The sequence below is a fragment of the Molothrus ater genome, chromosome 23, assembly GCF_012460135.2.
Source record: "Molothrus ater isolate BHLD 08-10-18 breed brown headed cowbird chromosome 23, BPBGC_Mater_1.1, whole genome shotgun sequence".
Lineage (NCBI taxonomy): Eukaryota > Metazoa > Chordata > Aves > Passeriformes > Icteridae > Molothrus > Molothrus ater.
Genome location: NC_050500.2, coordinates 257,216 through 317,086, shown reverse-complemented (window position 1 = coordinate 317,086; position 59,871 = coordinate 257,216). Strand labels below are relative to the sequence as shown.

The 59,871-nt window shown below is 47.3% G+C and overlaps 4 protein-coding genes across 4 annotated transcripts; 1 reads left to right on the top strand and 3 right to left on the bottom strand.

The window, feature by feature from the left end:
* Nucleotides 1–17,796: 17,796 nt before the first annotated feature.
* On the bottom strand, nt 17,797–21,833 carry TNFRSF18 (TNF receptor superfamily member 18). Its single transcript, XM_054517174.1, has 6 exons — nt 21,686–21,833; nt 20,975–21,106; nt 19,626–19,713; nt 18,974–19,062; nt 18,196–18,336; nt 17,797–17,936 (listed from the first exon to the last, which is right to left on the bottom strand). The coding sequence occupies exons 1-6, from the start codon at nt 21,831–21,833 to the stop codon at nt 17,797–17,799; spliced, it is 738 nt and encodes a 245-aa protein (XP_054373149.1).
* A 6,145-nt stretch (nt 21,834–27,978) lies between these two features.
* Nucleotides 27,979–32,665, bottom strand: TNFRSF4 (TNF receptor superfamily member 4). Its single transcript, XM_054517170.1, has 7 exons — nt 32,513–32,665; nt 31,670–31,792; nt 31,112–31,213; nt 30,727–30,793; nt 29,979–30,247; nt 29,355–29,480; nt 27,979–28,839 (listed from the first exon to the last, which is right to left on the bottom strand). Exons 1-7 carry the CDS (start codon nt 32,649–32,651, stop codon nt 28,769–28,771), a joined length of 897 nt encoding a protein of 298 aa, XP_054373145.1. The 5' UTR covers nt 32,652–32,665; the 3' UTR covers nt 27,979–28,768.
* A 954-nt stretch (nt 32,666–33,619) lies between these two features.
* LOC118694968 (45 kDa calcium-binding protein) lies at nt 33,620–44,807 on the bottom strand. Its single transcript, XM_036396325.2, has 7 exons — nt 44,654–44,807; nt 43,546–43,913; nt 40,048–40,184; nt 39,577–39,690; nt 36,765–36,923; nt 35,948–36,123; nt 33,620–34,975 (listed from the first exon to the last, which is right to left on the bottom strand). The coding sequence occupies exons 2-7, from the start codon at nt 43,851–43,853 to the stop codon at nt 34,799–34,801; spliced, it is 1,071 nt and encodes a 356-aa protein (XP_036252218.1). The 5' UTR covers nt 43,854–43,913; nt 44,654–44,807; the 3' UTR covers nt 33,620–34,798.
* Nucleotides 44,808–45,351: 544 nt separating this feature from the next.
* On the top strand, nt 45,352–47,942 carry LOC118695058 (beta-1,3-galactosyltransferase 6-like). The gene is given in 2 exon segments (XM_036396446.2): nt 45,352–45,920; nt 45,922–47,942. Coding segments are annotated over 2 exon segments (1,017 nt in total). The 5' UTR covers nt 45,352–45,539; the 3' UTR covers nt 46,558–47,942.
* Nucleotides 47,943–59,871: the final 11,929 nt, after the last annotated feature.

Below are 59,871 nucleotides of genomic sequence, written 5' to 3'. Positions count from 1 at the left end.
GGGAATTTTTCCAATCCCCCAGCTCCATTTTCACTGAATTTCGCTTCCTCTGCTCTGTTTTCTGCTTATCCCAAAGATGAATTCCCAAAATCCCAAATCCCAACAGGAAAAATTCCCAAACCCCACCCTAATTCCATGATTTGAAATTTAATAATGAATTTTATCTGCCTTAAAACTCCCAGGGCAGAGAAATTCCATTTTCTTTTCACTTTTTCTTCCTTTTCCTGGGATTTTTGAACTCACCTTTGGGAAGCAGCAGAAGCAATCATCGGCTCCCCTAATTAACATCGGATTTTGCATAATTAAATATTAATTAGGGCAGCACGTGGCAAAAAGAAAGGGTGGCAGGTGCCAGGGATGAGCATTTGGGCAGGGAAAATGTGGATTTGAATAATTTTGCCTGGAATTCCATCTTCCTGCTGGGATTTAAAGCTTCCCTGATTTCCTTTGCAAGTGAAACGAGCGCAGGGAAATTTATTTGGGATATTGAAATGATCCCAGGAAATTAATGGGATAAATCCGTGAGAGGTTTTAAGGATAAAAGAGTGAAGAAATTGGGGAAATCCCTCTGGAATTCTGGGCAGTTTCACCCTCCTGTTCTGTGTTCTTCCTTCAGAATTCCTTTAAATTCCCAGATATTTATTTGGGATATTCAGACAATCCAGGGAAAATAACGGGATAAATCCTTGAGGTGTTTGAGGATAAAAGAGATTTTTGAAAGAGAGGGGAATGAGAAACGCTCTGGAATTCTGGTGGGTGTCACAGCAGTGCCACAGTGACATCACAGCGATGTCACAGCGATGTCACAATGACGTCACAGCGATGTCACAATGATGTCATAACGATGTCACAATGGTGCCATATCGATGTCACAATGATGTCATAACGATGTCACAATGATGCCATATCGATGTCACAGTGACGTCATATCGGCGTCACAATGACGTCATATCGATGTCACAGTGACGTCATATCGGTGTCACGATTACGTCATGTCGGTGTCACAGCCTGGGGGCCCTGGGGACCTGCTGGCCAAAGTCACCCTGGTGTCCCATCCGTGTCCCATCCGTGTCCCATCCGTGTCCCCTCAGTGTCCCGTCCGTGTCCCATCCGTGTCCCATCCGTGTCCCGTGTCCCACCCGTGTCCCACCCGTGTCCCATCCGTGTCCCACCCGTGTCCCGTCCGTGTCCCATCCGTGTCCCATCCGTGTCCCACCCGTGTCCCGTCCGTGTCACATCATTGTCCCGTCCGTGTCCCATCCGTGTCACATCAGTGTCCCGTCCGTGTCCCGTCCGTGTCCCGTCAGTGTCCCATCCGTGTCCCGTCCGTGTCCCGTCCGTGTCCCGTCCGTGTCCCGTCCATGTCCCATCCGTGTCCCGTCCGTGTCCCGTCCGTGTCCCGTCCATGTCCCACCCGTGTCCCACCGTGTCCCGTCCGTGTCCCGTCCATGTCCCGTCCATGTCCCGTCCATGTCCCGTCCGTGTCCCGTCCGTGTCCCGTCCGTGTCCCGTCCGTGTCCCACCCGTGTCCCGTCCGTGCCCCATCCGTGTCCCCCCCGTGTCCCCCCCGTGTCCCACCGTGTCATATCAGTGTCCCCCCCGTGTCCCCCCCGTGTCCCCCCCGTGTCCCGTCCGTGTCCCGTCCGTGTCCCACCGTGTCCCCCCCGTGTCCCACCGTGTCATATCAGTGTCCCCCCCGTGTCCCCCCCGTGTCCCCCCCGTGTCCCCCCCGTGTCCCCCCCGTGTCCCCCCGTGTCCCCCCCGTGTCCCGCCCCGATCCCCCGGGTTCAAGGAGCGCCAGCGCCACCGGGAGGGGACAGCGCGGCCAGGGGCGGGGACAGCGCGGCCCGCAGGCCCCTTCATTCACCGATCACTGCGGGGACGTGCTGCCCGCCGACCCCAAACCCCAAAAAGTGATTCTGGGGACGTTTTCCGGGGCCGTGACCTCCCTTCTGTTGTTTTTGGGCGGGTTTTTTTAGCAGCTGAGTCACCAAAATGTCACCAGATTGTCACCTGATCCTTCCTCCTGCAACGGGCCCCGCCTGGAACTGGGGCTGTGCCACCCCAAAACCAGGAGGTTTCGGGGAAAATTGGGGTTTCGGCCTCTCCCACCCCAAATCTGAAAGGATTCAGGGATAAATTTGGGGTCTGAGCTTTTCCACCCCAATTCTGAGATAATTCAGGGAAAAATTGGGGTTTGAGCCTTTCCCACCCCAAATTCAGGAGAATTCATGGATAAATTTGGGGTCTGAGCTTTTCCATTCCTAGTCTGAAATAATTCAGTGATAAATTGGGGTTTGAGCCTTTCCCACCCAAATCCAGGAGGATTCAGGAATAAATCAGGATCAAAATCCCAAAAAAACCCCAACCCAGAGCTCGGAGCTGCAGCTGGAATTGGCTGCCCTGAGGAAATCTGGGAATTTGCATCAATTCTGATTTTAATGGGTTGAGACGTGGCCCAGGCCCCTCTTTTCCCTGCAATCCCAAATCCCATCCCTTAGGATTTGCATGGATCATTCCCGTATTTGTTTCCAGGCAGGTGGCTCTGAGCCCCTTTAATCCCATATTTAAATAGGGATGGAAATTCAGGGGAAGGACCTTAATCCCACAGGAAAATTCCCTGTTCCAGCAGATTTATGGGATCTGTGGAACTGGGGAGGGATTGATAAGGAAGGAGAATTCATCCCAGATTTTTGGGGTTGTTAAAGGGAAATTCAGATCAAAATCTCTGGAAAAACTTTTGGGAATTTTTTGCTCCTGCCCCAAAAATATCCCTGAGAATTCCCAGTTTAAACCCTCCTGAATTGGGATTAAAAGGATGATTTTAGGATTAAAAGGATGATTTTAGGATTAACACCATCCCATAGCTTTAGGATTAAAATGATGGATTTATGATTAAAATGATGATTTTATATTTATAATTTTAGGGTTAAAAACAATGACTTTATGACTAAAATCGCACTTGTGTGACTGAACCCATAGCTGTCCCTGAGCCCTAATCCAATTCTCCCTTTTTTCGGGATTTCTCCCCGTTCTGCACCTGCCCTGCACCTGCTGTAACCCAGCCCCACCCCTTCCTTGCTGGGGCTTTGGGGCCGTTCCTGAGGAGTTCCCGACCCCAGGCCCGGCCTGACCCCGCACCGAGCCCCCGGCCCCTTTATCTTCCTTCACTGACTCCGCTGCCATCGCTGGGGAAAGTCGAGTTTTTAACCATTTCCAGCCTCTTTTGGGGTTTTCCACAGGGTTTGGGGTCGGGTTTTTGGCAGTTTTGCTGCGGGGCTGTTGGATTTTTACCCTTGGCAGAGGAAGGGAAGGTGCTCAGTGTGTATTCTATGTACCTTTTATTGATTTAATCCAGAACCACCCACACTGAGCTGCAGAATCTGAGGTTTTAACCATTTCCTCCCTCTTTTGGCATTTTCCACAGGATTTGGGTTGGATTTGAGATGATTTCACTGTGAGGTCGTGGATTTTTTACTCTTGGGAGAGGAAGGGAAGGTGCTCAGTGTGAATTTTACATTCCTTTTATTGTCTTAATCCAGAACCACCCACATTGGGCAGCAAGAAATTGAATTTTTAACCATTTCCTCTCTGATTCAGGGTTTTCCAGAGGCTTTGGGGTTGGACATTTGGGAATTTGGCTGTGGGGTCATGGATTTTTCACCCTTTGCAGGAGGAAAGGAAGGTGCTCGTTCCTTTTATTGTCTTAATTCAGAACCACCCACACTGGGCTGCAAGAAATTGAATTTTTAACTATTTCCTCCCCAATTTGGGGTTTCCCAGGGGATATTTGGGATTTTGGCTGTGGGGCCATGGATTTTTAGGCATGCTGGGTGTGGGAGTGCGTGGTGTGGATTTTGTGTTCCTTTTATTGATCTAATCCAGAACCTGTCCAATTGGGCTGCACAAAAATTGAGGTTTTAACCATTTCCTCCCTCATTTGGGGTTTTCCAGAGGACATTTGGGATTTTGGCGGTGGGGTTGTGGATTTTTTACCCTTTGGGGGAGGAAAGTGCTCAGTACGAATTTTATGTTCCTTTTATTGATTTAATCCAGAACCTCTCACACTGATCTGCAGGAAGTTGAATTTTTGACAATTTCCTCCCCAAGGTGGGGTTTCCCAGGGGACATTTGGGATTTTGGCTGTCGAGCCGTGGATTTTTTACCTTTGAAGAAGGAGGGGAAGGAGCTTGGTGTGAATTTTATGTTCCTGTCATTGATTTGATCCAGAACCTGTCCAATCGGGCTGCAGGAAATTGAATTTTTAACCATTTCCTGCCCGCTCCGGGGTTTCCCGGGGGACATTCGGGGTTTCGGCCGTGCTGGGGTCGGGTGGGGGCAGGAGGGGCCGGAGCTGTCGGGGCACGCCGGGGGCAGGGCAGGTGCCGGGAGCCCTCCCTGTGCAGGTGACTCAGAGCCGGCACACCTGGCACACCTGAGCGAGCGCCCGCTGCGCTTCCTGCTCCGCGGGCACCGCGCCCGGCCGGCCCCGCACGCAGGGCTGGGGCACTGGGATGGAGCCTGCCCCGGAGGGGCTCCCAGGAACCGGGGCTGGGGTCAGACATGCAGAGAAATCCTTCCCTGGGAGGGATTCCCGGAGGAACCGGGGCTGGGGTCAGACATGCAGAGAAATCCTTCCCTGGAGGGATTCCCGGAGGAACCGGGGCTGGGGTCAGACATTCAGAGAAATCCTTCCCTGGGAGGGATTCCCGGAGGAACCGGGGCTGGGGTCAGACATGCAGAGAAATCCTTCCCTGGGAGGGGATTCCCAGTGAAACCATGGCTGCCCCATCCCTGGATATCTGGGGTCAGAAATTTGGGATAAATCCTTCTCTGGGAGGGGATTCCCGGTGAAACCATGGCTGTCCTGTCCCTGGATATCTGGGGTCAGACATTCAGATAAATCCTTCCCTGGGAGGGGGTTCCCGGAGGAACCAGGGCTGTCCCTGCCCTGGATATCTGGGGTCAGAAATTTGGGATAAATCCTTCCCTGGGATGGGATTCCCGGTGAAACCATGGCTGCCCCATCCCTGGATATCTGGGGTCAGAAATTCAGGATAAATTTTTCCCTGGGATCAGAAATTCGGGACAAATCCTTCCCTGGGAGGGATTCCCGGAGGAACCGGGGCTGCGCCAGCCCTGGATATCTGGGATCAGAAATTCGGGACAAATCTTTCCTTGGGACACTGAGAAATCCCTGGGGTGGATTTCCCACAGAAACCATGAGAGGCCCTGAGATTTAATTTGGATTTTTGCTCCACTCAGCTGCTCCAGGAGGAAACAAAGGCAGGGAAAGGATGGCCTGGAAAATCCAGGATGGTCTGAAAACAAATCTGGGATTGAATTGAGTTTTTTGCTCCACTTAACTGCTCCAGGAGGAAACAAAGGCGGGGAAAGGATGGGCTGAAAACCAATCTGGGATTAAATTTGGATTTTTGCTCCCCTCAGCTGCTCCAGGACAAACAAAAGCAGGGAAAGGATGGCCCAAAACCCCCGGGATGGGCTGAAAACCAATCTGGAAAACCAATCCCTAAGCTCAGCCTGGCTCCTGGCAGCCCCAAGCTTTAGATGTGAAATCTTCGTGCTCTGCAGATGAAAGCCTTTGTTCCTTTTATTTTTTTTTTTTTTCATTCTTTTTTCCTCTTTCTTTTCAGTCCCCTTTGTCCTGCCGGGATCAGCGATCAGGCAGGGAGGAGTGGCAGGAGGAAAGGGCAGGAACGGCTGGAATTCCTGGGAAGGAGGGGATGTGGAGCTTTCAGCCATTCTCTGCTCGGCCCGGGGTGCCAAGGACAGTTTTAAACCCATTTTTCAAAATTCTCTGCTGAATCCAAGGGTTTAAACCTTGGATTCTCAAAATTCTGTGTTGTTATTCCAAGGGTTTTTAAACTGGGTCCTCAAAATTTTGTGCTGAGCCCAAGGGTTTAACTTGAATTCTCAAAATTCTGAGCCCAAGGTCCCAAGGAAGGTTTTTAAACTGGATTCTCAAAATTCTGTGTTGTTGATCTCAAGGATTTTTAAGCTGGGTTCTCAAAATTCTGAGCCCAAGAATTCAAGGAAGAGATTTTAAACTGGATTCTCAAAATTCTGAGTCTGAGGTCTCAAGGAATGGTTTTTAAACTGAGTCTGAGGTCTTATGGGCAGTTTTGATTCTCCAAGTCCTGTGCTGAGCCCAAGGTGATTTAAAAGCTCAGTGAAAGGCCCTAAACAATCATCATTTGACTGATCTGGGTTTCATTCAGGACCAGGAATTGAGCTCAGCTGAAGGGCTCTGATTTCCCAGTGTTTGCTTTGGTTGGAGCAGGGAACGAATCCCCCGGGGCTGATTAATGGGATCCTGGTCCCTCCTGGGAACCCTCGATGCTGCCCGAGGTTTGGGATCCGTCTCCCCTTTCACTTGTGCCCTGTGCAGACACAGCTGAGGGCCTGCAGTGAGACCAGGGCTGAAACTGAAAAATATAAGGAATATTTAGGGTTGTTTCAAAGATTTTGAGTTTTTTCCCCAAGCTTTTGAGGTTTTTTTTTTTTTTTCCCCAATGATTTTAAGGTTTTTCCAAAGGTTTTGAGGTTTCTTTAAAAGATTTTAAGGTTTGTTTTTTAAATGATGTTAAGGTTCTTTCAAAGCTTTTGTGGTTTTTTCCCAGTGTCCTCCAGGGTTGATGGGGTAGGGAATATTTAGGGTTATCTTCTAATGGGAATGTTTTCTGGGAATGTTTTCTGAGATTGATGGGGTAGAGAATATTTAGGGTTTTCCTCCAATGGAAATGTTCTGTGGGAATGTTCTGTGGGAATGTTCTGTGGGGTTGATGGGGTAGAGAATATTTGGGATTATTCTCCAATGGGAACGTTCTGTGGGAATGTTCTCCAGGATTGATGGGGTAGGGAATCTTTGGGATTATCCTCCAATGGGAATGTTCTGTGGGGATGTTATCTGGGATTTATCAAGTAGGGAGTATTTAGGATTATCACCAAATGGAAATGCTCTCTGGGAACGTTCTGTGGCGATGTCCTGCCCATGGCAGGCCCCAGCCCAAACCCGACCCCACAGATTCCAGGCCCCATTCCCAGTCCCACACACCCAGCCCGTTCCAGGCTGGCGTCGGGAAGCGGAGCTGGGGAAGGAGCAGCTCAGGAGCTCAGCTGGGGCTGCTCAAACCCCTCCGACCCACCCCGAGCTTCCCAAGGGATGCGGGGAGCAGAGCTTGGCTCCCGTGGGGATTTGGGGCCAATTAGGGGATAATTGGAGTCAGGAGTGCAGCTTCCCTGGGAAATCCGAGCCTGCTGCCTTCATAACAAGGAGAAAACATTTGGTGTTTTTGTTTGATTTTCAGGGCACCGAGGGGAATTCTCCGACACCGTCCTTGAAAGGGGATGATTCCCCATTTTTAAAGGATATTTAGAAGGCCACACTTCTCATTTTTAACAATTATTTTCTTTTAAATGCTTTTGTTTAAAATGTTTTTCTTTTAAATGCTCCTATTTTTAATGTTTTTATTTTAAATGTGGAGAGCTCAGAGCCCTTCAGGGTCTAAAGGAGCTCCAGGAGAGGGATTTGGGATAAGGGGTGGAGGGACAGGACACGGGGAATGGGTTTGGGTTGGGTAAGGTCAGGTTTAGGTGGGAAACTGGGAGGAAATCGTTCCTTGTGAGGGTGGATTTGGCAAAGTTTAAAGGGGTGCAGGAGGAGGGGGAGAGCTCAGAGCCCTTCCAGGGCCTAAAGGGGCTCCAGGAGAGGGATTTGGGACAAGGAATAAGACAGTGGGAATCGTTTGGTGTGGAATGAGGGCAGGTTTAGGTGGGAAACTGGGAGGAAATTGAGGGCAGTGAGGCCTCAGCCTGAGGCACCATGGCTGCCCTGTCCCTGAAAGTGTCCAAGGCCGGCTTGGAGCACTCCAGGATCATGGAAGGGGTGACCCTGGATCTCCAGCGTCCCTTCTGGGGAATGGCTTGTGCAGAATGAGGGCAGAACTAAAGGGACATTGGGAGGAAGTTGTTCCTGTGAGGGCAGCGAGGCCTGGACCTGAGGATCTGGAAGTGTCCGAGTCCAGTTTGTGGGGTGGTGGAAGGTCCCCGCCCGCAGCCCGGGGTGACCCGGGATCTCCAACGTCCCTTGCAGCACACACCCCCCCAGAGCCCCAGGAATAACCCAGCCTTTGTTAGGCCGGGCCCAGCCCCAGCGGCTCCGAGGCGGCTCCAGGGCCGCTCCCCAAGGCCAGGACACACCTGTTGGCCACGGGGCCGCGGGATTGGCTGGGCCGGGCGTGCACCTGCGCAGGGAGGGGTGAGGGCTCCATGTAAGACGAGCCTTGGCCTCGCTCCCCAACCATCCTCCTCAATTCCAGCTCCAACACGCAGCTCCTCCGAGCCGCCGCGCTCGGCCCGGCCCTTCCCGGCCTGCTTTTTTGTCCCTTTTCAGCTGGGTTTTGTTTTTTTAAGCTCGGTTTCAGCAGCCTAACGAGGTGTAGAGGTGTTGTTTTTCCAGGTCTGGCTGTGGTTTTGCCACCGTTCGCTCCGGCACCAATTTCCCCGTGAAACCCAAGGTCGCCTTTTCCGGGACGCGGAAGAGGAAAACTCTCCTGGCTCCTCATCCTCCCAAAATTCCTTCCCCACCTGGAGGCTGACCTGGCTTTGGGAGAAGCTCCCAGCACTGAAGTTTTTCCCTGGATTTTGTGCTGGTCCTGGTAAGATCCAAAATATCCAGGTAGAGCAGGGAGGGAAAAAAATGGGATTTACTGAGTGCGAGAACGACTTCTTGGAGGGCTTTTCCTACTTTTCCATGGATCTTCCCTCTCCCCAGCTCACTTTCTCTGGGATTCCGCCCTCTTTTCTCTTCCTCCTTCTCCCCCCAGGTGGATTCGCGAGGGTTTTTGTTGGACAGATCAGGTTTTGTGTGCGCTGGGGGAGGGGAGGGCAGCGCATGAATCCAAACGTTCATTTTACAACCAGTCCAACCAGTCAGGGCAGCTCCGAGCAGAGCCAGGGCTGCCAGAAGGAGGGAGATGAGGGGGGAAGGCTGCTCGCAGCCAGGTGTCACGGAAAGGTGGGGAGAAGAGGGGATCTTGGGAAATCCCATCAAAATCCCAAAAAAAAACCCAATAAAATCCATAGGAACAAGCCTGGAATTGAAGGGGGTTCTTCCAATACTCCTGGATTGTGGAATATTTGGATTTAAGGGAGGATTTCCCAGTTTTCGACCAAAAGTGAGGATTCCAAATCTGTGTTTGCTGCTGGCTCTGGGGGAAGAAAAAAGAATATTGGGAAAATCTGATCAAAATCCCAATAAAATCCATAGGAAACCAGCATGGAATTGGAAAGGGTTCTTCCAATATTCCTGGATTGTGAAATATTTGGATTTAAGAGAGGATTTCCCAGTTTCGGGAGTAAAAGTCAGGATTCGAGTTTACTGCTGGCTTTGAAAAAAAAGAAATATTGGGAAAATCAGATGAAATTCCATTAAAATCCCAATAAAAGCCATAGGAACGAGCATGGAATTGAAGGGGGTTCTTCCAATATTCCTGGATTTTGGACTATTTGGATTTAAGGGAGGATTTCCCAGTTTTCGACTAAGAGTGAGGATTCCAAATCCGGGTTTGCTGCTGGCTCTGACAGAAAAAAAATGAATATTGGGGAAATCTAAATGAATTCCATTAAAATCCCAATAAAATTGATAGAAAATGAGCATGGAATGGAAAAGGGTTCTTCCAATATTCCTGGATTTCAGAATATTTAGATTTAAGGGAGGATCTTCCAGTTTTCGACCAAAAGCGAGGATTCGAAACCAAAGCTTAGTGCTGGGTCTGGGGGAAAAAAGCAATATTTGGAAAATCTGGTTAAAATCCCAATAATATCTATATTAAATGAGCATAAATTGAAGGGGGTTCTTCCAATATTTTTGGATTTTGGAATATTTGGATTTAAGGGAGGATTTCCCGGTTTTCAACCAAAAGTGAGGATTCCAAATCCTGGTTTGCTGCTGGCTCTGAAAAAAAAAAAAGGAATATTTGGAAAATCTGATTAAAATCCCAATAAAATCCATAGGAAACCAGCATGGAATTGAAAAGGGCTCTTCCAATATTCCTGGATTGTGGAATATTTGGATTTAAGAGAGGATTTCCCACTTTCGGGAGTAAAAGTCAGGAATTCGAGTTTGCTGCTGCCTCTGAAAAAAAAAAGAATATTGGGAAAATCGGATAAAATTCAATTAAAATCCAATAAATTTGATATAAAATGAGCGGGAAATCGAAGGGGGTTCTTCCAACATTTGGAATATTTTGGAATATTTGGATTTAAGGGAGGATTTCTGAGTTTTTGATGAACGTGAGGATTCCAGCCCGAGTCTGCTGCTGGCTCTGAGCAATCATTGCCACGTTCTAATGACTGCTTTAATTAACCTGCATTGTAACGAGTTCTCCTCACCCTCCACAACGCCCCATCCTCAAATGTTCCTTTTTCCTCCTCCCCGACCCAAATCCCTCGGATCAGAGCAGGGAGGGCTGGATTGGGAATTTTCCCAGCAGCAGAAGAAAATTTGGGAATTTTGTTTGGATCGAGCGGACGCAGGAGAAAATCCCGGCCGCGCTCCCGGCAGGAGCTGCAGGAGCCATTTTGGGGTGGTTTTGGTGATTCTTTCTCACCTCGGGCTCGTCTTGGGCTCTTTTTGGTGCCTGGAAAAACCCAAATATTCAAATTCTGGCTTTATTCCGGTGCCGGATCCAACCAGGATTGGCTTTTCCTGCTTTCTCCTGAATTCTGGGGAGCTGGGCTCTGAAGGGAGAAAGGAGAAGTTGAATAAAGTGGTTTTATTTCATTTTTGGAGGGTGAGGTCAGGCCCTGGGCTCTTCCTCTAAATCCCATTTTTTTGGGGTAGAATTCCATTTCAAAATCCCAATTTTTGGATTTCAAAATCCCAGGGTTTTTTTTTGTTACAATTCCACTTCAAAGTCCCATTTTTGGGCTAGAATTCCATTTCAAAATCACTTTTTTTTTTTTTAATTTAAAAATCCCATTTTTTGGGCTACAATTCCATTTAAAGCTTCCATTTCTTTGGGTTCAAATTCCATTTCAAAATCCCATTTTTGGCTTAGAATTCCATTGGAAATGTGGGTGAAAATCTGGGAGAGGGGTTTTGTTATCCAGGAGGATTCTTGGGAATTCTGCCGGATTTGGGGCTGGGGATTTGTGGGATTTTCGTTGCTTTTGTTGAGTTTTTTGTCAATTGTTTTGTTTTAATTTCAGGGTTTTTGGTGTTTTTTGGTTGCTGTTGAATTTTTGGGAATTTTTTGGTGCTTTTTTAGTTTTTGGTGGGGTTTGCTCCAAGTTCAGATTTAAGCTTGGCTTTACTCCATACAGGACAAGGCCTCAGTGGAACACTGGGATGCACTTCTGGCAAACTGGGCTTAAGCTGGGATTAAATTGGTTTTGAACTGGGTTTAAACTGGTTTTGGTGGGGTTTAACTGGGTTTTAACCGGTTTTAACTGGTTTTTAACCAGTTTTGGTTCTGGATGATTTTTAACTGGCTTCAAACTGGTTTGAACTGGGTTTTTCTTGGTTTTGAACTGGGCTCTTCCTGTGTTTTAACAGGTTTTACTGGGATTTTACTGGTTTGGAACTGGTTTTAACTGGGTTTTTACTGTTTTTAACTGGTTTTGGTAGGTCTGAACTGGTTTTCAACTGGTTTTAACTGTTTTTAAATAGTTTTTACTGGTTTGGATTGTTTTTGATACTCTCTTCTGGGCTGTCCTGGTGTAAAATTCCCCTTTTTCCCTGGGATCAGATTTTTCCCATTCCTGTTTGACCTCCCAATTAAAACATCCATTCCCCCCAAAAAAATCACTTTTTTTTTTTATTATTCCTTTGAAAATCCAAATTTCCAAACCCCAACCCAACAAATCCATTTGGGAACGGGAAAATTGGATTTCCTTGGAATGGGGGATGTGGGAGGAGGATTGGAAATTGGATTTTGTTGGAAATAAACACAAGTGGGAGTTGATTTTTCATGCCAACCCCTGAGCTCCAGATCCCATCAAAACTTGGATTTCCAGGATATTTTAAAGGATATTTTTGATCCAAGGCCTTGCAGGAACTCCAGGAATTTTTCGGAATTCATGGAATAACTCCGAGTCCTGTTCTGGGAGGCAGAATTTTGGATTTTCCTGAAATTTTTCCTGAGTTATTAAGAATTGGATCATTTTGCTCTAATTGCAATTAAATCTTGGGGTATTTTTGGGAATTGTTTTCATTAACGATTATTATTATTATCATTATTATTATTATTATTATTATTATTATTATTATTATTATTATTATTATTATTATTATTATTATTATTATTATTATTATTATTATTATTATTATATTTTTGGGAATTGTATTACTATTAAAACTACTACTATTATTCAGTATCATAATTATAATTATAATCATTATTATATTATCATTATTATTTTCATTGTCAGTTATTCATTACTATCACTATTAAATTATTCTTATTTTGTTTTTTATCACATTATTTCTATTCCATTATTTTTTATTCCATTATTTTTTATTCTTTTAATCCATAATCCATAGATGACTGAGGTGGGTTTTATTATTAAACCATGTCTAACAAAGCCAGGTTTTAATCTTTACAAAGCCTCCACTTAATTTATAGGCAGGGCTGGCTATGAACACAGAATTTTGGGGTGATTTTCTCAGATTTCTCACTGAAAAATCCCCAAAAAAGCCAAAACCTGAACAGAAAACCATCCCCAGGTGATTTTTTTTCCTAAATAATTTTGGTTTTTGCTCCAAAAAATTCGGATTTTGGAGTCCTGAGCCTGAGATATCCTCACCATCTTACTGGGCAGCATTGGATGATCTCAGCCTTTCTAATACTGCCTGGTAATGATGATGATGGTGTTTCCTGCACTCCGAGGGAATCCAGCAGAAATCTGGCACTGGAGCTTAGTCCCAGCTTAAAGTTCCAGTTTAGGGCCCCAAACCCCTCCCCAGATCAAAGCCAAGCTCTGAGTTCCGGGTTTGGTGTGGGCTGGAAAATCTCAATTCTGGCTGGGGGAAATCCCCGGGGTGAGCCTGGCTCAGGGAAAATCCCTGGACCAGGGGCTGCAAAAATGGCAAAATATTCCCCGAACTGTGGGGATGCCCAGGTGGGGAAAGGAACAGGGCAGGGTGGGAATTCTGTCCCAGAAACGTTCCCCAGGAGCTGCCGGGAGCTGGGACTGCAGTGGAACCTTGGCAGCGCCTGCTGCTGCTGGGCCAGGCTTAACCCCTGTTCCCCTTTCCTGTGTTAAATCAGGCTTAACTTGGTGCGTTTATTTTGGATCTGTACTAAAGCAGCCTCAATTTCATCTTCCTCTTTCAGAGCTGTATTAAATTTAATCTCATCTCTCTCTTTTAGATTTTCATTAAGTGAAGTTTAACCTCCTTTTTCTCATTTAGATCTGTCTTAACCCCGTGTTCTCATTTCAGATCTGTACTAAACTAGACTTAACCTCATATTTTTCTTTCAGAACTGTATTAAACCAGGCTTAACCTCCTCTTTCTCTTTTAGACCTATACTAAAATAATCTGACCAGTACTAAGTCAGATTTCACCTCATTTTCTCTTTTACCTCTGTTTTAAATCAGGCTTAACCTCCTGTTTCTCCTTTAAATCTGTATTAAATCAGATTTTAACCTCACATTTCTCTTTTTGTCCTGCCTTAAACCAGCCTTATCCCCCTGTTTCCACTTTAAACCTGAATTAAATCCCTTTTTAAGCTCCTTTTCCCCCCAAACCCCCCACAGTTTCCACCCCTCCTTCCCCACCTCCCCTCTCCTCGCACCCACGGCCGATTCCCGAGGAAGTGAAGCCATTCCTTGGTTTTTCCTGGAATTCTGAGCCCCGAAGAACCCGGAATTGCTGCTGGACGCGCTGGTCCTCTGTGGGCATCTTACTAGACAGTGCTGGATTTTCTGCCTCTACTCTAACACTGTCTGGTAACGATGTTTAAAGGGAGATCCAAACCACTCCAGGCCCAAAATTCCAGCCAGGACCTTTTCCACAGGGTAAGGATGGATTTGGGGAGAATGGGGAGGGCTGAGCCAGGGAAAATGGGAATTTAAATCAAAATATTCACAGAAAAATGATGGAGGTGCTGCTATCCCAAATCCGGGGTTTATCGTCAAAAGTATTCAAAATGAAAATTATAATTCCAATAAATTTTAAATTCTATTCAAAATGAAAATTATAATTCCAATAAATTTTAAATTCTATTCAAAATGAAAATTAAAATTCCAATAATTCCAGTAAAATGATTGCAGCGCGGAGAGCTCGGGAGGAGCTTCCCTAAATCCAGGTTTGTCCTTGTCGGTTGAAATTCCCAGGAAAAGCGGGAGAGGAGGAAGCAGGGGGTGATTAATTAAGGCTGGTGTTAATGAGTAACTGCTGGGGAGGCCCGGAGGAAATGGGGGAGGAATTCTGGGAATTGGAATTTAACGAGCCCATAAATCCCGGGATGGGGCCCAGCCCCCCCCAAAACCTGGCACTGGGAAAGGAATCCCAAAAACCCAGGGGAACATTCCAGAGGGAAATCCTTGGGAAAAACAAAGGGATTCAGGAAAATCCCACTGCCCTGGTGGGGAAAAACCAGGAAAAACCCTGGAAAATTCCCTTTTTCTTGGAAAATTCCCTTTTCCTTCCATCCTCTCCCTTTTCCCACTGAGTTCCCCTTTCCTCAAATCCCCCTCACCACCACTGCTGGGATTTGGGGTGGTTTAGGACCTTTTTGGGGTGGTTCAGGACCTTTCTGGGGTGGTTCAGGACCTTTTTGGGATGCTTCAGGAGCTTTTTGGGGGTGCTTTAGGAGCATTTTGGGGTGGCTCAGATTTTTTGGATCGTTAGGTCCTTTTTGGGGTGATTCAGGACCTTTTTGAGATATTCCAGGAGCTTTTTGGGGTGGTTCAGAGCTCAATGGGGTATTTCAGGAGCTTTTTGGGATATTTCAGGACCTTTTTGGGATGGTTCAGGAGTTTCGGGGATGGTTTAGGAGCTTTTTGAGGTATTCCAGGAGCTTTTTGGGATGGTTTAGGAGCTTTTGGGGTGGTTCAGGAGCTTTCTAGACCTGAATCCTAAAAACACTGCCTCAGCAAGGAGAATTCATGGATGAGGGACATCCCGAATTTTCTGGAGGCCGCTCTGGAGGATCCCTCTCATGGTAAGTCCTTTAAACCATTTCCAGTTCCTTCCCCAGCCCAGCAGGAAAATCGGAATTTCCGTCATTTTCCTGCCTCCAGCCAAGCGGGCGCAGCTCCGGATCCCCTGGGAGTTCCTGTGGGATGGTTCTCTGGGCTTCCCGCAGACTGGTGCCGTCCCAGGCACGCTTAGGCCTGGCGGCTCCGTCTGCCGCTGCCCGCTCACGCCGCCAGTCCCGCCCGGCCCGGCCGCCCACAGCTGCGGCTCCGCCCTGGGGCCTTGGGCACTGATTCCGGGGCAGAAATGTGAAGAAAAACCCCCAAAATATTTCATTTTCATCGGAAGGATCCAGGAGTTTTCGTATTATTTTAGGCGCTTTCGGTGGGGCAAAAATGCCAGGAAAAATTCCCTTGAGAGGGAGAATTCCTGGAATTTCACAGCTGGAATTCATTTGGCAGATTTATGTCACTTTTTTCATGGCAAAAATGTGGAGAAAAGTCACACAAAATCCTTTTATTAGAAGAATTTATGCATTTTTGTATTAATTTAAGGCATTTTAGGCACTTTTGTCCTGATGGAAATGTGGGAAAATTCCCTTGAGCAAAAGAATTCCTGGCAAAATTCCATTTTCATGGATTGCAGGAACAGATCTGGGTTGTTCCAGGGGCTTTGGGTGATAAAAGGGAAACAATTCCCAGATTTCCAGAAAAGCAGCGCTGCCTTTGAGCTGGGGCTCAAACTCTGGGAATTCTCCAGGGAATTCTCCAGGGAATGTTGGTCAGCATTGAATTCCTCTGGAATTCTCCTTTCCAGCCTCTCCAGCTCTCCCTCTGCTGCCAGAGGCTTGGGAAAAGGGGAAGTAAAGCCGGGCTTTGGATGGAATTCCATGGCTTTTTTTGGGATGTTCTTCCCATTCCCTGATCCAGATCTCTGCTCCTGGAGGAGGAATTTTGATTCCCCAAAAATGGGATTTTTTTTTTCCCCTTTTTTTCCTTTCCTGAGAGGTTTTCCTGTGAGCCCAGAGATGGTTCTGTTCTCTCCAGGTTTGGGATGAAATTCTAAAGGGGAGAAGGAGGCTGGGATTCCTCAGGATCATGTTGGGAATGAGGCTGGAAACCCCAATCAAATAAAAACCCCAAAAGCAAAAAGTTTGATTCAAATGAATTTTTCTTTGGAATTTCCCAATTTTTCCCAGGGAATCAGAAACCTCCCAGAGCAGCTTTTGGGGTCTCTGTTCCTGCAGGAACTCCCAGCTGTGACCCCGACCCCAGTCCAGGGAAAGCTGCTGGAATTCACTGGGAGCCTCTGGAATGTTCCAGGGAGGGATTTTCCCAAATTTCTGATCCCACCCTGCCCTTTTCCATTCCCAGTGTCTGTCCCTCCCTCCCTTGCCCCAATCCTTCTCCAGGGGAACATTCCCAGAGCTCCCAGCACAAACTCCGGGGATCCTCCAGCAGAGGTTTAAATCCATGAGCAATTCCTCTGAAATCCCAGGAATTTCCACGGATTTCCACTGAGAAACCAAGATTTCCACGAGAAACTCGTCCTGGATTATCCCTAATTATCCATAATTATCAATAACTATCAATACAGATGTTGGCACTGGCATCTCCACAGGGAGCCAGCCCAAAAAAATTCCAAACATCAAAAATCTTGGAATATCCAAAGTGCAAAGGGCCCCACAGGGATCAGAAATCCCCAAATCCCACCTGAGAGCATTTGCCAGGATTTTTTCCCATTCCCTCCATTTTTTCCAGAGCTCTGACCAGTCCCTGGATGAGCTTCCCTCCCTTTTTTTCCTGATTTTCCTTGGAAATTTTCCAGGAAAATCCCTGGTGGCACAGGAGGAGCTTCCCAAGGGAATCTTTGGGTGGGAGCGGGAATGGGGTCGGGAGAGGCTTGAATGGGGTTGGGAATGACCCAATGGGGCAGGGCTGGAAAACTGAGGGAAAATCGGGAAATGGAGGAAAAGCAGGAGATGAGATGGGGGAAAAGTAGGAGATGATGTGGGAACAGCAGGAGGTGAGGGGAAAACCAGGAGATGGAGGAAAAGCAGGAGATGATGTGGGGAAAGCAGGAGATGATGTGGGGAAAGCAGGAGATGATGTGGGAAGAGCAGGAGATGATGTGGGAAGAGCAGGAGATGATGTGGGAACAGCAGGAGGTGAGGGGAAAACCAGGAGATGGAGGAAAAGCAGGAGATGATGTGGGGAAAGCAGGAGATGATGTGGGGAAAGCAGGAGATGATGTGGGGAGAGCAGGAGATAATGTGGGAAGAGCAGGAGATGGAGGAAAAGCAGGAGATGATGTGGGGAAGAGCAGGAGATGATGGGGGAAGAGCAGGAGATGATGTGGGGAAGAGCAGGAGATGATGTGGCCGCTGTTCCCACTCCTGAAAATCAGGATACCCTGTGCAATCCCTGCTCCTCTCCTCCTGAACCACCCCCAGCAGGATTTATCCCGAAATTCCACTTTTTTTTAGGGAAAACCAACCCCAAACCCCTGAGCCCGCCCCGTTTCCTAGGGAGAAGCTCCTCAGTCCCGCCCCGGCGCTGCCGGGTGGGTTTGGGGATCCCAGCCCGGCGTTCCCGGGATCCCGGGGCCGGATCCCTCCCCTGTCGCGTCCCTTATCGGAGCTCGCTGTAGACCTTGAAGGACAGCACCGAGAGCTTCTCCTCGCTCTTGTCCCCGTGCTCCTCCTCCGGGAATTGGATGCTGGAGGATTCCAGGGCATTCGGTGGCAGCCGCGGGAAGGTCGGGCCCGAATCTGCGGCTGGGAACGGGGAAAAGTCAAACTCAGCTCAGGAAAACCCAGCTGGAAAAACCAGCGGGAATGCCAGGAGCCCCCAGGAACCTGCCCCAAATCCCAGAGGAAATCTGGATTTGTCCCACTGATTCCATCCTTTTATCCCATCCAGATTTTATCCCATTCAATCCCAGATTTTACCTATTCAACCCCAGGTTTTATCCCACCATTCCCAGGTTTTATCCCACCATTCCCAGGTTTCATCCCACCATTCCCTCACCCCTGAGCAGGAGTTTGGGGTCCCTGTGGAGGCTCCAGATGCAGAAGTGCAGCAGGAACGTGAGCAGGACGAGCACGAACACGGCCGCGGCCACCAGGATGGCCAGGATGGTGCTGGAGGGGAATTCCAGCGCAACCGGGGCTGCAATTAACGGCACTTCATTAACAATTAATGCATTCCGGGGCTGGGGGTTGTTCTGGGGAGGGAGATCTTCCCAGGGAGTTTAGGGATGGATTTTGGGGTTTTGTGGGAAAGGGGAGGTGGGAGAGGATCTGAGGTGAGGGAGTTGTGGGATGGGATGGAAATGGGGGAAAGGGAAAAAGGGAAAAGGGGAAAGAAAAAGGGAGCAGGGAAGGAAATGAAGAAAGGAGAAAAGAGAAGGAGGAGGAGGAAAAGGAAAAGAGAGGGAAAGGGAGAAGGGAAAAGGAAAAGGGCAAAGGAGAAGAAAGGGAGCAGGGAAGGAAATTTAAAAAGGAGAAAAGAGAAGGAGGAGAAGGAGGAGCAGGAGCAGGAGGAAAAGGAAAGAAGAAATGGGATGAGGAAGAGGCAAGGGAAGATGGAAGGGAAAGACGAGAAGGAAGGAAGAGGGAAGAGGGAAGGAAGGGCAAGGGAAGAGGAAGAAGGAACAGGAGAGGCAGAGGAGAGGACAGCGCCAATGTTTTACCGAGCAGCCGCTTCCCGGGAGGGTTTCCAGGCTGGGCATGGCGGGAGAGGGAAGGGCCCGGGTTTGGGGTTTGGGGTTTGAGGTTTGGGGTTTGGGTTCGGGGTTTTGGGGTACCTGGCTGCAGGGCAGGGCCGCGCGGGCTGCACACGGAGTCGTGGGTGCTGTTCCCCTCCCGGCGCGTGACGGAGCCGCTGCTCTCGCAGCTGTGGAAGGGCGAGCTCGGCACCCCCGAAATTCCCATTCCCTGCCGCCCTCCCCGCCCCGCGCCTCCCTCGCCTCTTCCCCAGCCCGCGCTTTGTGCCCCTTTGTTTTCCATGGATTTCCCTGCTGGGAATAATTTTTCTCGACTTTAAGCTGGGAGTTTGGCTTAAGCTCTGCCTTGAGACTAAGAAGAGAAATACCAGGTCTTGCTTAATTAAAAAATTAATCAATTAATCGCATGATCACCATCTTGGACTCAATTTGATTTTCTAATGGCAGTATTGAATATATTAATTGGTATTTCAATATGAATTGATATTATATTATTATAACTATTACTATTATTATGATATTCTTCTTATTTTTATTCCCTGATTTCAAAGGGGGAAAAAAACCCAGTCTATTTTTTTTTTCCCAAATAAGGGGAATATCAATAAACCCATACTCAGCCCAATCTTATTCTCATTATTAATATTAATATTATTATTTCTATTTTCAAAGAAGGAAAACACATTCCTAGCAATAATTATTGATTAGTGATTATTGATTATTGGCTGCTCCATACTTGGTCCAGTTGCGGCACCAGCTGTTCCCGCTGCTGGAGAAGGTGCCGTTCTCGCAGGGTTTGCACTCAAAGAGGAAATTCAGACTTCCTGCAGGGAAAAGGGATGGGAATGGCTGAGATCCCAAATGTGGGACAGCCAGGGCTGCTCCTCAGCCCTGTCCCATTCCCATTCCTTGCCCTCTTCCCTGTCACATTCCCTGTCCTATTCCCTGTCCCATTCCCATTCCCTGCCCCATTCCCATTCCCTGCCCCATTCCCTGTCCCATTCCCAATCCCATTCCCAGTGCCATCACCAATCCTGCTGAGCTCCCAGCCAGACTGGCACTGGGGCAGTTTCCTGCAGTACAGGCAGGGCTCATCCCCAGCCCCATTCCCAGCCCCATTCCCATTCCCAGCCCCATCCCCAGCCCCATCCCCATCCCCATTCCCATTCCCAGCCCCATTCCCATTCCCATTCCTGTTCCCAGCCCCATTCCCATTCCCAGCCCCATTCCCAGCCCCATTCCCATTCCCAGCCCCATTCCCATTCCCAGCCCCATTCCCAGCCCCAGCCCCATTCCCAGCCCCATTCCCATTCCCAGCCCCATTCCCATTACCAATCCTGCTGAGCTCCTGCCCCGCTGGGCACGGGGGCAGTTTCCTGCAGTACAGGCAGGGCTCATTCCCGTTCCCATTCCCATTCCCAGCCCCATTCCCAGCCCCATCCCCATCCCCATCCCCATTACCAATCCTGCTGAGCTCCTGCCCCGCTGGGCACGGGGGCAGTTTCCTGCAGTACAGGCAGGGCTCATTCCCGTTCCCAGCCCCATTCCCATTCCCAGCCCCATCCCCAGCCCCATTCCCATTCCTGTTCCCAGCCCCATTCCCATTCCCAGCCCCATTCCCATTCCCATCCCCATTCCCATTACCAATCCTGCTGAGCTCCTGCCCCGCTGGGCACGGGGGCAGTTTCCTGCAGTACAGGCAGGGCTCATTCCCGTTCCCAGCCCCATTCCCAGCCCCATTCCCAGCCCCATTCCCAGCCCCATTCCCATTCCCAGCCCCATTCCCATTACCAATCCTGCTGAGCTCCTGCCCCGCTGGGCACGGGGGCAGTTTCCTGCAGTACAGGCAGGGCTCATTCCCGTTCCCATTCCCGTTCCCAGCCCCATTCCCATTCCCAGCCCCATTCCCATCCCCATCCCCATTCCCATTACCAATCCTGCTGAGCTCCTGCCCCGCTGGGCACGGGGGCAGTTTCCTGCAGTACAGGCAGGGCTCATTCCCGTTCCCAGCCCCATTCCCAGCCCCAGCCCCAGCCCCAGCCCCATTCCCAGCCCCATTCCCATCCCCATCCCCATTCCCATTACCAATCCTGCTGAGCTCCTGCCCCGCTGGGCACGGGGGCAGTTTCCTGCAGTACAGGCAGGGCTCCCCGGAGCAGCTGTACCCCGGGGGACACCGGCAGTCCAGGTCCGGAGCCTCACAGGGCGCGGGGTTTTCTGCGGCAGGGAAGGGGTTAATGCTGCTGTTCCCAACAAATTCCCTTCCAAAGGAATTCCCATTGCAAAGGAACTCCCAGACACGGGGAAGGGTCTGGAGCAACCTCCCATTGCAGGGAAAGAGACTTTTCCTGGGAAAAGGGATCCCAAAAATTGTCCTTCATATTCCCAGGGAAAGAGAGACACAATTACAGGCATTTAGCCCCATTTACACACAATGCACACCAATTTACACACAATTTACACACATTACATACAATTACCCACAATTTACACACAATTTATACACAATTACCCACATTTACACACAATTTACACACATTACGTACAATTACACACAATTTACACACAATTTATACACAATTAGCCACATTTGCACACATTACATAAAATTATAGACAATTTTCCCCCATTTACCCACAATTTTCACACAATTATCCACATTTACCCATGATTTACACACAATTTACCCCCATTTACACATAATTCCCCCCATTTACATGCAATATTCACACAATTACCCACATTTCCCCCCAATTTCCCCCCAATTTCCCCCATTTCCCCCCAGTCCCCTCTCACCTGCCTTCCAGGTGCACTTGGGGCAGCACTTGGTGTCATCTCCCCAGACCAGCCTGAGCTCCCCATCCTGGCACTGCCCAGCCTGGCCCGGCCCCGGCCAGTGCCCGGCCAGCAACGCCAGCAGCAGCCACAGCCGGGCCCTGGCCATGTCCTGGCAGTGCCACCCGGCAGTGCCACCCAGCAGTGCCACCCCAGCAGTGTCACCCAGCAGTGCCACCCAGCAGTGCCACCAGAGCAGCGTCACCCCAGCAGTGCCACCCCAGCAGCGTCACCCCAGCAGTGCCACCCCAGCAGTGTCACCAGGCAGTGCCACCCAGCAGTGCCACCAGAGCAGCGTCACCCCAGCAGTGTCACCCCAGCAGTGTCACCCAGCAGTGCCACCCAGCAGTGCCACCCCAGCAGTGTCACCCAGCAGTGCCACCAGAGCAGCGTCACCCCAGCAGTGCCACCCCAGCAGTGTCACCCAGCAGTGCCACCCAGCAGTGTCACCCAGCAGTGTCACCAGAGCAGCGTCACCCCAGCAGTGTCACCAGGTCCCTGTCACCCTGCGGAGGAGGCGCCGGGGTTTTTGTGGCCGAGCTCTTCCTGTGTTCTTTCTGGGGGGGCGGGGAGAAGGTTTGGGTTCAGGCAGAGGTGGGGGCAGGAAAAGGGGTGCCCCCCCCCAAAAATGGGGTTTAGGGTCATGGAGGGTTAAAGGGGGTGACATTGTGGGGTTGGGAATGGGTGGGCTGGGAGGGAGGTGAGAAATCAGCTCATGGCAGAGAGCTCCTGCTGGCCCGGGCACTGCAGGGATGGGGCAGCTGGAAATGCTCTGGGAATCCCAGCCATGGAGTCATCCATCCCTAAAATCCATCCATCCATCCCTAAAATCCATCCATCCATCCATCATCCATCCATCCATCCATCCATCCATCCATCCATCCATCCATCCATCCATCCATCCATCCATCCCTAAAATCCATCCCAACTTTCCCTAAAACCCATCCCAATCATCCTCTTTCCCTGAAATTCATGCCAGCCACCCTCTGGGGAGAACCTTGCCCTAAAATCCATCCCAACCTTTCCCTCTTTCCCATCCCAACCCAACCTTTTCTAAACCCATCCCAACCTTTCCCTAAAACCCATCCCAACCATTCCCTAAACTGATCCTAGCCCTTCCCCTCCCAGCTGCCGTTTCTCACTCCAAAACCACCAATTTAATTCTTTATTTCTCCTTTTTTTTTAAACCCCTTGGGGATTTTTTCTCTGCTCTTTGTCTGGTTTTGCCCTTTGAGGCACCTGGCCCCGTCAGGTGATGGAACTTTCCGCTCACATCCGAGGCAGAGCCGCTCCCGGAGCTCGGAGGCAGCGCTGACCTTTCGGATTTATCGGATTTATCGGATTTATCGGATTGATGATCGGATTTATCGGCCCCGTCATCTCCCTGCCTCGCCTGCGGGGTTTTCTCGGCAGCTCCGCCTCTGGCTGCTGACATTTCCCCTCCGGCTGCTCGGGGCTCACACGCACAGCTCAGCTCAGCTCAGCTCACTGCCCTGCCCAGAAAACCCTTCCCCGCCTTGGGCTGCAAACCTGGGGTCTCCACAGGGAGACCCTGAAAAATCCCAGAAAGCTGAAGTGACATTCCCAGAAATCCTCACCCCAAATCCATCAAAACCCCGGGATCCTTCCCAAAAACTCAGTCAACACACGCCATGAAAATGTTCCCCTCTTTGGGCTCCAAAAGTGGAGACTCCATGAGGAAAATTCCAAAAAATCAGAGCATTCCCAGAAAGCTGGAGTGAAATCCTCATCCCAAAATCCCCAGAAATCCTTCCCAAAAATCCCACTGAAGCCCTGCCTTCTCCTAGGAAAAAATCCCCTTTTTTGCTTCCAAATTTGGTGACTCCAAGAGGAAAATCCCAGGAAATCTGAGCTTCCCAGGAACCCCAAATCCATCAAAACCCCAGAATCCTTCCCAAAAACCCCACTGATCACAGCCCTGCCTTCTCCTGGGGATCAGGGCAAATTCCAACCCTAAATTCCAAACTGGGATGGAAAAGAGAGAAAAATGTCCCAGATCAAATCCCTTCTCCACACCCTGGGGTTCCCAAACCCTGAAGGATGGGATTTGGGGAAAAATCCAAGGATTCCTGGAGCTCTGTCCATGAGAACATGGGCATATCCTCATGAATTTTTGAGGGATTTTTGAGGAATTTGGGGTTGGAGCCAGCTGGGGGTCGGGTTTTGGGATAGGATGAGGGGAAATGACCTCAGATTGTGCCAGGGATTGGGATTTCCTCATAGAAAAGGGTGGAATTCCCGTCCCTGGAGGTTTCCAGGGACTTCCTGGATGTGGCCCTCAGGGTGAGGATCACTCTGACCCTACAGAGCTTTTCCAACCCCAAGAATTCATTCCTGGGAATTCTCCTGTGCCCACATCACCCCCATTTCCCCCTTTCCTCCTCGCTGAGCCGCCCAAATGATGAGATTTGGGAGAAAACAAAAGGAAATGACCCCAAAACAAAGAAAACCACCCCAAAATAAAAAGAAACTACCCCAAAACAAAGAAACCACCCCAAAATAAAGGAAACCAACCCAAAAAAAGGAACAACCCCCCCAAAAAAGGAAAGCAGCGCTGGGAGCTCACGTCAGCAGCACCAGGACGGTGTCAGCCGTGGTTTTGGTTTCCTGGCGCTGAATTTTTGCTGATTTTCTACTGATTAGGGGAGAAGAGAACCCCTGAGCTCGTCCTGCCATGACAAAGTCGCTGACAGGAGAATCTCAGAGCTGTTAGGCCCGGCTTAGGCCCAGCAAGGCCCAGCTCTGACACGGTTTTCACCCCCCCTGGTGGAATTTTCATTCCCACCCTGGGGAGAAATCCATGGATGTTCCCAGGAGCTTGGGAGGGAAAATCCCCTGGGCTCAGGGGGAATCAACGTCCCTTAGGCTGCGCTTGGGACCCGCCAGGCCTGGCCCAAACGGGACGGGGGCGTCTGGCGCCCCAGGAAAGGTCGGAGCTGAGGGACAGGGGAAGGGCTGGAGGAATCTCCATGGAAAGGGTTTGGAAATGTGGGAACTGTGGCCAGGGAGGCTTGGGAAAAATGGGATTTTTTTCCCTCAGAATTGTGATTATTACCCAAAGAAAAATGGGATATTTTTCCCACAGAAACACAATTATTATCTAGGGAAAATGGGATTTCTTTTCCCTCAGAATACAGTTAGTATCCAAAAGAAAAATGAGATTTTTTTTTTCCCCTCATAAATGCAATTATTATCCAGGGAAAAATGGGGTTTTATCCCGCAGAAATACAATTATTATCCAGGAAAAAATGGGATTTTTTTCCCCCTCAGGATTGTGATTATTATCCAAGGAAAAATGGGCATTTTATCCCCCAGAAATACAATTATTATCCAGGGAAAAATGGGAATTTTTTCCCCCTCAGAAATGCAATTATTATCCAGGGAAAATTGGGATTTTATCCCCCAGAAGTATAATCATTATCCAGGAAAAAAAAAGGGATTCTTTTCCCCCCAAGATTGCAATTATTATCCAGGGGAAAATGGGATTTTTTTCCCCTCAGGAATGCAGTTATTTTCCAAGGAAAACTGGGATTATTTTTCCCTCAGAATACAACTAGTATCCAAGGGAAATTGGGATTTTTTTCCACAGGAATACAAATGGGATTTTTTTCCCTTCAGGGTTGTGATTATTATCCAAAGAAAAATGGGAATTTCTTCCCTCAAGGATGCAGTTATTATCCAGGGAAAAAAGGGATTTTTTCCCCTCAGAAATACAATTATTATCCAAGGAAAAATGGGATTTTTCCCCTCAGGAATACAATTTCTATCCAATATAAACCTGGAGTTAAATCCATCAAAATCCCAGGATCCTTCCCCAACACCCACCCTGTCTTCCCCTATGGAAAATTCCCATTTTTTGCTCCCAAATTTGGTTTCTCCATGAGGAAAATCCACAAAAATCTGACATTCCCAGAACCTCCAATGGAGAATTCCCCTTGTGTGCTTCTAAATTGGAAAAATTCCCCTTTATTTGGTTCAAAATTGGGTGTGTCCATGAGGAAAATCCTAAAAATTTGGAATTCCCTAGAAGGAAAGCTGGAAAAATCCCTGAAAAAAATGGGGAAAAAAAACCCAGAAAAAACCCAGAAAAAAAAACCTGTAAAAATCCTGGGGGAAAATGGGAAAACCAGCAAAAAATGGGAAAAATACAGGAAAAAAATATCCAGGAAAATGCAGAAAAAACCTGGAAAAACTCAGAAAAAATCTGGAAAAACTCAGAAAAAATCTGGAAAAACTCCAAAAAACCCTGGAAAAATCCAAGTCTGGCCCCCAAGCATCTCCTGTGAGGTTTTTTTTCCCTCTTCTGGTGGCAAAACTGAGTCAAAATTGAGTTCAGGAGATAAAAAAATCTGGAGATAACGGCAACGGAAAAATCGTCACCGGGGAGAGCCAAAAAAGGCCAACACACAAAGCAGGAAGTGAAGATAAAAAAAATTATGATCTAAAGCAGGATTAAAAAAAAATTAAAATTATTGCGGCTGGTTAATTAAAAATTATTAAGGAATTATTTTCTTCTTGGAAAATGAAGGGAAATGTTCAATTTGTAGATGGGAAGGTTTGGCAAGAAGGGGAAAATTGAATTTATTTGGATTTTTTTAGGGTGGTTCAAATGTTGTTATGTTTGGTTCAGTTTTTATCCAAAATTGGAGAAATATGGGGGATTTATTTAGAAGGTGAAGGGTAAAATATCCAGGGGAAAATGGGATTTTTTTCCTTCAGGAATGTGATTATTTGTTGTTGTTTCCAGGAAAAATGGGATTTTTTTGCCACAGGAATACAATTATTTTCCAGGAAAAAGTGAGATTTTTCCCCCTCAGGAATGTGATTATTATCCAAGGAAAACTGGGATTGTTTTCCCTCTGGTATGTGATTATTTGTCCTTTTTTTTCCAAGGAAAACTGGGATTTTTTTCCCCCTCAGGAATGTGATTATTTGTCCTTTTTTCCAGGCAAAAAAGATATTTTTTTCCCCTCAGGAATACAGTTCTTATCTAGGGAAAAAGGGGGTTTTCCCCCTAAGGAATGTGATTATTATCCAGGAAAAAAATGGGATTTTTTTTTCTCCTCATGAATGAGATTATTTGTCATTTTTTTCCAAGGAAAAATGGGATTTTTTCCCCCTCATGAATGTGATTATTATCCCGGGGAAAATGGGATTTCTTTCCCCACAGAAATACAATTATTATCCAAGGAAAAATTTGATTTATTTTCCCTTCAGGAATGTGATTATTTGTCATTCTTTTCCAAGGAAAAAAGGGGATTTTTTCCCCGAGGAATGTGATTATTATCCAGGAAAAAATGGGATTTTTTTTCCCCACAGGAACACAGTTCTTAACCAGGAAAAATTGATTTTTTTTTCCCCACAGGAATACAGTTCTTATCCAGGGAAAATTTGTTTTTTTCCCCCTCATGAATGCGATTATTATCCAGGAAAAAAATGTGATTTTTTTCCCCTCAGGAATGTGATAATTATCCAGGGAAAACAAGGAATTTTTTCCTCCTCAGGAATGAGATTATTTGTCATTTTTTCCAAGGAAAAATGGGATTTTTTCCCCTCATAAATGCGATTATTATCCAGGGAAAAATTGGATTTTTTTCCCCACAGAAATATAATTATTATGCAGGAAAAAACGTGATTTTTTCACCTCATGAATGTGATTATAATCCAGGGAAAAATGAGATTTCCCCCCCCTCAGGAATATGATTATTATCCAGGGAAAACTGGGATTTTTTTCCCCTGAGGAATGTGATTATTTTCCAGGAAAAAATGGGAGTTCTTTCCCCTCGTGAATGTGGTAATTATTCAGGAAAAACTGGGATTTTTCCCCCTCAGGAATGTGATTATTACCCAAGGAAAAAATGGAATTTTCCCCCCTCAGGAATGTGATTATTACCCAAGGAAAAATGGAATTTCCCCCCCTCAGGAATGTGATTATTACCCAAGGAAAAAGGGGATTTTTTTTCCCCTCAGGAATGTGATTATTACCCAAGGAAAAATGGAATTTTCCCCCCTCAGGAATGTGATTATTACCCAAGGAAAAAGGGGATTTCCCCCCCTCAGGAATGTGATTATTTGTCATTTTCCCAGCTGGATTTTCAAATGACAAATTCAGCTCATCCATCCCAGCCTTGCCCTAAAACCCAGCCCAACCTTTCCCTAAATGCCCCCCCTCCCTGACCAGGCTGTCCCATTTTCCTGGAATTTCTCTATTTTTCCCCAAACACACACCAGGATTTGTTTTTCCAGAATTTTATTCCCCCAAATGCCCCTTTGTACACGATACAAACCTTCCTATACATTGTATAAACCCCTTTGGATATGTATAACATATAAAAAAAATCCCACATCTTCCAAATCCATGGATTTAAACACCTCTGGGATCCCTGCATCCATTCCCTGCTGGATGTTTTGGGATATGGGTTTAAAATTCCCATTTTTTGAGGAGTTTTCTGCTGATAGTTGGAGGGAAAATCACTCCTAAATGATAAAAAAATCAATTTTTCTGGAATTTCCAGGGAAACATTTCAAATTCAGCAAAAGGACACTTCAGGCTCCTCCCAGACATTCCAGAGTTTGGGATTTGCTCCCAAAAAATCTCCTGTCCCAGTTTGTGGAAATGCAATTAGAGAGGGAAAATTCATTTCGTGAAGTGTGGATTGAGTTTGACTTAATCCTGATTTTAGAGCTCAGCTTTGTCACTTGATCCTGGTTTTTGTAGTGCTCAGATCTGCCACTTGATCTTGATTTTAGAGCCCAGCTTTGCCATTTAATCCTGATTTTAGAGCCCAGCTTTGCCATTTAATCCTGATTTTAGAGCTCAAGGATTTGCCCAAAGGGAAAAAAAAATCCACACAAAATTCCCTCAGGAATTCTCCCAAATTCCAAAGGGAGATCTTGAGTTAATCAAATAGTTAAACCAGCCTCAAATTAACTCCTAATTAAGCAAATCCTAATTATTCCCAGTGCTCCCTCAGCTCTGTGGGCTCAGAGAAGCAGGAAGAGCCCAGGGTGGGAGTTTTGATGTCAGTTTTTGATGAGGCTGGAGTTGGAATCGATCTGCTCCTCCTGGATGGGAATCCTGCAGCTCCTCTCCTCTGGAAAACAGGGAATGGTCCCAGGGGTGAGAACAGGAGGGAACAGGATTGACCCTGATGCTAGAGCTCAGCTTTGCCCCTGAATCTCGATTTTAAAACTCACTTTTGCCACTTAGTCCCTATTTTAGAGCTCACTTTTGCCACTTAATCCCGATTTTAGAGCTCAGCTCTTCTCAGCCAGACCTTTCCCACGTTTGCAGGAGAATTCAGGACATTTCAACTTCCATGAAGGCAAAAAAAATTTCCCATTTTACTCTTGGAAGTTGCTTCTGGATCCTGCCAGGAAGAGAATTCCTGGCCTAAAATCAGGGAATTCCAGGATCAAGGGAAAATCAGGGAGAAGGAATGAAAATTTGGGATAATGAGCTCCTAATCAGCTCCTAATCCTAACGTGGATCAACCTGGAATCCTCTGCATTCCTAATTAAGAATTCTTTTATTAATTCCCAAATTTCTAACAGGGGGGCCCTGGTTAATGTTTGCCCTATTTTTTTATCCCATAAAAAGGGAACTCACTGTGCTGGGTGCTCCTCCCAGGCCCATTCCTGGCTTTTTTCTGGGCTGCCTGGATGATCAGGAGCAGGATGGAAATTCCACTCACCATCAGCAGGAGCAGGCACAGCAGGAGCAGGGATAAAGAGCCTGGAATTAGAATGGAAACATTCCCTAAAAAACAAAGATTCCTGGTTCTGGATGGAGTTCCCAGAGGGAGAATCCAGAACTCTGGGAATGGAGAGGTCCAGCTGCCAGGGAAGTGTGGGATCCTGGAATGTTTGGGAAATACAGGAATGGCTTTAGAGAAATTGGGATTTCGCTTCCCAGGAAAGCAGCTTTACATGGAAACCAAGAAGCTGGAAATGTGGGATCCTGGAATGTTGTGTGAAATACAGAAAAGAATTCAGAGAAAGTGGGAATTCCCTTCCCAGGAAAGCAATCCCAGCTGGGATTGTGGGATCCTGGAATGTTCTGTGAAATTCAGGTCTGGCTTTTGAGGAAATGGGAGCTCCTTTCCCAGGAAAGCAGACTCAGAGGAAAATACGGGATCCTGGAATGCTGTGTGAAATACAGAAGGGGATTCAGAGAACGTGGGAATTCCCTTCCCAGGAAAGCAGCTCCAGTGAGCTCCCTGCCCGTGCTTACCCCATGCCGGCTCCGTGGGACCGCCGGGGTCCCGACAAACGGCGGGGATGTCCCCGGGGCTGGACGCCCTGGAGCTGTTCTCAGGGGATCCCGTGGGAGAGGGGTCCCCGCGTTCCGGGAATCCCGTGGGAAAGGGGTCCCCGCGTTCCGGGAATCCCGCGGGAGAGGGATGCGGGCCAGGGCTGCTGGCACTGCCAGGGCTGCTGCTGCACTGGGCATCCTCTGTGCCTGTGCCAGCCCGGAGCGTCATCCTCCCACCGCTGCTGCAGCTGGAAAAGAAATTCCAGAGGGTTTGCCAACAGGGAATCGTTCCTAAATCCCACCCACACAATCCCAATCTGTGTTTCAGCCCTACAAATTTAGGATTTTATGCCTACATCCCACAGGAATGGGAGGAATAATTAAATCATAAAAAATGATCTGGGATTTTTTTCCCAGCTGATTCTGGCACAGGAATTTTTTGTTCCCAAAAAAACATCCAAGAGGTTTTAAAAAAAGGTGGAAAATCCTAAAAATCCCTCATGATCCTAAAAATCCCAAAGGATGGGATTCAGAGCACTTAGACCCAGGTTTATTTCAATTTATTTCTCTGGATTTGGGTTTTTCTTGGAAAAATGAATCCCCCAGAGCTGCTCTGAGCACTTTGCCCCCAAAAAGAAATTTTTGCCACTACAAGGGATTTTTCCTCCCAAAAAGGATTTTTTTTTCCCCCCAAAAGGGATTTTTTCCCTCAAAAAAGGATTCCTACTTGGTCCAAGGCTGGCAGTTCTTGTTCCCTCCTCTGGAGAAAGTCCCTTCAGGACATCGGGAGCACTCTGGGGGGAAAAAGGGATTATCCAGGGAAGTGGCAGAATTCCCAGGTTTATCCACTGGGTAATTCTGAATGATCCAAGATTATTCATTCTGGATATTATCCGGGAGGATCTCACAATTCCAGCCAGGAACTGCCACATGGGAGGCAGGATTTTGGGAAGGGTGGCACATCCCAGAATTCCAAAGGGAATTCTAGCTGGTACATGCCTGGACTCACCGCTTCCCAAGGGAATTCCAAATCCCAATTCCCTGCTTCCCAAGGGAGCTCTGGCTGGCTCAAATCCCAACTCTTCCCAAGGGAATTGCAGATCCCAACTCACCCCTTGCCACAGGAACACCCCTGGCAGGCTGGAATCCTGCCTGGCACGCACAGACCCTGTCCGAGGTTTTCTCACACGGCTTCACCTCCATGCTGCCCTTCCCTGGCCAAGGCAGAAATTCATTAATTCCTTCATTAACAGCAATAATTAACTCCTCAGGGGTTTGGGGTTTTGGGTTTAGGAGCTGCAGAATTCAGCAATTTAACAATTAATTAGTGATTCGTAATTAATAATTAATTTAACAACTGAATCGTTCAACAATTTCGTTTGAGGACAGTGATTTTCAGGTAGGCCCTCACAACTGAGATGGAAGCAGCCGGAAAAGCACCCAAAAGGGGATTTTATTCCCCCAAAAAAGGATTCTATCTCCAAAAAGGGATTTTCTCCCCCTACCCCGCAAAATGCCCCAAACCTGGGATTTTTTTCCCCAAAAAAAGGCATTTCTTTTTCCCTCAAAAAAGCGATTTTTCCCCCAAAAAAGGGATATATTTTTCCCCAAAAATTGGGATTTTTTTTTTCCCCAAAAAGGGATTTTTTTCCCCAAATCCCAGCACTCACGGGCGTTGCAGATGGTGCAGCTTTTGCAGAAGCCGTGGTGGTGCTGGGAGCTGAAATATCCATCCTGGCATGGCGAGCACACGGTGTCGGCCGAGGCCGTGCAGCGACTCCGCATCCTCTCCCCTAAAAACACCCAAAAATCAACATTCGGTGGGATCCTGAGGGGAAAAATCCTAAATTTAATCCTTTGGGAACAAATAGTGTATCACTAGCACACGTGTTGGCTGACTCCACATCCTCTGCCCTAAAAACACCCAAAAATCAACATTTAGTGGGGTCCTGAGGGGAAAAATCCTAAATTTAATCCTTTGGGACCAAGGATTGGCTGGGGTCGTGAGAGGAAAAATCCTAATTTTTACCTTTTGGGAACAAATCGGGATTGGTTGGGATTGTGAGGGGAAAAATCCTAAATTTCATCTTTTGGGATCAAACGGTGCCCAGAAATTGGCAGTTCTTGCTTTTTATTAAGGAGAAAAAGCCCTGGAAGTTTAGCCAGGAGGAAAAATCAACATTTAATGGAGCAGCTGAGAAGGGCTGGGGAGGGCTGAAATTGGGGAAAATGCCTCCAATTTTTGTCCCGGTGGATCCCAGATATCCCTTCCAGAGTTAGAGGAAAAGGTTTAGGAAATGCCCCTGGACTGAGGCATTTAGGAAGCAAAAAAACATCCAAAAAAGTTAAAAACCACTCTCAAAAAGGAAGATTGTTCCAATTTTGAAGTCTAAAACTTATTTTTATTAGTCTAAAAAGTATTACACTAAAAAATAGGTATTACACTAATAAAAAAATTCGGTATTTCCCTAAAGCCCGGTTCTCCCATCCCAGCCCCCGCGGCGGGCACTCACCTGGGGCACAGTCGCTGCAGCATTTGTCATGGAAGCTGTATTGGTGCTCCTGACATTCCAAGCCCAGGGAGCCGGAGATAGGCACGGCCAAGAGCCAGCAGAGAGCGGGAAAATTCCAGGGAATCCTTGGAAGCGCCATTCCCGCCACCCCCCTCAGGGAGCTCTTCCCTCACGGCACCGGCACCGGCACCGTCCCCTCGCGGCGCTGTCCCCTCACGGCGCTGTCCCCTCAGGGCGCCTTTTCCCTCACGGTGCCTTTTCCCTCACGGTGCCTTTTCCCTCACGGTGCCTTTTTCCTCCTCACGGCGCTTTTCCCCTCACGGTGCCTTTCCCTTCACGGCGCCTTTCCCCTCACAGCTTGGCTCCCCTCACGGCTCCGTTCCCCTCACGGTGCCTTTCCCCTCACGGCGCCTTTTTCCTCACAGCTTCTCTTCCCTCAGGGCGCTGTGAGAGGCCCGCGAGCGAGAACGGCTCCGGGCGGGGACATTTGAGGGAAATTCCCGCTTTTCTCCACGCCCCTTCCCGCTCCCGGTTTGGGGTTTTTCGGCAGGAAAAGGAAATGCTGAGCTTGAGAAGGGTTTAAGGGGTAAAAGGAGCCCTCAAGGGAGGGTAATGGGAATGGCTGGAAATGCAGGGACGGAGGAGCGCTGTGGGAATGCCCCGGCTGAGGCGGCGGAATAGCGGGAATTGGGAAATTTCGTTTTCCAGACTGCTGGAGTTGGAGCCAGGAGCTCAGTTAAGTTCTAGGAGAGCTCCCTAGCATCACTGAATCAACAAAATAGTGGGAATTAAGGAATTTCATTTTCCAGCCTATTAGAATGGGATCCAGGATCTCAATTTTAGGTGTTCCAGCTGCCTGGAATTGCAGCTTTACCTTCACCGACTCCAGAAAATACTGGGAATTAGAGATTCCATGCTCATGTTGTCCCAAAATTAAATTAGGATGGTATTGGCAAAATCTCTTCATAGATAAAGTACAATTATCAGTAGAATAAATTATGATTTTACTGGAATTTTTGTGTTTAAACTTATTTTATCAGAGATTATCCATGGAATTTATTCCTCTTATTTCCCACCTCGCCCTGACAAACCTTAAAAGCAGCAGAATTTCCAAAGCACGGAGAGAAATATTTAATGGAAAATCAAAATAAAAAGGATATAAAATCTTTTATCCAAGGAATTTAATAAAAACATCAAATAAAGAGCAGGAAAAGGGAAAGAGGGACAGCAATTACTGTATTTACATTATATTATGAATAAATTTAATCAAATAAAACATCTCAGATTTTCAGGAATTCTTTCCCAAAGAGGGGTTTTTCCCAGGAAAGATGGAAGCAGAGGGAAAAAAATCTATTTTATTTGGGAAAGAGCTCACCCAAAGCCTGGAATTTCCCCCAAATCATCATCAGCAGCTCATTAACAGCATTAATTAGCATAGAGCTCATTAATTTTAGCAGTGAATATTAATTAAGCAGCCATCAAACTCCATGGGAACTCCCACTGCTCTGTCCAACAGCTTAAATTCCAAAAAAACCTTCCCAATTGTTTGATTTTGGACTAAAATCTGATATTTTAAAGCCATGATCTCCCATTCCCAGTGCAGATGTCAACAAAACAATGTCATTTTAATATTAATTTAATCTTAATTAATGTTATTTTATTTTTTAAAATTAATTCCGAAAAGGTTTTCTGTAACATTTTAAATAAATTCTTCCCCACAGCTCCCTGAAAAAATTCCATTAAATTCCCAACAACTCTTCAGGAAGCTGAGAAAAACACTGGAATTGAGTGTGGATATTCCCAGGAGGTCAAACATTCCTTGGAACCACCAAAATTCCCAAAATCCAACCTATATTTGGGATCCCCTGCATCAGCAGCTGAGGGAAACAAGTATTTCAGGAGCCTCCCAAATGGAACTGGGTGTGGAGGACAAACATTCCTTGGAATCACATTTGGGAATGTTCCCTTCCCAAAATCCAACCTTTATTTGGGATCCCCTGCATCAGCAGCTGAAGGAAACCAGGGAATATTCCAAGATCCTCCCACCCAAAATTCCAGCTGGCTTCAACACCCCCAAACCAAGGAGCAGAACTACCTGAATCCAGGAATTCCCACCATTTTTCCAGCAGGAAAATCCTCTCCAAGGAGCGGGGACGGACGGAAAATCGGGAATCCGCGACCACCAATTCCCGCTGCTCGGCTGAATCCTTTTTCCCTGGGATTTTTTTTGCGGGGGGGGGGGGTTGGGAGTGGAACAGAAAGTTCTGGAAAGGGGGAGGAGGGAGCTCAGAACTCCTCGTGGACGTTGCGGGCGTAATCCATGAGTTTGCTGCCCGTGAAGTACTCGCTGTACTTGAGGATCTCCTCCAGCTCCAGGTGGTGGTTCTGGTTCTCGTCGGCCACGGCGATCATCTGCCGCGCCTCGTTCAGCGCGTTGTGCTCGTTCATGGGGTCCATGTACTCCTGAAACACCGCGGCAAAACGGCCTGAGCACGGCACAGCCGAGCACGGCACAGCCGAGCACGGCAAAGCTGAGCATGGCACAGCCGAGCACGGCACAGCCGAGCATGGCAAAGCTGAGCACGGCACAACCAGCACGGCACAGCTGAGCACGGCAAAGCTGAGCACGGCACAGCTGAGCACGGCACAACCCAGCACGGCACAGCTGAGCACGGCACAGCCGAGCACGGCACAACCGAGCACAGCAAAGCTGAGCACGGCACAACCGAGCACGGCAAAGCTGAGCACGGCACAGCCGAGCACGGCACAGCCGAGCACGGCAAAGCTGAGCACGGCACAGCCCAGCACGGCACAGCCCAGCACGGCAAAGCTGAGCACGGCACAGCCCAGCACGGCACAGCCCAGCACGGCAAAGCTGAGCATGGCAAAGCTGAGCATGGCACAACCCAGCACGGCACAACCCAGCACGGCACAACCCAGCACGGCACAACCCAGCACGGCACAGCTGAGCATGGCACAACCCAGCACGGCACAGCTGAGCACGGCCCGGGCTGCTCCCACAGCCCCAACAACTCCTACCCCGGCCCAAAGCCGGGACAAGGTCTGTAACAAGCGTTTCATGGGGGCTTTCCTGGTTTCTAGGCTGCTACCAAAAAAATTGGAGATTTCTGTGGGTCATTCAATGAAAAATTTCTGGATTTTGGGCTGCAAATTAAACTCGGGAAAAAATTCCTGTTAAAAATGAAGGATTATCAATTTTCAGGACCTAAATTCTCTCATTTTTCCCTGCTTTGTTTGGCCGTTCCCACAGATTATTTTAAAATGAAACTCACATGAAACTAAAATGCAATTAACACGAAATTAAAATTAAACGGAAATACTCAAATTTTTAATTAAAAATGAGCTGAAAGTGAATTTGTGATGTTTTTAAAGCCGTGTTTTGGAATAATTGGCTGGCAAAGGACGAGGACTCACCTCCAGCTCCTCCATGGTGACGATGCCGTCGTGGTTGGCGTCGATGACCTCCTGGAACTCCTTCCTCCGGTCCCTCACCCAGTCATCGTCGATGTCCTGAGCCTGCTGGTTCTCCACCGTGCCCACGGGCAGGGAGATGAACTCTGACAGGGTCAGCTTCTTATCCCCGTCCTGATCTGGGAAAAGCACACACGTTACAACAGATTCGCTTCATTCCCGTCAAAACCCACAAAAAATTAAAATACCTTCATTTCATTCCCATGAAAATGGGTATTTCCTACTGAGCTGTGAAAAAACCAAACCCCTCCCAATACCCACAGACAAATGGGAATCCATGGAACTCCACCAGACTATTCCATGCAAAACCTTCCCGAAATACACATAAAAACAGGAATCCATGGATACAATTCCCAGAAAATTGTAGGGTCCCAGAAAACTGATGATCTCCTGCACCATGAAGTGCAACATGCCCCAAATATCTACCATAAAATAGGAATTCATGAACTCCACCAGACTATTCCATCCCAAAATCCACATAAAAAATGAGAATCCATGGAATTCATGGACAGAATTCCCAGGCCAGCCCATCTTACCGAGGTCGCGGACGATCTCCTGCACCATGAAGTGCAGCATGCCCCAAATACCCAAATACAAATGGGAATCCATGGAATTCATGGACAGAATTCCCAGGAAACCCCATCTTACCGAGGTCGCGGACGATCTCCTGCACCATGAAGTGCAGCATGCCCCAAATATCCAAATACAAATGGGAATCCATGGAATTCATGGACAGAATTCCCAGGCCAGCCCATCTTACCGAGGTCGCGGACGATCTCCTGCACCATGAAGTGCAGCATGCCGCGGCTGTGCTCGGGGTGCAGGAAGGACAGGAACTCCTGCTCGCTCAGCAGCAGGTCCGGGGGGGGATTGTCCGCCTGGTACCAGCGATCCTTCAGGTTGTCCAGCACTTCCTGCGCTGCAACGGCACCGCGGGGCTGGGATGGCGTCCGAGGGCTCATCCCGAACCTGCACCTTTGGGACTGCAGCTCATCCCAAACCTGCACCTTTGGGATCACAGCTCATCCCAAACCTGCACCTGCACCTCTGGGATCACAGCTCATCCCAAACCTGCACCCCTGGGACTGCAGCTCATCCCAAACCTGCACCTGCACCTCTGGGATCACAGCTCATCCCAAACCTGCACCTTTGGGACTGCAGCTCATCCCAAACCTGCACCTCTGGGATCACAGCTCATCCCAAACCTGCACCTTTGGGACTGCAGCTCATCCCAAACCTGCACCTCTGGGATCACAGCTCATCCCAAACCTGCACCTCTGGGATCACAGCTCATCCCGAACCTGCACCTGCACCTCTGGGATCACAGCTCATCCCAAACCTGCACCCCTGGGACTGCAGCTCATCCCAAACCTGCACCTGCACCTCTGGGATCACAGCTCATCCCAAACCTGCACCTTTGGGACTGCAGCTCATCCCAAACCTGCACCTTTGGGATCACAGCTCATCCCAAACCTGCACCTTTGGGACTGCAGCTCATCCCAAACCTGCACCTGCACCTTTGGGATCACAGCTCATCCCAAACCTGCACCTCTGGGATCACAGCTCATCCCAAACCTGCACCTGCACCTCTGGGATCGCAGCTCATCCCAAACCTGCACCTGCACCTCTGGGATCACAGCTCATCCCAAACCTGCACCTTTGGGATCACAGCTCATCCCAAACCTGCACCTCTGGGATCACAGCTCATCCCAAACCTGCACCCACATGTCTGGGACTGCAGCTCATCCCAAACCTGCACCTGCACCTTTGGGATCACAGCTCATCCCAAACCTGCACCTGCACATTTGGGATCACAGCTCATCCCAAACCTGCACCTGCACATTTGGGATCGCAGCTCATCCCAAACCTGCACCTGCACCTTTGGGATCACAGCTCATCCCAAACCCTGCACCTGCACCTTTGGGACTGCAGCTCATCCCAAACCTGCACCTGCACCTTTGGGATCACAGCTCATCCCAAAGGCTGCAACTGCCCCCATCCATTTTTGGGATTTCGCACATTTCATCCCAAACGCTGAAATTGCCCCCAACCGTTTGTGGGATTTGGCACAATCACTTTGGGGGATTTCAGTTCATCCCAAGTGCTAGAATTGCTCCCATCCATTTTTAAGATCTGGGACAATCACTTTGAAGGATTTCAGTTGGCACAATTCATCCCAAAGGCTGCAATTGCCCCCATCCATTTTAGGATTTGGCACAATTCATCCCAAAGGCTGCAATTGCCCCCATCCACTTTTAGGATTTGGCACAACCAAGTTTTAGAAATTTCAGTTGTCCCAATCCACTTTTAGGTTTTCCATTGTACCAACCCATTTTTAAGACTCCAATTATCATGATCCATTTTTAGGATTTAAATTGTCACAATTTTTAGGATTTCAGTTGTCCCAATCCATTTTTAGGATTTAATCTGTCACAACCCCTTCCTTTCAAGCTCTCAGTTGTTTCATCAATGACGTTTTTTAAGCTTAAACCCTGCAGATTTTTATCACAATATTCCATATTTTTGCTGCAAGAAAAGTTGAATTAGGAGTGTATGAACAGAAAAATCAGCACCAAAAGCCCATGGAATTCCTTCATTTCATCCCACAATCCAATTATCTGCCAATATCCATCAATTAATTAAAACACAATTTTAGCCTGAAATCCAAATTTCTGCAGAAAGTGCCTTAAACTCCACACCCTCAGGTGCTTTTGATTTAAAATAAAAGAAACCAAAAATCACTTTTAGGGTGCTTGGAGGAGGAGAAAACCCCCTGAGGAAGTGGAGGATGAATAATTTGATTTTCCTCCAGAAGATTCTGGGGCTCAGGTGCAGCCTCGGGGCTGACTCAGCAGCTCTGGGCTTCCTGGAACCAGCCCCAGGTGATTTCCCTGCACATTCTCAGCTCCTTTTTTCTGCACCTCAGGCGTTTCTGCACACTGGAAAATGTCACCAAAGCAATCTGGAGATGACTCAGCCCTGCAGGGAAAGGGAAAGGGGCAGGGGGATTTTACAGGAAACTGAGATGTTGCTTGGAGGGGAAAAACAGGAAAATTCCTCCTAAAAACTGCAAGTGCATGGCAGATTCTGGTCAGGAACAATGGGGGATTTGTGTCCTTTGAGTTCAATCTTTGGGGGGATTGTCAAGTAAATCCAAATTTATTTCAGGGGGGAAATGGGGAGATTGCCATTAAAAGTTGCAACTTTCATGGCAGATTCTGGTTAGGATTAATGAAGGATTTGTGTCTTTTGGCTTCAATTTTTGTGGGGATTTTAGAATAAATTTAAATATTTCTTTAAGGGAAAACCAAGAAGATTCCTCTAAAAAATGTCATTTTCACACCAAATTTCAGGTGGAAAAAAAGCAGATTTGATTTTTTTTTATTATTTAAGGGGAAAACAGGAAGATTCCTCAAAAAAAGTCTCATTTTCACAGCACATTTTGCATTAAAAACTGCAGAAATTTTGGTTTATTGTTTAACTCCTCCTCAAGCAGAACCACCCAAACATTTCCCTCCCATTCCCATTCTCACCCCCAGGTTTTAATACCAAAACCCCAGTTCTGCACTTACTTTCTTCATCTATTTTCAACTCCTCGTTGTTTTTGATTTTCTCTGCAATTTCCTTTTCATTGAAGCCTTTGCTTGCCAAGAATTTAATTTTATATTCATCCCAAGAAACGTGACCTGGAATTGAGAACATTTCATCTGAAAGGAGGAATTTTGGATTGCATGCTTTCAAAATCAGCAAATTTTCAAGTGTTTTAGTCCAACACCACAACCCCACACTGAATTTTAGGAATGACAACATGAAAGCTGCCACCTGATTCATTTTTGGGGTTTTTTAGCCATAAAATTTGGTGAAAAATTCAATTTATTCTTTTTTAAAAATTCATTTATGAAATAAAGAGCTGCCTGCAGCACATCCTTTCCCACAAAAATCCAAATCTGAGATTCCAGACCTAAATTTGATCTCAAAACTAAATTCTAGATGCCAGAACTGACTTTAAAAGTGATTTTTTGAGGACAAAGTGTGGATGTTACCATCCCCATCAGGATCCACAGCCCTGAAGTGCATTTTGTTCTCCTCCACAGCCTCCTGGAAGTGCTCATCTGTTTTCTCCATGATCCAGCGTTGCATTTCCTTGGCACTGATCTTTTTATCGTTATTTATATCCACCCTAGGGAGGAAAATAAACAGGATTTCAGTTTAGAGCTCAGCAGGGGAAGCTCTGGCTGGGTTTTCGTTTATAAATTGGTTTATTCAGCAAAAATTCACAGAAAAATGAATATTTTTGACTCTGTGAGAAACAAGTGAAAGTTCAGCCTTTAGTTCAGAATTGAAGTAAATAATTTCATTAATTTAAGTTAATTTAGCAAGATTTAGGTTATTGCTCAGTGAATTTTCTTTAATTAAATCATGTTTTTCAGGGAATTTTTCCCACAAATCATTCCTGATGGAATTTTGGGTCACTCCAAATTCAGAATTGGAAAAATTTGCTTCCAGACCTTGAATTCTCTCTCAATTTCTCTTTCCAAGCCCTTTTTTCACATTTCACTGAATTTTTATTTTTGACCATTGCACATCTCTTTGTTCTCCACGAGTTTTCTGGAATTTCTTGGATTCAGAGCTGCAGAATTCAATTTTCCTGATTGAAATTATCAGGAAAACCCAATCTGATCAATCCTTAATTCATGAAGAAATTAATTTAAAAATTACAGTTCAAAACCAAAAATAAATCAAAATTTCTGAAGGGTTCTATTTTTTGAGCATGAAATAAATATTCAAAGTATCACTAAAAATCAGATTTTATTTTGTTACCATTCCAAATTCTATTTAAAGCATCTCCAACCCACTCTCTGTAATTCAAAATGTCACTAAAAATCAGATTTTATTTTGTTACCATTTCAAATTCTATTTAAAGCTCCTCAAAAACATTTTTTTCAAAACTCAGAGAAAAACCAGAGTTTCAAAGCCCCAGTTTGCCTCTGGCCTTTATCTGCTGCCATCACTGAGTTGTTTTGATTGAAACTTGAATTATTCAAGATATGATTTGCCTTGAAATGTCAACTAAATGTGAAAAAAGAGATAAACAACCCCCAAAAATGCGGGTTTAGGGAGTTTCAATATCACAATTTCTACCAGGGGGATGCTTTTATCATTTATTTATTATTTATTCAATAATTACTTTAATGAAATGTCTTTGTTCCTGGCGAGTTGGCACCAAATAAAGCTTTGAGAGTTTATCCCCCTTGTGGTGTTCATTGGAGGCGTTTTCATTCAAAGATGCAAATAAAGCCAACTCTGCCACCTGGTGTTTGAAAGGGCTGAGACAAAGCCAAAACCGCGGAATTGTGAAAATATTAATGAAAAATTCCAAGTTTGAAATGTTCACATTCCCAATTTTGAAATGTGAGTTAAAATATCCAATTTCAAAAATGTGAATTCAGTTTCCCCATTTTAAATATTAAAATTATCAAATTTAAAATGTGAATTGAAATCTCCAATTTTGAAATATTAATTCCAATTTCCATGTTTGACATATCAATTAAAATCCCTAATTTTGAAAATATTAATTTAAACCCCCAATTTTGAAACATTAAAATTCCCAATTTCAATAAATATTCATTCAAATTTCCAATTTAGAACTATTAAAATCCCTGATTTCGAAGCTACTCATTTAAATTCCCAAGTTTACAGCACTAATTCAACTTTTCAATTTGGAACTATTCAAACTCTTAATTTTGAAGCTACTCATTTAAATTCCCGATTTTTAAACATTAATTCAAATTTCCAGTTTTGAGCTATTAAACCTCCCAAGTTCAAACCCACCAAAATTCCCAATTTTGTGGGGTTTTTTGGCCCTTTCTCCTCTTTCTGCCCTGGGGCATTCACATTCTCTGGATAAAACCCCTTTGCCCAGGAGTTTTCTCCCTGGAAGCTGAGGAAAGACAAACAATTCTTATTCCATTGTGCTGAGTTGTGCTGCTCTGGGATGTGGCTGGGGATCGTTTCACTGCTGATTCAATCTGTGGCCATTACAGGACAGGAGCCTCCTCCTCCTGCTCCTCCTCCTCCTCCTCCTCCTCCTCCTCCTGCTCCTCCAGGTCTCCCAAGCTCCTGGAGGTTTCCTTCACACCAGGGCAGCTCAGCCACCTTTGGAGTGTTAGAAACAGAAAGGTTCTAACCAAGGCAAAATAACAAATATTTTAGAGAGAAAAACCAAAAACCAAAGCAGGGGCAAGAGGCCCCAGGTGCTGCCCCTGGTAAACACCTCCCAACAGTGACTGGTTTGTGTCTTCTCTTCCTTTCCTCCCAACAGTGATTGGTTTGTGTCCTCTCTTCCTTTCCTCCCAACAGTGATTGGTTTCTTTATTCTCTTCTATTCCTCCCAACAGTGATTGGTTTGTCTTTGTCCTCTTCCTTTCCTCCCAACAGTGATTGGTTTGTGTCCTCTCTTCCTTTCCTCCCAACAGTGATTGGTTTCTTTGTTCTCTTCCTTTCCTCCCAACAGTGATTGGTTTGTTTTCTCTTCCTTTCCTCCCAACAGTGATTGCTTTCTTTGTTCTCTTCCTTTCCTCCCAACAGTGATTGGTTTCTTTCCTCTCTTCTTTTTCTAGAAAATTGCCCAGGCAGGTTTTTTTGCTTCTGTCCATCCTTATTTTGAGGTGGCAGAGGGTGGCAGGTTGTGTTCTGACCCTGTCAGTGTTGTTTTAGTTTCCTGCATTGTTTATTTTATCCTTTTATTTTCTTCCCTGTTATTTCCTGCTCCCATAAATTTTTGTTACCTGAGAGCCCCTTAATTTAAAATTTATAGCAATTCAGGGGGGGTGTTGGTGTTCTCAGGGGTCCCAGAATGAGGGAAGAGATCAGAATCTTGACTCCATGCTTCAGAAGGCTGATTTATTATTTTATGATATATATTATATTAAAAGAAAAAATATATTCTATAAAAATAAAATAATTTTTATATTTTACTATATATACTAGAGTAATATATGTATAATTTTATATATCTATTATTATATATAATTTTATATATAATATAATTATTTTATATATATATAATATATAAGAATATACTATATAAAACTATATATAATTTTATATAGTATATTAAAACTATACTAAAAGAATAGAAGAAAATTTTCATCAGAAGGCTTGCAAGGAATAGAAAGGAATGATAATAAAATCTTGTGACTGACCAGAGTCCGAGCCAGCTGGACTGTGATTGGCCATTAATTAAAAACAACCACATGAGACCAATCCAAGATGCACCTGTTGCATTCCACAGCAGCACATTTATAATTATTGTTTATATTTCATTTCTGAGGCCTCTCAGCTTCTCAGGAGAAAACATCCTAACAAAAGGATTTTTCATAAAGCATGTCCATGACATGAGGGGGTTCGTTTTCTCCGTTTCAGGGGAGGCTCCTGCCTTCCCAAACCAAGGGTTTATTTCTATCATACATTACTAAATGAGCCTTGTGAGGGCCTGGAGCTGGGTGCACCTGACTGCAGCCCAAGCAGCCGTGACTCACTTGGAGAAGATGCCCACGAGCTTCCTCCTGTTCCTGCGGGGCTGCGAGTCCTCCTCGAACTCCTCGCGCTCCTTGCCCAGGAACACCTCCTGGTGGAACTCCTTGTTCAGGTGCCCGTCCAGCTCCATCTTGACGCCGTTCAGGTGGTCGGGGGGCAGGATCTCGTTCTCCTCCCGGGCCTCCCCTGCCCGCTCCTTCAGCACAGAGTGGTTGGCAGGCCTGGCATAAACGTCCATCAGGAGGAAGATGAACAGGAGGGATAAGTACAGAGAGCCCAAGCTGCACAGGAAAGCTTGTCTTGACATCATTTTTATGGGGGTTTTTTTTCCTTCTTTATTATTTACTGGCTGCTGAAATCACTGTGGGGTCTAAAAGAAAAAAAGGAGAAAAAACAAATTAAACTGAAGCAAAAGGTCACTGTGGGTTAAATGAACTAAAAGGAAAAAAGGAGAAAAACCAAGTTAAACTCTGAAGAAAGAGGTCATTAATGAACATATAAAAATTAAAATAACCTATGCAAATTATTAATAACTTACATACATATAATTATATGTGCATAACTTATTTATATACACATAAGCACATAAGTTATTTATATACATACAAACATATGCACATAATTTATTCATATACATACATATATATGTATACCTATACATATGTTTATATGTATACTTCAATATATACGTATATATATTAAAGTATATATACACAAATGTATATATAGATACTTGTATATATACACACAAGAATAAATTCAGAGGAACCTACACAAAAATAGAGGAGTTTTTGATGTCAGACATTAAAAGGGCCTGTTAATTAATAAATTTATGTAATTAATAGGAGCAGATCCAAGAGAAAGCGGAGCTGGAAACACCCAGGAAACAGCGGCGGGGAGGAGCTGTCACAGAGCCATAAAATCCGAGTGTCCCCCCTGTGGAAGTGACCCACAGGGGCCATCCCGCTCAATTCCAAGGAAAAATAATCCCAAATCTAACAGAGAACGCACCAATGAACCCAAACCCCCCCAAAGCCGTCAGAGCCCCCAGAGCCCCTCGGAGCCCTCCACGATCCCCGCGGGGCTGCGGGAGGAGCCGCCCGCACTCACCGGGAGGCGCTGGGCAGGGAGCGGCCGCTGCCCCGAGCGCCGTGCCGGCCGCGGGGAGGCTCAGCCCGAGCCCGGCCGCCGCTGAGGCCCTCACGGCCCCTGACGGAGCCCGGCGTTGCCAGGCCCGAGGGAGGCGGGATGGAGGCGGAAATTTCCTCACTGCGCCGCGCGGCGGGAAGGCGCAGCCGCCATCTTAGGTGAGGGCAGCCGCCATTTCCGGCAGAGTGAGGGGCAAAGGGGCGTTTTCCGGGCGGTCCTGTCATTATCTCGGTTGTTAACGTGTTGATCTCCGCCTGCTTCCTGCCTCTGTGTGTGTGGCCGTTTTCTTTGAATTATGAAATGGTTTGGGTTAGGGACCTTAAATAGAATCTAATGCAAACCCCTGCCCCAGCTGTGACTGCCTATCCCTGGAAATGCTCAATGCTGAGGCTTGGAGCAACCTGGGATAGTGGAAGGTGTCCCTGCCCATGGCGGGGGGTGGCACTGGATGGGCTTTGAGCCCATCCCAACCTTTTCCCGTTCCATGATTCCATGAAGAAGGCACGGCCAAGGCACAGTGCCCAAACCCAAGATGGCGCCTCCTCGGCCTCACATGCCCTACTCAAAGATGGCGGCCACAGCGTCAGGCGCTGCGGCCTCCGCCCTTCTTCCCGCCCCTTGCCCCGGTGCGAGAACCACCGGAGCCGCGGCAGGAGCAGGGACGGAACCGCCGCTTCCCCGAGAAGAAGGCGGAAAGCGCGGAAGAGCCATGAAGCCACCGCAGCGCGGCAGCGGCACTCCGTGAGCGCTCCCGCAGAAAACTTGTCCCCTCCCGGCGGCCGTACCGCCGTTCCCGCCTAAACGGGGCGGGCGTGGCGGCGCTGCCGCCGTGAGGGGCCCCGCGGCCATGAAGGCGCTGCGGCGGCTGAGCCGGCACCGCACCGCGCTGGGGCTCGGCGGGCTCTCGCTCTGCGCCGCCGTCCTGCTCTATCTCGCCAAGTGCACCTCCGAGGGGCTGCGCCCGCTGCCCGCGCCCCCCGCGCTCCCACACAGCCAGCCCGGCTGGGGGGCCCGCGCCGCGCCCCCGGCCGGCCCCGAGGGCAGCGCCTTCGTGGCCGTGGTGGTGATGAGCGGCCCCAAGTACAGCGAGCGGCGCAGCATCATCCGCAGCACCTGGATGGCCGCGGCGCGGCAGGCGCCTCACGGCCACGTCTGGAGCCGCTTCGTGGTGGGCACGGCGGGGCTGAGCGCCGAGGAGCTGCGGAGCCTGGAGCTGGAGCAGAGCCGCCCACCGCGACCTGCTGCTGCTGCCCGAGCTGCGCGACTCCTACGAGAACCTCACGGCCAAGGTGCTGGCCACCTACGTGTGGCTGGACGCGCACCTGGACTTCCAGTTCGCCCTCAAGGCGGACGACGACACCTTCGTGCGCTTGGACGTGCTGGTGGAGGAGCTGAGGGCCAAGGAGCCGCGGCGCCTCTACTGGGGCTTCTTCTCGGGCCGCGGGCGGGTGAAATCCGGGGGGAAGTGGAAGGAGAGCGCCTGGCTGCTGTGCGATTATTACCTGCCCTACGCGCTGGGCGGCGGCTACGTGATCTCCGCCGACCTGGTGCGCTACCTGCGCCTCAGCAGGGACTACCTGAACCTGTGGCAGAGCGAGGACGTGTCCCTGGGCGTGTGGCTGGCGCCCATCGACGTGAAGAGAGTGCACGACCCCCGCTTCGACACCGAGTACAAATCGCGCGGCTGCAGCAACAAATACATCGTGACTCACAAGCAGAGCATCGAGGACATGCTGGAGAAGCACCAGACGCTGGCCAAGGAAGGGAAGCTGTGTAAGGAGGAGGTGAAGCTCAGGCTTTCCTACATGTACGACTGGGGAGTGCCTCCCTCGCAGTGCTGCCAGAGGAAGGACGGCATCCCCTGAAGGCCTCGGGAAGAAGCCTCGGGATGGTGGACTCTGGTTGCTGTTACGCGGGGAGAATCCCATGAAAATGGAATTCTTGCCTCAGTTTCTCTCTCAGAACATTGGGCCCAAGGCTTTGGGATGCAGGCATGGCTGGATGTAGGGAAGAGCAGAATCCTGGAATCTCCCACTCCATATCCAAGGACAGACCTCCCAAATCCCAGCCCGGTGCTGTGGATCCATAATTCCAGCAGAACTGAGTGGGAAGAGCTGATAAAATTGAATTATTGCCTCAGTTTCTCCCTCAGAACATTGGGAACAAATGATTCCCCTCAGGCACCGATCCCAAAGGCTTTGGGATGCAGGCCTGGCTGGATTTAGGGAATTGCAGTTAATTGGACTCAGGGGTTAATTACTCTTAGAAAGATTTTGCACGACTCATTCTGTCACCCTGACACTCCCTGAGAGCTGCTGACGTGGCATGGTTAAAGATGCTTAAAAAATAAAACAAAACAAGTGCCAGAAAGCACAGCAAAAGGTCAGATGCCAGGATTAAAGGCAAATAAAAGGTGTCAAAACACAAAAAGTAGAGAAAAGGGGGGAGAGAACTGGAATGAAAAGTTGGATCAGATTCTGAGGTTGGTTTGCTAAAGGTCACGCTAAGTTTTGGTGCTGATAAGGCTAAAATGAGGCTGCTGTTTATTCCTTGGCAAGGAAAGGCCAGTTGGGCAAGGAGGGAAGAGCCCAGAGTGGGAGCAGAGGATTCCAGAGGGTGGGAACAGGGATCGGCTTTTCCTGGGACAGCTGCAGGGAGAGCAGAGAATGGAACCCTTCAGTCTGCTCTCTGAAAGGCAACGTGCAGAAATCACCCGACTGCTGAGTTTGGCAGAAATTCAATTTATGCTTATTTTGGGAGAAGATTTTTTGGCTTTGCAAAGCCTCCAGGTGTTGTTTTGAGCTCATGTCCCTCCAACACTCACTCAAGAACTCCCTGGCTGCTCCAAATTTAGGTTTATTTTTAATACAAATGAGCAAAAATCGATCAGTAGGAGTTCAAAAACCATTTGCCCCAGGGTGGGGATTTAAGGTATAAAAGTGAAATTTGTGTAGTCAAGAGAAAAAGGTTCCCCCCACCCCAAAAACTGAATTTGGAGAACTTTGATTTCTCTTTCCAGCACACTGAAAAATCACATTGAGGTGCTCAGAGCCGGGGGAATTCCCTCCTCCTCCCCACAAATTCCTTTAGAGGCACAGAAATTGAATTCATTACCAGTGACACGTCCGGAACTGGGGGCTTTCCTGCCTCACACAGGCCTGGGGCACGATTTCTTTATCTCCAGACCTGGAATTCCCACATTTTCCAGGGGCAGCTGCTCCAGAACTGCCCCAGCGCCCTGTGCCAGCTGCAGCCCTGCAGCGTGGGCACTTTTTACTTTGGAAATGTAAAATTGCATTTCTTAAACGTCTTTTTGTGAGGTTTTTTTGGTTTGTTTGCGTTTGTTGCACTCTGCACTTTCATTCCCATTCCATTCCCTCCTTCCCAGCTCTGGCTGCAAGAGACAAATGGCACAGAAAAATTGAAAATAAAAAAAGTGCCAATTTCTCTTTCTTGTTGCTTAGCAAAATTAGGAATTTTAGGAATTAGGAATACCAAAGGGATCAGTTCCATTGGAATTTTATTTTTTTGTTATTCTTGTTTTAATTAATTATTTACTGAAGATCAAAAATCTTCAGAAGATTTTTTATTTTGAATTTTTCAAGGCTTTTTTTCCTAAAACAAAACTAAAATCCTGCAAAAACTCAATTATTTTAGCATGTTGAACTCAATTATTATAATTATTATTCTAATAGTTATAATTATTATTATAATGCATGCATAGGGATTACCAAGGAGTATTTTTCCCCCACATACCCTATTCCAAAGCAGGAATTTTCCAGGATGTCAGCAACTCCCAGTTTTTTAAACATCCATTTGCCATCTGAGGTTCATCAGTGTTGTCTGTGTCGTGATAAATTACCTGTAATGTGAATATTTATTTATAATTATATTTATTTATAATTCTTGCCACTGTATTCTCTTTATTTTCCCAGAAAAAAAATACAAATAAATCAATTTATTCCCAGAATAACATCCATTTTCCCGTTATTTTATCCACCTTTACCCTTTGTCCCAGGAAAATTACAAATAAATCCATTTATCCCCGTCATAACTTCTATTTTCTCATTATTTTATCCCACTCAGCCTTTTTTCCCCTGGAAATTACAAATAAATCAATTTATTCCCATCAAAAGATAGATTTTCCTATTATTTTATCCATCTGACCCTTTTTCTCAGGAAGATACCAGATAAATCCATTTATTCCCAGAATAACATCAATTTTCCCATTATTTTATCCACCTTTCCCCTTTATTTTCCCTGGAAAACTCCACCTGGGAAGCAAAATCAGGTGAGGATGAGGCCAAATTATTTTAAAAGAAACTTCCCCCCCTTGATTTCCTTGGAATCTTTAATCCTCAGCATTCCAAGATTTTTTAAATCAATTCTCCTCCAAATTTCAAACATTCCGCCCTCAAACAGCTCAGACTTCCCTCAGCCATGAAAAGAAACTGATTTTCCCCCATAAATGATTTGGGATAACTTTGGGGTTTTGCTGTTGAAGCCAAGGGACCCTTTGGGATTTATTCCCGGATTTTGCCGCCTGTCCCAGGCAGTCGCTAGAGGTCCCTCCAAGCCTTTGGAAGTGTGAATTCCGTAAAACAAACAAGGAATTCATTTAAAACCAGAGGTTTGTGACTAAAATCGGGTGGTGGGCCCTGATTTTTAACATAAAACAATCGGGGGAAAAAGGAAGGGAGTTTTCCACTAAAAAAATGGAATTATGGATGGGGGAATTACTGAGGATGGAGGCACCGTGTTTTTCCATGGAATCCATGGAAAATTGATGTGGAAAGCTAAAGAGAAACATTTGAAAAGGTCCCTAAAATACAGGAAAATTAATAAAATTATTGACATTTAATTAAAATAATGAAAACCATTCCTGGATTTTTTTAAAGGAACAACTCAACCCAAAATCCCAGTCCCCGTGTCCCCTTTTAATCAGGAATTTTTGGTGTTTCCTCTGCTGAAAATTCCATGGATTTGAGCTGGGAAATTTCATTTTCCAAAGGAATTTCCAAAGGATTTTAATTCCCAAACCTGTTCATGTGGGACCCCTGCTCCAGTTTTTGGGGTGATTAAAAACCCTGATTTAAATTAAAAATTCTTATTAAAAATTATTAAAAATTTATTCACACTCCAGGAGTTTCCCAGGGGACTTTTTGTGGGATTGGGAGCTGATTCCTCTTTTCAACAGGAAAATTCACCTGGATTAGATGCTGGAATTAAGGGGAAAATTAGAATTTTCTTTTATTTGAGGAACATCTCCTCATGGAAAAACATGGAAAAAGGTGGGGAAAAGTGGAAAAATATGGAAAAATCTGGACACTGCTCCAAGTTTTTAGGAAACCTCAGAAATCCATGATCCCACAGATCCAAAGGGCTCTGGAGATGCCAGGGCCACCACCAAGATGTCCCCAAAAAGTTGGGAATGAGGCTGAAGAACCTCTGATCGTGGAAAACATGGAAAAAAGGAGGAATAACCTGGGCACCACCCAAGTTTTTAGGAAAACTCAGAAATCCACGATCCCACGGAGCCAAGGAGCCCTGGGGGTGCCAAGGAATGTCCGGGAAGCTGGCAAGGAACCTCTCCTGGTGGGAAAGCACCATTGCCCTTCTGGTGGTCCCCATCGTCCCCCGCTTCCCCTGACGGCCAAAATCCCAGGAATGTGAGCCCTGCTTGCTTTCCACTCTGCAGCTCCCACAGAGCACAAGATCCACGAGGAACAAAAAAGGCTGGAAAAGGAACAATTCTGATTTTTGAAGGAAAGGAAAACGTCGTCATTGCCGCCGGTGATCGATGGGTTTGGGGTGGTGCCAGGGGCTTGGAATCATCACAGCACAAACCACCGGAGAAAACGTTTATCCAGAGCTGCTGCTGGCCAGGACAATTCCAAATATTTACTTTAGTGTTGATTTTAGGGAAGGACTCGAGCCAGGATTCTGGATCTGGATCTGCCAAAATCCTGATGCTTGAGGTGCTAGGAGCTGGAATTTGGGGCCAATCCTTCTGATCTTATCTTGGGTAATTATTTCTCCTTCTTTCCATGCCCTGATCCCACAAAAATGAGTGTCCTGCTCACCCTTGGGAATGTGCTGGGCTGGATCCAGGGTGAATCCATGGCTTTGCTAAACTGAAATCCCAGACTGGGATTAATTTTGGAGGTTTTTTGCAGTTTCCTGGGTGATTTTTTCCCTGCTGGGATTTGCAGCTCCTCGGAGTCCAGAGCTCTGCAGATCCTGCCGTCCCTTCCCAAATCCCGCTGTGGAAAACATTGGGAGAATCTTCAGGATTTTCCCAATTTGAGGTGCTGTGCACAACAACTTCGAAAAATTTGAATTATCCTGCTTTTCTTTATCATTCCCTTTAATTCCATAGGGATTCCTGGCTAGGAGGAAATTTTGGGGTTGTTGTGGGATGGGGGTGACTCAGCTGCTCCTTGGAATCTTGGAATTAAAAATCCAGGAAAAACCTTCCAAGATACAAATCCAAGCATCCACCACTAAACCGTGTCCCCAAGTGCCACATCCAGGGGTTTTTGGGATGGTGATCCAAATCCAGCCTGATGCCATAAATCCATAATTCCAAAGAAATTGGGCAGTAAGACCTGCTAAAATGGAATTTTTGCCTCAGTTTCTCCCTCAGAACATTGGGCCCAAGGTTTTGGGATGCAGGCCTGCCTGGATTTAGGGAAGAGCAGAATCTTGGAGTCTCTGGCTCCATATCCAAGGACAAACTTCCCAAATCCCAGCCTGGTGCCATAAATCCATTGTTCCAAGGGAATTTAGTGGGAAGAGCTGCTAAAATTAATTTTTTGCCTCAGTTTCTCCCTCAGAACATTGGGAGGAAATCGTTCCTCTCAGGCACTGCTCCAAAGGCTTTGGGGTGCAGGCCTGGCTGGATTTAGGGAATTGCAGTTAATTGGAGTCAGGATTGCTGGCATCTCCCACTCCATATCCAAGGACAGACTTCCCAAATCCTGACCTGGTGCTGTGGATCCATAATTCCCAGGGAATTTATCAGGAAGAGCTGATAAAATGGAATTCTTGCCTCAGTTTCTCCCTCGGAACATTGGGCCCAAGGCTTTGGGGTGCAGGCCTGGCTGGATTTTGGGAATTCTGCTTATCTCCCACTTTATAAAATTGCAGCCTGGCTCCTGGAAAGCTCCTGGACTGTGGCTGGGAGGTTTTTGAGGACAGGGAGTGGGATCAGAAAACAATAACCAGGATCCGATTTCTGCGGAGGAGCCGAGGGAGGAGATAATTGGAGTCTCCAAGAGCTGCTGATAAGATCAGCCTCGGTTGCTATTTTCAGGCTCAGACAGTAGGGCTGGAGACACCGAAATAAACCCTAAAACCTGAGCTGCAGGCTCCCAAAGAGCTCTGTCTCCAAGGAAATCCATAAATATTGCAAGGTGCGGGATAGCGGGCCTGGCCTGGCCTGGTTTTTCCTGGGGGCACCTCAGGGGAAGGACTGAGGGGGAAAAGGAGGAATTAAGGAGGAAAATGACTTTTTGAATTCCAAGAGGGAATTTAAAAACCTGCAATTCCTGCCAGGAAGGAGGCAGGGAATAACCAGAGCCCGGGCCAGGAGCTGGAAAAGGAATTCCTGAGTGGAGTCAGCATCTCCTGATCCTGGCAGTGGCTCCAGGTGGGACCTCAGGCATCACCTGGATGAAGAGAAAATAAACCTGGATTAGAAAATTTGGAGAGGGATTGATTCCCAAGCTCAGGCTATTCCCTAATTCCATGATTCTGGGTGTCCCAGTGTCCCCATTCCTTGAATTATCCCTGGTTTCCCTCATGGGGAGCACGCAGGGCCAACGCTCCCAGGTGGGACTTTGGGGTGTCCTGGGCAGGGATAAGGCTTGGACTCTGATCCCATGGATCCTCCCAGCTCAGGATATTCCCCATAGGGATGAACATTCCAGGAAAATGCCCCCGTTCCTTGAATGATTCCTGGTTCCCCACAGCCCTTCCCTGCAATCAGGGAGTGTTTATCCCAGCGCTTCCCTTTCCATGGGAGCTTTTCCATGGCTTTTCCATGCCTTTGCAGACATCAAACAGCTCATTTCCCTTGGCTTTGGTCCGTGAAATGGGCTGGAACAGCGGCTCGTAAACAACTGCATCAGCAACGCTGAGGTTGATTTAAAAGCCAGAAATTTTGGGGTTTTTTTCCCCCCTCTCCTTTTTTAACGCTTTAAATCCAACATTTTTCCACAGCTTTGCCCGTTCCCCTCTCTGGCTTTGCAGAGCAGGAAAGGGAAGGCGAGGAAAATACAAAATTCAGGATAGAAATTGGGATGAAATTCTCCTTAAGGCATTCTTGGGATCACCCTGCATTGCTGGGAATTCACATCCTGCCCTGCTTGTGAATGGGGGATCCTGGTTAAATGGAAATAGGAGGAATTTTTTTTCCTATTTTTTCATTTTCTGGGCAAATCCAGAACAATCCAGGGAAAGGAGAATTTTATTGTAGTTGCCCTGGGGAACAACAGCACCCAGGTGGTTTTGAGGATCCTAAAGGGCTTTTCCAACCTTTGATTCCCAAATTCAGCAGGGATTGGGACCCTCAAGAGCACAGCCATGAACCCACCTGGGTTTCCAGCCGGAACTGGGGAGAATTTTAACATTCCTGTGCATCCCCTTGGACATTTTGGGACTCAACACTACCTGTCAGAGCTTTTTTCCTCTCATTCCCACAAAGAAGTGGGAATTCAGAGGGAAAATCCTGTGTTTGGGGGCTTGGGCAGGATATAGAACACCAATTAATGAATTCTTTGTAATTAATAATATCATATCATATATGATAATATAAGATATGATAATATATGATAATTCTTTATATTAATATAAAGAATTTTGCTGGGCAAATTTATGCAGATCCAGCCTCTTCTCCTTTGCTGTTTGCAAGCCAGAATCCCAATTTTCCAATTTTCCATCGCTCTGAGATGGGGGATTCTGGCTGGGAAGTGGATTTTACCTCACATTCATCCTCATCATCCCCAGAACAATCTCTTCAGCATCCTCCTCCTGCTGCTGCCTCCCTCCCTCCCTCCTCCTGCAAGGATGGGCACTTGGGGAATGTTGGAGAGGGACCAGCTAATTGTCACTAATTGTGAACTGCACTAATTGGGATATTTGGGATATTTAATCCCCGCTGCTGAAGCCGTCCCGGGCTGCTCCATCAAAGGCCCCAGTGTCACAGGCACAGAGGAGTTTTTCATGCCAGGGGCTGCTGCGGGCGCCGGCTCCAGCCTGGCTGGAGGGCAGAGCTGTTATTGGGGAATTCAAGCGGCAGACGCCGCTCCCGCCGGGCTCCGTCCGACCGCGCCGCGCTGGGAACGGCTCAGCATTCCCAGGGGAACGGCTCAGCATTCCCAGGGAACGGGGCTCAGCATTCCCAGGGAACGGCTCAGCATTCCCAGGGAACGGGGCTCAGCATTCCCAGGGAACGGCTCAGCATTCCCAGGGAACGGGGCTCAGCATTCCCAGGGAACGGCTCAGCATTCCCAGGGAACGGGGAGCACAGCATTCCCAGGGAACGGCTCAGCATTCCCAGGGAATGGCTCAGCATTCCCAGGGAACGGGGAGCAGCATTCCCAGGGAACGGCTCAGCATTCCCAGGGAACGGCTCAGCATTCCCAGGGAACGGGGAGCAGCATTCCCAGGGAACGGGGAGCAGCATTCCCAGGGAACGGCTCAGCATTCCCAGGGAATGGGGAGCAGAGCAGGGATCACCCCGGGCCCTCCTGGGGCTGGGATCGCCGGGGCTCCGCACCTGGAGCCTTCCCAGAACTGGGAAATGGGGCTGGGATCCCCGGGATTCCCGGGATTCCTGTGCCTGGAGCCTTCCCAGAATGGATGGGAGCTCACAGGCACTGGGAAAAGGGGCTGGGATCTGTTGGGAAATGGGGCTGGGATCCATTGGGAAAAGGCTCCGTGATCCATTCCATGATCCCATAGGAAAAAGCTCCATGATCCATTGGGAAAAGGCTCCAAGATCCCTTAGGAATACACAGTCAATCCCAGGGATGACGTTTCCTTCTTGGATTTGGGATTTGGAGAGGAATTTTGGGGATTTTGCCTGTGTAAAACAAACATCCCAAGGCTGGGAACATCTGGAAGGCTCTGATTAGTGGGAACATCTGGAAGGCTCTGATTAGTGGGAACATCTGCTGTGGGTGTCTGGATTCCAGATGGGAGAGAACAGCTTGGAATTCCATCCAGGAAATCCAGGAAAACAGGAAATGTGTCCTGGTGGGAGCACTGAGCAACGAGCTGAAAATCTGAAAGAAAATCTTTAAAAACCCCAAAATTCCACCAAAAAAAAAAAAACAAACAAACCCAAAACCCACAAAACGTCCAAAAAGAAAGAGGGATTCCTTTGGGAAAATCAAAGGTGTGGGAAGGAAAAGGAATAAACTTAAAGCCTTGTGGAATAAACCCAAATATTGGGATTTATTATTAATGCAATGTTCAATTATTTGTGCTCCCAAAGCGGGATTTTTTGAGGGAATTTTGGGGTTTTTATCCAGGCAGAGAATCCTGGAAAACAAATGGGGCAGCTGGACTTGGATGTGATCCCACAGCATCCCAGCACAATTCCAGCCTCATCCCAGCAGGGAATGGGGAAATGAAGGAAAGATTTGCAGCAGAAAATTCCCAAAATCCACTTTAGGACAATGTCAAGTCCTGGATTCCCTGGAGAATCTCAAGGCAGGGATTTCAATCCCACCTGGACACTTTTCCAATGATTCTCAGCTGCTTCCCTGAGGAAGGGGAGGAGGAACCCTGGAATTCCATCCCAGCTGAATCCTTTTGGGATTCCAGGAGCGATCCCACAGCAACCCAGCACAATTCCAGCCTCACCCTGCAGGGAATGAGGGAATGAGGGGAAGATTTGCAGCGGACAAATCCCAAATCCACCTTCATTCCCTGGAGAACCCCAAGGCAGGGATTTGCAGCCCTGAACAGGAACCTCCAGACAAAATAAACACCCAGCAGGGAATATTTATTTTAGGCACATTCCAGAGTCTCCATTTCTGGCAGTTTCCACTTCTCCTGGAATTCCACTTGACAGATCCCTTCATCTCCCTTCCCTGGGAGCTCTGGCTCCTTCCCCAGGGGGAATTTTTCCACTTGGGATTTGCACACACACAGAGGTCAATATTTGGGAGTTGTTCACACCTGGATTTTGCGCACACAGAGGTCAATATTTGGGAGTTGTTCACACCTGGATTTTGCACACACAGGTCAACATTTGGGGGTTCACACCTGGATTTTGTGTGGATTCGCTCCTGCAGGACAGGGGGATTTGGGAGCAGATCTGGGAGCACATCCCGGCCTTACCCTGGTGTGAGAATTGTTAAAAACCTGAGGGAAAAAACATCCCTAAAAGGTGATTTTTAATTAAAAATTAATTTTTAAGGTGCTGATATGCTGAATATTTGGGCTTGATGAGGGAAAAGGGAAAGGGGGAAAGGGGAAAGGGAAAAGGAAAAAAAGGAAATCCCCACAATTTTACCCCCAACTCCTCCTGCTGTTCCCAAATCTCCTCCACAGCATCAAAACCTCTCCCAAATCCCAGTTATTTGACCATTTCAAATCCCAGTTTGTCCATTCCCAAATTTCAGTTTGGCCACTCCCAAATCCAGTTTGGCCATTCCCAAATCCCATTTATTTGAGCATTCCCAGATCCCAGTTTGGCCCATTCCAAATCCCAGTTTGTCCATTCCCAAATCCCATTTATTTGAGCATTCCCAAATCCCAGTTTGTCCATTCCCAAATCCCATTTATTTGAGCATTCCCAAATCCCAGTTTGGCCACTCCCAAATCCCAGTTTGGCCATTCCCAAATCCCAATTATTTGAGCATTCCCAAATCCCAGTTTGGCCGCTCCAAGTCCCAGTCTGGGCGCTCCCAGCCCGGCCAGGGTGGGCAAACAAAGGCTGGGCCTGGGCTCCAGGCAGGAATCTCCAGCCAGGATGGAGCCAGACACATTTCAGACACATTTACATTCCTGGAGCCCGAGTCCAGCCCTAATCCTTCCAAGATCTGCAGCCTCTGCTCTCCCCCAGCGTCCCTTCCAAAGAGAAAAGGAGCTGGAAGTTTGGAAAAGGGCGTTTAGCCTGGGGGTTTTTGGAGGGATTTTTATTTTTTCCCACCCTATCCCTTTCCCTGTCCACAGGTTTGATCCCAAAAAATTGGGAATTTTCACTGGGAGCCAGGAAAAAATTCTGGGAAAAGTGAAAAGCTCCCAGACAGGCACTGAAAGAATCCCAGGGAGATAAAACTCGTTGGGAATTCCTGGGATTGACAGGAGGGGAAAAGAGGGAAAAAGAGGGAAAAAGGAGGGAAATAAAAAGGGGAAAAAAGAGGGAAATCCCGGCTCCAGCCCAGCCAGGCGAGCAGGATCCCACCCCCGGGCAGGGATGTGGCGCCTGCAGGGAATTCGAGCCGTTCCCAAAGAAAATTGGGATTATTTCATTCCTGGCTCCGTGCCCAGGCTGGCGGGTTTTGGTGGAAATGATGGAAAAAAGGAGGAGATTCCCAAAAGTTGCTCAGATCTGTGGTTCCCGAGGTTTGGGGCTGTCCGGGGGAGTGGCTCCTGCAGGGGGGAGGGAAAGGGATTGAATCCAGAGTCCCAAAATTCACCTGGATTGGGACACAGAGAACTCCAAACTGCCTCAAATCCACACTGAAAACTCCAAACTGCCCCAAAATCCACACAGAAAATCCAAATTCCACCTGGATTTGGACACGGAAAACTCCAAACTCCCTAAACTCCAAATTCTCTCCAAAATCCACCTGGGTTTGGAGCCAGAAAACTCCAAATTCCCCAAAGTCCACCCAGAAAACTCCAAACTTGACAAAATCTGCGTGGATTTGGACCCAGAAAACTCCAAACCCCTGAAATCCACACAGAAAACTCCAAATTCCCCCAAAATCCACCCGAATTCAGACCCAGAATCTCTGGAAGTTCCAGGACCAGAATTTTCCATGGATCTCTCCCAGTCCCAGCCAAGCCAGGGATAAAAGTGGAATTCCAGCTCTGGAATCGCGTCCCAGTTTTTGAGGACAAAATGAAAAATTCCCAAAATATCCCAGGGATTGCCCACAGGCCCCCCCTGCTCCGTCCCCTCTCAGATTTTCATTTTTCACTTTTCCTTTCCCATTTTTTTTGCCCTTTCCATGTTTTTTTTTTTTTTGGAATCCAATATCCCGTGACCGCCCCTCGCCTCCCATCCCCTCCCGCTCTTGGTCTGCAGATCAAAGTGACAAAAGAAATCAAAACCTGGGAGGAAAAGAAAACAGCTCCTGAAAAAAATGGGAATTTTGGGAGAATTCCTGCACTTCCCACACAGCTCCAATCCCTGATTCCCTGAGGGAGCATTCCATAGGAAAAAACCATAACAATGCCATGTTTTCCATGTTTTCCCGGTCCTTCCTTCTGCTTTCACGGGATCAGCAGCTCCCTGATTTTCCTGGATTCCCCTTTGGAATCTGCCCTTCCCAAATCCCCCAATCCCCAAATTCCTCACCCCACATCCCAGTCCCACTGGTCAGCACCCAAACACTCGGGACAGGGAGCAGGGAAGAGAATTAAAGATTTCTCCCAGATTTCCCTGGGAAAAGGATTCCCTTTGGAATCTGCCCTTCCCAAATCCCCAAAATCCCCAAAATTCCTCACCCCACATCCCAGTCCGCAGGTCAACACTCAGGACAAGGAGTAGGGAAGAGAATTAAAGATTTCTCCCTGATTTTTCCAGTTCAATGACTCCACGGCCACTGGGCATGGGCAGGGAGGGAGGAACAGCTGGAAAATCCTGGAAAATCCTGGAAATTCCCTTTTCCCTGTGCTGGGAGAGCAGGAGAGGCCCCCAGGGCTGCAGGCTGAGCAAACCCAGCCAGAATTCCCATTCTTCCCGGAATCACCTGCCCTGGAGGTGCCAGACAGATGATATCGGGGTTTGGCACCCAAATCCGCATTCCTCCGCAAACACCAATTTAAATTCCTGGCTCCCAGAGCTCCCGGAGCCAGAAAAAAACGGGAATGGAACAAAAATCTGCGATGCCAGGATGTGATAAAGGGGGGGGCCAGGACCGGCTCGGCCCAGGGGGTTTGGGGCTGGGGCACCGGAGGGGACTCCAGAGATTCCCAAAAAATCCCAAAACCCCCGCTCCTCCCTTGGGATCCTGAGCGGGATAAACCCATGGGATGGACCCGGAATGGGCTGGGGGTGGGAATGGGGGGAGTTTGGGATTCTGGGATTGGGGAAAAGTTTGGGATTCTGGGACTGAGGGAGCTTTGGGATTCCAGGATTGAGGGAGAGTTTGGGATTCTGGGATTGGGGGAGAGTTTGGGATTCTGGGACTGAGGGGGAGTTTGGGATTCTGGGATTGGGGAAAGTTTTGGATTCTGGGACTGAGGGGGAATTTGGGATTCCGGGATTGGGGGAAGAGTTTGGGATTCCTGGTTTGAGGAGGAATTCAGGTTTCTGAGATTTGAGGGAGATTTTTGAATTTTGGGATTGAGGGAGAGTTTGGGATTCCTGGTTTGAGGAGGAGTTCAGGATTCCAGGATTTGAGGGAGAGTAAATAAATAAACTGGGAAAACTGTCCATATAAACTATGGAAAACCATATATATAAAATATAATTATATATATTATATACTTTCTAAAAAAATAAAATATATATAATTATATTTAGAAAATATGTAATTAGAGACATAATTATATATATTATAAATATATATATAATTATAATATATAATTTTATTTTGATATAAAGGATATAAAAGAGTTCAAGCCTGGGATTCCTTGGATTGTAGGAAAATTCAACATTTTCCTTGTCAAATACACCCAAATCTGAACCTGGAGAGGATCCAAACCATTCCCAGCCCCCTGAAAATGCAATTTTGCTGGAAAACCTTGTCCCCTTCCTCCCCACCACACAGAAAAGAGTCACTGATTTATTTCTGATATTTCCCATCTCAATCCTTCATTTCCGACCCCAAAACAAAACCCAAATCAATCCCAAAGAAAACCCCAAACCCGTGCTGGTTACAAGTGCTACAGTGAAATAACCAAATTACAACACAACGAGCTCCCAATGCAGCGTGCGGCTCCGTGAGCGCCTGGTGAAGCACAAATTAAATATTCCAAGGGGTTTTTTT

What these genes read in the sequence shown, in the direction of transcription:
- TNFRSF18 (XM_054517174.1), bottom strand. Translation starts at nt 21,833, where the DNA reads ATGGCCAGGGCCCGGCTGTGGCTGCTGCTGGCGTTGCTGGCCGGGCAC. An exon ending in TGGTGCCGCAACTGGACCAA is followed by an intron (nt 19,063 to 19,625) that starts GTATGGAGCAGC and finishes GCCCTTCCACAG; the next exon opens with CTGCGAGAGCAGCGGCTCCG. An exon ending in CGGCCCTGCCCTGCAGCCAG is followed by an intron (nt 18,337 to 18,973) that starts GTACCCCAAAAC and finishes CGTTAATTGCAG; the next exon opens with CCCCGGTTGCGCTGGAATTC.
- TNFRSF4 (XM_054517170.1), bottom strand. Translation starts at nt 32,651, where the DNA reads ATGGCGCTTCCAAGGATTCCCTGGAATTTTCCCGCTCTCTGCTGGCTC. An exon ending in CTGCAGCGACTGTGCCCCAG is followed by an intron (nt 31,793 to 32,512) that starts GTGAGTGCCCGC and finishes GGGTGTTTTTAG; the next exon opens with GGGAGAGGATGCGGAGTCGC. An exon ending in CTGCACCATCTGCAACGCCC is followed by an intron (nt 31,214 to 31,669) that starts GTGAGTGCTGGG and finishes TGCCTTGGCCAG; the next exon opens with GGAAGGGCAGCATGGAGGTG.
- LOC118694968 (XM_036396325.2), bottom strand. Translation starts at nt 43,853, where the DNA reads ATGATGTCAAGACAAGCTTTCCTGTGCAGCTTGGGCTCTCTGTACTTA. An exon ending in GTTGAAAATAGATGAAGAAA is followed by an intron (nt 36,924 to 39,576) that starts GTAAGTGCAGAA and finishes GTGCCGTTGCAG; the next exon opens with CGCAGGAAGTGCTGGACAAC. An exon ending in TCACCATGGAGGAGCTGGAG is followed by an intron (nt 34,976 to 35,947) that starts GTGAGTCCTCGT and finishes GCGGTGTTTCAG; the next exon opens with GAGTACATGGACCCCATGAA.